Here is a 72,089-nt window from a genome sequence, read left to right on the forward strand (position 1 = left end):
GTCACCTAAGCAAATTAGCTTCAACACAGCCTGTTGCCACTTGGCCGAGGCAGTGCTGCAGTGCTTCCATCTTGTGACTGATGTGTTTTTTTCAGAAATGGAGGCTGAAGAGGAGGAGGAAGCTGAGGAGGATGAGGTGCAGGAGCTGTAGACTGTGGGGGCAACCCTGACTGACCTAGGGCCTGCAATCCTTGGCGTGTTCCGTCCCAAGGTCAAACTGGGTCCCGGCTTCCACTATGTTAACCCAGTGTCCCATCAGCGAGATATACCATCCCTACCCACAAGCACTTGTCCACGTGTTTGTGGTTAGTTGGACTTTCCCGGTAACTGCTTCCTTGAGGGCATGGCTAATGTTTTGGGACACGTGCTTGTGTAAAGCGGGGACGGCACACCAGGAGAAATAGTGGCGGCTGGGGAATGAGTACCGAGGAACTGCCGTTGCCATCAGATTGAGGAATGCTTCCATCTCCACAAGCCTAAAAGGCAACATTTTGAGCATAAGCAGTCGCGAAATCTGGGAATTTAGTTGTGTGGCCTGTGGGGTGTTGGCTGCGTATTTGCGCCTTCTTTCCAAGGACAGGGGTATGGACAACTGAACGCTGCGCTGGGACAAGGACGTGTACGTGCTTCATGATGCTGCTACTTGAGAGTGTGCAATGACAGGTGCAGGGCAGGAGGCATCTTCGCATGCACCATGGACAGGGGATTGGCTTGCATGCACAACAGCGGAAGAAGCAATTGTGCCACCTGCAGACACTGTTCCTGGACCCTGGGGTTTGGCCCACAAAGTGGGGTGCTTTGCTGCCATGTGCCTGATCATGCTGGTGGTGGTCAGGCTGGTCGTTTTGCCACCCCTGCTGATGCTGGCCTCGTAGGTAGTGCAACTGGCCTTTTTGGGGTTATCGGCAGAGTCTTTAAAAAACAACCAGATTTCGGAAGACCCAGCAGTTGTACTGGAAACTTCCTTAGTGTTGGTGTGACGGGGAACAGTTGCCTGCCTTCTGTCTGCGGATACCACACTGCTTCTTCCTGCCTGTTGGGGTACTCTGCCTCCCTCCCCCTGTGTGCTGCTCTCCTCGCTCTGCATAACCTCCTGCCAGGTTGGGTCAGTTACTATATCATCCATCACCTCGTCTTCCACTTCCGCACCCTGATCCTCCTCGTGACTTTCTGGCAATTGTGTCTCGTCATTGTCCACCTCTTGTGACACTTTCCCACCGTCACCTTTGTGTGACCATGGTTGCTCAAATATTTGGGCATCGCTACATGCAATCTCTTCTTGACCCGCTTCAAGTTGACCGGGCGAGAGGCCTTAATCTATAAATGGCATGGTGGGAGGAAGGAGGTTCTGGGTGAGGAATATGTGGTCCAGACTCACAGCTACTGAGACTTGACCGTGTGGAAGATAAGGTGGTGGTGGTGGCTAAGTTACTGGAAGCATTATCTGCTATCTAACCAATAACCTTTTCACACTGCTCTGTGTTCAATAGTGGTGTTCAACGGTGCCCTATTAATTGAGACAGGAAGGTCGAGCGAGCAGATATAAGTGTTTGTTGTGGCACAATTTCAGCTTGCCCACGGCCTTGGCCTCTGCATGCACCATCACCAACACGTCCAGTTCCCCGTCCCTTGCAATGTGCTTTGCCCATTTTAAATGGAGGACAATATCTTCAACTCTCACTACAAATGGCTGAATTTAGAGCAAACTTATATGTGATCCGTGTGACGGACAAATCACATTTTTAAATAGCTGGCCTGTAAGTAACTATTTTGAACAGCAAACTGACACACTGAAACAAATTTTTAATGGAGGCCAGAAATAGCAGCATTTTCTGAAAACGTATATGTGATCCGTGTGACGGAGAAAACACAGTATTAAAAACCTGGCCTGTAGGTAACTATTTTGAACAGCAAACTGGTGTCAATAGCTTCACTGACACACTGAAACAAATGTTTAGTGGAGACCAGAAATGGCATTATTTTCTAAAAACGTATATGTGATCAGTGTGACGGAGAAAACACAGTTGTATTTTCTGAAAACTTATATGTGATCCGTGTGACGGACAAATCACATTTTTAAATAGCTGGCCTGTAAGTAACTATTTTGAACAGCAAACTGACACACTGAAACAAATTTTTAATGGAGGCCAGAAATAGCAGCATTTTCTGAAAACGTATATGTGATCCGTGTGACGGAGAAAACACAGTATTAAAAACCTGGCCTGTAGGTAACTATTTTGAACAGCAAACTGGTGTCAATAGCTTCATTGACACACTGAAACAAATTTTTAATGTAGGCCAGAAATGGCAGTATTTTCTGTAAACGAGTATGAGATCTGTGTGACGGAGAAAACACAGTATTAGATACCTGGCCTGTAGGTAACTATTTTGAAAAGCAAACTGGTGTCAATAGCTCCACTGACACACTGAAGCAAATTTTTAATGGAGGCCAGAAATGGCAGTATTTTCTGAAAACAAGTTTGAGATCTGTGTGACGGAGAAAACACAGTATTAGATACCTGGTCTGTAGGTAACTATTTTGAACAGCAAACTGGTGTCAATAGCTCCACTGACACACTGAAGCACATTTTTAATGGAGGCCAGAAATGGCAGTATTTTCTGAAAACGTATATATGATACGTGTGACAGAGAAAACACAGTTTTAAAGAGCTGGCCTGTAGGTAACTATTTTGAACAGCAAACTGGTGTCAATAGCTTCACTGACACACTGAAACAAATGTTTAATGGAGGCCATAAATGGCAGTATTTTATGAAAACGTATATGTGATCCATGTGACGGAGAAAACACAGTTTTAAATAGCTGGATTTTTAGCGCTGTAATATGGAAAGGACCTGGCTGTATTCTGCAGTGCCAACAAGCAAATGGCGCAGAAAAACAGTTTTCTCTGGATTGCTTTTTAAGCAACTAATGAGGATTAAGATCCCAAAAAAAAATTATTCCTGGCCCCTGAGACCTGGGCCTATTTCTTGAAATATCTAACAGCAGCAGCAGCAGACAAAACTGGAATTGAGTATCTTGTGCTATATGCACTGCAGTCTGCTATATACCCAGCCTGCCTATATACACTGCCTGCCTGATATCTCTGCAGATGGATTAGTCCTCAGAAGGACTGTTTGTTGAGATGGATATGTGTCTCTAATATAGTTTTGTATACCTACACAAACTAGAAACAAATCTCTCCCTAGTTCAGCAGCACCTCTCCCTACACTATCTGATTCCGGAGTGACTGTGACGAGCATGGCGGCACCAGGTCTGATATAGACCTGATGACACAGTGCGGCCAGCCAATCACTGTAATGCCACAACCAACATGGCTGTGGCATTACAGTGAGTGGCAGGCAATCCCTGCATGTTCTTTGGCTCTGTAAAGAGCGCCAAACATGCAGGGAGAGGACCCGAGCTCCCGCCAAGCAAACCCGGAAATTCTCGAGCGCTGAGCATCTCGAGCAGTGAGATGCTCGGGCGAGCACCAAGCAGTAGCGAGCATGCTCGCTCATCACTAATGACCACCCATTGGAAATCAACATTGCAGATGTTTGGAATGATTTTGAGCAGCAGAGAGCAGTTCTTGACTACCAGCTTCAACATGTCCGTCGGCATTCAGGTCAGCCTCTGCACATAAGAGCTGAGGAATGGGCATGGATGTCTGACATCTGTGCCATCCTCCAAAACTTTGAGGACTCCACCAAGATGGTGAGCGGCTATGACGCCATAATTAGCGTCACCATCTTGCTTCTCTGTCTACTGAAAAGCTTGCTTCTCACAATTAAAGAGGAGGCATTGCAGGCGGAGCAAGTAACTATACAGCGTGATGCTACTTAGCCCAGCCTCATCTCATCTCAATGCAGATTGGGTGATAATGAGGAGGCGGAGGAGGAAGAGAACATAGACAACCGTCCTCTTGGTGAGAACAGGGAAGTCTTGGCTGTTGGCAGTCTGGCACACATGGCCGACTTTATGTTCCGCTGCCTTTACCGTGACTATCATGTTGTATTTTGGGCATTACTGAAAACTGGCACGGCACAAGAGAATTCTTGGAGACGGAGGTGTGAGGTTCTGATTAAGGAAGATGTCATTCTTAGATCATTGTAGAATGGAGGGCACAGGGGTGATACACAGAAATGAGGGATGAGATATAGACTGGTGCAGAACTGTGGACAGCTTGGTGGGAGAGAGAGATGAGTTTGTATTGTATTCCGTAGTGATTGTTTAACCTAACCAGTGTAATGACTGGCACAAGGTAGAGGCGTCGGTGAGCGGCTTGAAAGAGATATGACCCTGGCTGCTGCATTCAGAAGGGATTGGAGAGGAGACAGTTTGTTTAGAGGGAGACCCATTAGAAGAGAGTTGCAGTAGTGAATAAGAGCAATAGTAAGAGTTTTTGCAGTGTCAAAGGTAAGAAAAGGTTGAATTCTGGAGATGTTTTCAAGGTGCAGGTGACATGAGCGATTGAGTAATTTTCCACGTTGAATAAAGGAAAGTTGTGTGTCAAATATGACTCCAAGACAGCAGGCGTGCCGAGTGGGAGTTATGGTGGCACCACCTTAAGGAAATTGCAAAATCAGGTATAGGTAGGTTAGTAGAGGGAAAAAAACAAAAGAGTTCATTTTTGGAGATATTAAATTAAGCCTCTTGCTGAAGAATTATAACAAAAAAAAAATTCCCATCTGACAACGCTGGCGGCAGAGGTCACAGACAGTTCATTGGACAACCAAGGAGTACAAGCAAGGGAGACACAAACTAGATGTGGCAGAAGCAAGAGAAAGCTGTCAAAGCTCTGGGACAATTTTCTCAGACCCTCCCAGCGCCTAGGCCCTGGTACACGGGGTACTCTGGCAAGAAAAGAAACATTCTGGAAGATTCTGAAGGACTACCTTTGCGACCATACCAGCATCTTACATGATTCCTCTCTGTCTCTGTGCCTTACAACTGTTGGGTAAACAAGTTGGACACGTGGTATGAACTGTCTCTCTACGCCTTGGAGGTCCTGGCCGCTAGCATTTTGTTAGAGATGGTTTTAGTGCCGCCGGGGGCATTATAACTAGACATGAGCGAACATTTCGATGTTCGGTTCTGAAAAGTTCGCCGAACAAATTGATATTCTCAGAATTTATTCGCCGAATGTTCGTCGAACATTTCCAAATCCCATAGGAGTCAATGGGGGGACCAAAAAAATGCATATACAACACCTAGAAACGGTACTAAAAGCTGCCGAACCACATCAAATTAGGTGTAGACAGCAGGAAGTGCCATTAATTGACCCAGAGTACAAGTACTATAATTATTATTACTGTGACAGTGACATTTATTCAGTTGCACTTTACATGTCAAAAGGGGTCACCGACTGGTACAATAGGAGAGAAGACCCTGCCTGCGAGGGCGCATTGTCACGGACGTGGTTTGTAGTACCATTGTGCCACGGACCCCGGAGGGCCTGGAGGGGCGTGACTAAGCGAGCACCGGACTGTTCACTAGAGACTCTAATGGTGAGGATAGACTCGGCTCCTGATGAACGACAGGTGCGACTCCAGGACAGACCAACGGACGCGCAGCAGCTGGACCCAGTAGGACAGACTAGATGGTGCAGCAGACAGAGTTTATATCAGGAGTGCAGCAGGCAGAGTCTGTATCAGGAGTGCAGCAGGCAGAGTCTGTGTCAGAGTGCAGCAAGCAGAGTCTGTATCAGGAGTACAGCAAGCAGAGTCTGTATCAGAAGTGCAGCAGGCAGAGTCTGTATCAGGAGTGCAGCAGACAGAGTCTATATCAGAGGGCAGCAGGCAGAGTCTGTATCAGAGGGCAGAAGGCAGAGTCTGTATCAGAGTGCAGCAGGCAGCGTCTGTATCAGAGTGCAGCAGGCAGAGTTAGTATCAGGACTGCAGCAGGCAGAGTCTGTATCAGGAGTGCAGCAGGCAGAGTCTGTATCAGGAGTGCAGCAGGCAGAGTCTGTATCAGGAGTGCAGCAGGCAGAGTCTGTATCAGAGTGCAGCAGGCAGAATATCAGTAGTGCAGCAGGCAGAGTCTGTATCAGGAGTGCAGCAGGCAGAGTCTGCATCATGAGTGCAGCAGGCAGAGTCTGTATCAGAGAGCAGCAGGCAGAATCTTTATCAGTAGTGCAGCAGGCAGAGTCTGTATCAGGAGTGCAGCAGGCAGAGTCTGCATCAGGAGTGCAGCAAGGCCTGGTATGCAACCTTATACAACTTATACTGCAGAACAGGAAGGTTCCACTACAGCCAACCCAATAGATGGAAACCCAATCAGGATTCCCCACATGTAAAAAAATTATTGGAAGACGCCAGCAATGTGGCATCCGTTTAACTACTGTAGAAATAGTGTAAATAAGACCCACACCTCTTCCAGTACAGTCAACCCAGGAGATACAGACTCAATTGGAAGTGTTTACATTTAAAAAATAGGGACTAAGACCACCATTTCCGTGGCCAACAGATTGGAGATGGTGGAATCCAAAGACTTAGCTTTGTCATGTGTAGGATGAAACAATCTTTTACGTGACCTGAACAGTGGGATTGAGGGCTGGCTGCAGTGCTGAGAGAGGGCAGAGTACGGTAAACGGACAAACCGATAGACCGTGAGTGAGTTGAAGGCGGAGATGTTAAGGTGGATTGAGAAATGTGTGGTGTGCTCAGAGAAACAAACACAGCAGGCATGTCCGCTTCACTTACAGCAGACGGGCTGTCACTCAGCTTAACTGCAGCAGGTGATGAGCGAGCATGCTCGCTACTGCTCGGTGCTCGCCCAAGCATCTCACTGCTCGAGATGCTCGGTGCTTGCCGAGTATTTCCGGGGTTGCTCGGTGGGAGCTCGGGTCCCCTCCCTGCATGTTTGACGCTCTTTAGAGTGCCAATCAACATGCAGGGATTGCCTGACACTAATTGTAATGCCGCAGCCATGGTGGTGGTGGCATTACAGTGATTGGATGGCCGCACAGCGTCATCAGGTCTATATCAGACCTGGCGCCGCTGGGCTCGTCACAGTCACTCCGGAATCAGGCAGAGTAGGGAGAGGTGCCGCTGCGTCAGGGAGAGATTTGATTATGTATTAGGTAGTGTAGGGAGAAAAAACGTACATTACACATATCCATCTTAACAAACAGTCCTTTTGAGGACTAACTAATCCATCTGCAGAGATATCAGGCAGGCAGTGTATATAGGCAGGCAGGCAGGGTATATAACAGGCTGCAGTGCACATAGGACAAGAGGCTCCATTCCAGTTCTGCCTTCTGCTGCTGTTAGATATTTCTGACGCGCCCCCTGGGCCGTGGGGTACTCGGCAGCTGGGCCTCTGGTTGGCGGGGGATATCATGGTAGCTGGCCCGGTCCGTGACCCAGGGCGGTCAGTAAAAGGGGGAAATGTTTATAGGGGATTTGGGAAAGTGTTCGTGATGCCACCTGTGGAATGCGGCTAAAGGGGTGCCGCCGCTGCGGAGCAGTCCTCTGGAGCTGGTGTTACGGCAGCAGGGATGGTGTGGCTCTCCACAGGTAGAGCTAGCTCCAGGGCAGTGTAGAATTTGTAAGGTGCGCTGGGCGTTGTAGTGCAGGGAGGGAACGATGGCGCAGATCAAAGAATGGATGGAGGCAGTGCGGTGCAGTGATCCGAATTTTTACTCACAGTTCTTATGACGGTTCCACTGGTGCACTGTACAGGTGCTAGCCTCCCACGTCATGCTGCGTTCACCAGGCAGGGGTTCAGCACTTCCTCAGGTAGATCAGGGGTACCTGGCAGAACCCCACTTTCACGTGTTCCTATCTAGACGGTCTTCACGCTGGGTCTTTCTCCCTCCTGCCCTGCTCTTCCCACTCTCAATCCTGCTCGGGTACTCTGAAGTCCCTCCTGTCCGTCGGAGTTCACAGACCTGCATGACCCTCACGGGGATTAGAATGAGGCTTCGGCAACTGACTATATAAGCCAGGAGCCTCCGGTTTTTCCAGCCGGGACTTGAGGTACACGACTGGGCCAGGGGCCAGTCCCCTTCCTGCGGCCTACCATCCCGCTGTCTTCTGACAGATGACGGGCGTACGGGTGCCTTCCTGCACTCACCGTACCCCCTAGGATCCCTTCTTAGAATGGAGCCTACTCCCTGCTCCCCTCCTGGGCCTCTGACACTAGGCCCTACTTGAGGAGCAGAGCTCCTACAGAGACTCTGCTCCCGGACTGTTCTCCAACTACTAGTCTGCCACCCTAAGATGGCTTCCTTATATATACTCCTACCAAAGTGCTGACCCTTACTACTTCCTCCACCCACACCCACTACTGGTTCCCCCTACAGTACCTTTGGGTTCCCCCCACTCCAGCCGGGGTCAGTGCTCAGCAGGAACATACATTGCGTCTTGCCCTTCCAGCTGGCCTGGAGCAGTGTAGTGCTGGATGCAGGTGTTGGGGTTCCGGGCAGCACTCCCTCCTTACCTGAGATTAGGAGACACCACACCTCTGGGTGAGGTGCAGTACCTCTGTGGTGACTGAACCCTCAGGGGCGCCACACTCCCCCCTGGTAAAACACAGCACGTCCGCAGGCTGGAACAGAGCAAAACACGGGAAATTAGACATACAAAATTTTTAAGAATGCATTCGCATATAAGATGATAAAACATTTCTTCCCTTTATGGGAGGCACTTCACTTTAACGTTACAGGTAACATTTATCACACATAATAAAACATTTTTCATAAACGTCTCTTGTAATAGGTTACAGTTCATGCTGTAACCGGGTGTCCATTTTACTTTAAAACAGGTGCAATGAGTAGCAGCATGAGGGACCCGTCCGCAAACCCTCAGCGTAGGCCCTGGGCGTGGCTGCAGGGCATAGGTGATCCTGGAGTTGGACCATGGCTTCCGCCACGCCAAACGGGTTTTTTTTCTGTGGTCATGGTTGCTAATATAAAACCAATAGGGTGCACTTTAAGAAGTGCAGAACTATTTACAAAGTCAGTCTTTGGCTCTTCACAGTCCCCAGCCTGGAATCTATATACCCTGATGGGTAATCATATAAACCCACACTGCAAGTCATATAAACACACACTGCAAATTAAACATTATTTCACCTTTATCTACTTCACCTTTCCGGGTGACTATTTACAATTAGTCCCAACTATTGGCCTAGTAGTGGGGTCCCCGCCTGGGGTGCGGCTGATTTTTACCTGACCCAGCCGGGTCAAACGGTATGTCCTGCGGGGGTGTGTCCTCTATGATGCGGTACACATGCAGGGCGTACCACCCTCATTCCCCGTGGTGACCTGTGTAGGTGAGTTTATCACCAGGGTATAAATTCCGGTCCGGATGGCCCTTTTCCAGCTCGGGCTCAACATCCCGCCGGTTAACGAAGATGTCCCATGCAAAATTAGGATCTCTAATAAAGCCCCACCCAGCCTTCAGGTCAAACTTTACCACGACTCCTTTGTCGCGGAGGCTTGGGAGGGCTGACTCCACCTGGCGAACTTGGGCCTTGGCGGCCTTGTCCCGGGACTCCATGTGTTCACCGCGCGCCCGCCGAGCGCACCGCTCGTACTCCAGCTGTCGAAGCTCCCGCCTGCAGAACTCCTTCCTCTGCAGGGCTTCGGCCTGGGTCTCCCGCGGGAACCCCATCAGGTCCCCCCCCTGGTTCTCTCAGCAAAACTCCTCTCCACTGGAATAGGCAACCAAGGGTGCTGGTATCGGGAGTAGCATGCTCGGCTGCTGGTCCTCGATCCGGGCAGACCAATCGAAGACAGGCGCGCCGTACACCCACTTGGGTGCTGGAGGTGGGGCCCCGGGAAGGAACCAAGTAGAAGGCTCCCTGTTTCTGTGCCCGGGAGTGAAGGTTCCGGGAGGGCACTAAGTGGAGGCTCCTCATGGTCAGCGCCCGGGGGTGGAGGTTCCGGGCTGAGCAGCTGCTCCAGGGAGGGCATGGCGGCATACAGGGAGTGCTGGTGGAAGAGGCCCAGGAGCAGGTCGGCGCTTGCAGCGCCCGGCACAGGGGACTCTTTCCTACCTGCTCCTGTGCTGCATCCGGCCTCCTGGTACTCAGCGGGCTCCGCCAGGGCTGGGGTGCCACTGCTGGCTTCCAGTACTGCTTTCCGCCGTGCTGCCATCTTCCCCAACAGCTCGCTCCTCCATCTGGTGACCGCTGCCTGCTGAGCCTGTTCCACTTGCCGGGTCAGCTCCAGGACTTCACTTTGGAGGAACTCCGCATCCTCCTGTGACAATTTTCCAACTTCCCCCTCCAGGGTGAGGGGAGTCGCTTGCCACTCCAGCAGGCCAGAGGCGGAGGCTTGGTCTTGGCGTCTGTCCATGCTGGCTGCCGGGTGCGGTCTGTCTAGACTGGTTAAGACCACACCCTGTCTCCATTCCTTTTCTCCTCCTACTCTCTTCTTTCGAGGGCGGTCCCATAGCAATCTGCTGTCAGTCACTCCCTGTGATGGCCTCCCTGCCTTGACGGACACATCTATGTGGACAGTCACTGTGGCAAGGGGCAGGGTATGCTTTTGGCGGCATTCTGGGACCCGACCCATGATGGGAGGTACCATATTGTTGTCTTTGATCACGCACATAATGGCGCCAGTACTTCTGGGGCGGGCGCCACATTCAGTATCATCACACAGTTCTTTAGGCACACTTCACCCGCCGATAACAGGCTGGTCACGTATCTTGTTCGTGACTCCAGATCTTGACGCGCCCCCTGGGCCATGGGGTGCTCGGCAGCCGGGCCTCTGGTTGCCGGGGGATATCACAGTAGCTGGCCCGGTCCGTGACCCAGGGTGGTCAATAAAAGGGGGAAATATTTATAGGGGATTTAGGAAAGTGTTTGTGACGCCACCTGTGGAATGCGGCTAAAGGGGTGCCGCCGCTGCGGAGCAGTCCTCTGGAGCTGGTGTTACGGCAGCAGGGATGGTGTGGCTCTCCACAGGTAGAGCTAGCTCCAGGGCAGTGTAGAATTTGTAAGGTGCGCTGGGCGTTGTAGTGCAGGGAGGGAACGATGTCGCAGATCAAAGAATGGACGGAGGCAGTGCGGTGCAGTGATCCGAATTTTTACTCACAGTTCTTATGACGGTTCCACTGGTGCACTGTACAGGTGCTAGCCTCCCACGTCGCGCTGCGTTCACCAGGCAGGGGTTCAGCACTTCCTCAGGTAGATCAGGGGTACCTGGCAGAACCCCAGTTTCACGTGTTCCTATCTAGACCGTCTTCACGCTGGGTCTTTCACCCTCCTGCCCTGCGCTTCCCACTCTCAATCCTGCTCGGGTACTCTGAAGTCCCTCCTGTCTGTCGGAGTTCACAGACCTGCTTGACCCTCACGGGGATTAGAATGAGGCTTCGGCAACTGACTATATAAGCCAGGAGCCTCCGGTTTTTCCAGCCGGGACTTGAAGTACACGACTGGGCCAGGGGCCGGTCCCCTTCCTGCGGCCTACGATCCCGCTGTCTTCTGACAGATGACGGGCGTACGGGTGCCTTCCTGCACTCGCTGTACCCCCTAGGATCACTTCTTAGAATGGAGCCTACTCCCTGCTCCCCTCCTGAACCTCTGATACTAGGCCCTACTTGTGGAGCAGAGCTCCAACAGAGACTCTGCTCCCGGACTGTTCTCCAACTACTAGTCTGTCACCCTAAGATGGCTTCCCTATATATACTTATACCAAAGTGCTCCCCCTAACTACTTCCTCCACCCACACCCACTACTGGTTCCCCCTACTTTTGGGTTCCCCCCACTCCAGCCAGGGTCAGGGCTCAGCAGGAACATACATTGTGTCTTGCCCTTCCAACTGGCCTGGAGCAGTGTAGTGTTGGATGCAGGTGTTGGGGTTCCGGGCAGCACTCCCGCCTTACCTGAGAGAAGGAGACACCACACCTCTGGGTGAGGTGCAGTACCTCTGTTGCGACTGAACCCTCAGGGGTGCCACATTTCTATACAAAGGCCGAGGTCTCATGGGCCAGGAATACTTTTTTTGGATCTTAATTCTCATTATTTGCTTAAAAAGCAATCCAGAGAACACCGTTTTTCTGCGCCATTCGCTTGTTGGCACTTCAGAATACAGCCAGGTCCTTTCCATATTACAGGGCTAGAAATCCAGCTATTTAAAACTGTGTTTTCTCCATCACACGGATCACATATACGTTGTCAGAAAATACTGCCATTTCTGGCCTCCATTAAAAATTTCATTTAGTGTGTCAGTGAAGCAATTCCCACCAGTATGCTGTTCAAACTACTTACCTACAGGCCAGGTATTTAAAACTCTGTTTTCTCCGTCACATGGATCACATATATGTTCGATCAAACTCAGTCATTTGTAGTGAGCGTGGAAGATACTGTCCTCCATTTAAAATGGGCAAGGCACGTGGCAAAGGACTGGGAGCTGGAAGTGATGGTGCATGCAGAGGCCGAGGACAAGGCATTGGGCAAGCTGAAATTGTGCCACAACAAACACCCACATCTTCTCGCCTGACCTTCCTGTCCCAATTCCTAGGGGACCGAAGCACACCACTATTAAACCCAGAGCAGTGTCAAAAGGTTGTTGGTTGGATAGCGGATAATGCTTCCAGTCACTTAGCCACCACCACCAACACCCTGTCTTCCACACGGTCAAGTCTTAGTAGCCGTGAATCTGGACCGCATATTCCTCACCCTGATCCTCCTTCCCACCATGCCGAGTGCCCAGAGACAATAGATCCCATACTTGGACACTCCGAAGAGCTGTTCACTTTTCCATTTATATATTCGCGCCTCTCGACTGGTCCACTTGAAGCGGGGCAAGAGGATAACGCGTTTAGCGATGCCCAAATATTTGAGCAGCCACGTTCACACGAAGGCGACGGTGGGAAAGTGTCACAAGAGGTGGACGATGATGAGACACAATTGCGAGAAGGTCAGGAGGAGGACCAGGGTGCGGAAGTGGAAGACGAGGTGGTGGATGATATAGTAACTGACCCAACCTGGCAGGAGGACATTCAGAGCGAGGACAGCAGCACACGGGGGAGGGGGCAGAGCACCCCAACAGACAGGAAGAAGCAGTGTGGTGGCCGCAGACAGAAGGCAGGCAACCGTTCCCCATAACACCAACACGAAGGAAGTTGCCAGTACAACTGTTAGGTCTTCCCGAGGCTGGTTGTTTTTTAAAGACTCTGCCGATAACCCCAAAAAGGCCATTTGCAACCACCTGCCAGGCCAGCATCAGCAGGGGTGGCAAAACGACCAGCCTGACCACCACCAGCATGATCAGGCACATGGCAGCAAAGCACCCGACTTTGTGGGCCGAATCCCAGGGTCCAGGGAAAGTGTCTGCGGGTGGCACCATTGCTTCTTCCGCAGTTGTGCATGCAAGCCAATCCCCTGTCCATGGTGCATGCGAAGATGCTTCCAGCCCTGCACCTGTCGTTGCACACTCTCAAGTAGCAGCATCATGTCCTTGTCCCAGCGCAGCGTTCAGTTGTCCATACCCCAGTTCTAGTACTTGGAACGCAAGCGCAAATATACAGCCAATGCCCCACAGGCCACACCACTAAATTCTCACATTTTGCAACTGTTTGAACTCGAAATGTTGCCTTTTAGGCTCGTGGAGATGGAAGCTTTCCGCAACCTGATGGCGGCGGCCGTCCCTCGGTACTTGGTCACCAGCCGCCACTATTTCTTCCAGTGTGCCGTCCCCGCATTACACAAGCACATGTCCCAAAACATTAGACATACCCTCAACAACGGACACGTGGACAAGTGCATGTTGGCAGGAACGGTACATCTCGCTGATGGCACATTGGGTTAACATAGTGGAGGCCGGGACCCAGTCGGACCTTGGGACGGAACAGGTCCTGTAGACGCCAAGGATTGCGGGCCCTAGGTCAATCAGGGTTGCCCCCACGGTCTACAACTCCTGCACCTCATCCTCCTCAGCCTCCTCCTCCTCTTCAGCCTCCATCTCCGAAATGACTATATCAGTCACAAGCTGGAAGCACTGCAGCACTGCCTCGGCCAAGCGGCAACAGGCTGTGCTGAAGCTAATATGCTTACGTGACAAACCGCACAATGCTGAAGAATTGTGGACAGCTCTGAAAGAGCAGGCAGATCTGTGGCTCACACCGCTGAGCCTACAGCCAGGCAAGGTTGTGTGTGACAATGGCCGGAACTGGTGGTGGCTCTGAGGTGAGGCGAGCTCACACACGTACCATGCATGGCCCATGTGCTTAGCCTCATGGTTCAGTGGTTTCTCAAATCCTAACCGGAGCTGCCGGATCTGCTTGTTAAAGTACGCCGCCTGTGTGCCCATTTTAGAAAGTCAGCTACAGCTTCCGCCGCCCTTGCCTTGTTTCAGCAGCATTTGCAGCTTCCGGCTCACAGACTGGTGGGTGATGTCCCCACGCGTTGGAACTCTACACTGCAGATGTTGGGAAGGATTTGTGAGCAGAAGAGGGCAGTTGTTGAGTACCAGCATCAACAAGGCCGTAGGTATTCAGTTCAGACTCCACACATAAGACCTCAGGAGTGGACATGGATGTCAGACATATGTACCATCCTCCAAAACTTTGAGGACTCCACCAAGATGGTGAGAGGCGATGACATCATAATTTACATCACCATCCCGCTTATCTATCTTCTGAAACGCTCTCTGCTCACAATCAAAGAGGTTGAATTGCAGGCGGAGCACGATGAGATGGAGCAAGGAACCATACAGGGTGATTACACACAGCCAAGCCTCATCTCATCTCAACGTGGATTGGGTGACAATGATGAAGAGGAGGAGGAGGAAGGACAGGAGCTAGTTTCATGCGCTATAGACGGTACTACCTGCACAGCTGTCATACCGTCTGTTCAGCGTGGATGGCCAGAGGACAGAGAGGAGGAGTAGGAGGAGGAGGAGAGCATGGTCAGTGATCCTCTTAGCGAGGACACTGATGTCTTGCCTGTTAGTAGTCTTGCACACATGGCTGAGTTTATGTTATGCTGCCTTTCCCATGACCCTTGCATTCTCAAAATTTTGGGTGACAGTCATTACTGGTTGGTGACACTTCTAGACCCATGCAACAAGGAGAACTTTATATCTCTTATTCCTGAGGCGGACAGGTCTACAAAAATGGTGCTGAACCAGAAGGCCCTTGTTGAGGAACTATTAAAAAAATTCCCATCTAAAAACGTTGGTGGAAGAGGGCACACTTCGTTGGACAACCAAGGAGTACAGGCGAGAGAGACACAACTTCAATCCAGCAGAGGCAGGGGAACACTGTCAAAGTTCTGGGAGAGTTTTCTCAGACCCTTCCATCGCACAGGCCCTGAGGCCCGGGGTACTCTCACAAGGAGTGCAAAGTTTGGGAAGATGCTGAGGGAGTACCTTGCTGACCGTACCAACGTCCTCCGTGATTCCTCTGTGCCTTATAATTATTGGGTATCCAAGCTGAATACATTGAATGAACTGGCTCTCTATGCCTTGGAGGTCCTGGCCTGCCCTGCCGTCAGCGTTTTATGAGAGCGGGTTTTTAGTGCCGCTGGTGGAATTATAACTGATAAGCGCATCCGCCTGTCAGCTGAAAATGCTGACAGGCTGTCTCTTATAAAAATGAACAAGGGCTGGATTGGGCCAGACTTCTCAACATCACCGAATGATAGCAGCATAACATAAACTCAAATCCAGTGTCTTTTCTTGGGAGGTGTATTCCCATGCACCTTTTCACACCCACACATGGGTATACGCTTCCTGATTTTGGCTATTTGCTCTTGTCCTCCTCCTTCTCCTCATCCTCCGCCACCATATCACCAGGGTGACCGTGGTCCGTGATGCAACACCCACATAATTTTTTTAAAGGGTATTTATGATGCCCGTAAAAAAAAAAATTATACAGTATGTTCATGTATACCCCCCAGGGGTAAATGTTTGTCAGCCTATACACTTAGTGCATGGGCATTACAAGTATAGGAGGCCCGCTCCCTTCTAATGGGAACATTTTTTTATGAGGCCCTCCTCCACGTCTCTTCCAAGGGAAATTGGAGTGCCTCCAAATTTTTGGCAACCCTTGCATTCACTGCATAGGCCAACACTATGGGAGACTCTCTCCTTTCTATTGGGAATTTGTCGTTACTGTGGCCCTGCTCTATGTGTCTTTAAATTCTTAGTGAGGTTTTTCCTAAATTGGGTCAACAGTTGGACTCACTGCATACCCTATAACAGTATAGCAGACTCTCTCTTTTCTAATGGGAATTTGTCGTTACTGAGGCCCTGCTCTATGTGTCTTTAATTTCTTAGTTGGGTTTTTCCTAAATTTGGTCAGCCGTTGGACTCACTGCATACCCTATAACTGTATAGCAGACCCTCTCCATTCTAATGGGAACATGTCGTACTCGTTACTGTGGCCCTGCTCTATGTGTTTTTAAATTCTTATTGGGGTTTTTACTAAATTTTGTCAGCCGCTAGACTCATTGCATACCCTATAACTGTATAGCAGACTCTCTCCTTTCTAATGGGAATTTGTTGTTACTGTGGCCCTGCTCTTTGTGTCTTTAATTTCTTAGTGTGTTTTTTCCTAAATTTGGTCAGCCAAAATAGAACCTGCTTTATTAGCTTTGGTTATTTAGTATATGCTGGTTTGTGTATGAATGTAATAAACCAGTTATCTTGAGACAAATTTTACCTTCTAAAAATTCCCACGGAGCAAAAATTAGGGTGCCAACCTCCGCTGTCAGGAAGGGAGAGAATTTAGGGACAAAATAGGGACAGATAGAGCCCGTAATCCTTCCTGACTGATGTGTGACTTATCCCTGTTCCCTGGCATTTTGTCTTGTTTTTGTGTTTGTTGTTATGGTGACTACTGAGTGCTTTTTAGCATATTCGAATAAAAGTTATATTTTAGGGGTCTATTCTTCTGTTGGTTGTCTAGAAAAGCTTCCGCCTCCATGAGCCTAAAAAGGCCACATTTCAAGTGCAAGCAGCTGCCCAGAAATCTGGCAGTTTAGTATTGCAGCCTGTGGGTGGGTGGCTGGCTGCATACTTGGGCTTGCATTCCAAGTAACAGAAAACTAAGCAGATGGTGGCATCTATCATCATCATGGCCTCACCTCGGCACTATGAACTCTCCTGAAGGAGAAGCTAGGGCCCACCGGAGGAGTCTCCGGTTTTCTGGTGGGTCAGTCCAACCCTGCCCAAAAGCAGCCCTGGCTAAGAAAAGTGTTGGGAAAGGTTCCCGGACACACTATGGCTATTTTTTTTAATGTGGATCGGACATACTTATGCATGTTATTTCTTAAACCGGATTGCAGATCAGGCAGTTGCCCAACTCTGTAGTCATGAAATTAAATGCGCAAAGAAAGATGTTTGTGTGTCAAAGCACCACCGAGAAGTGCGAGTTGATGTTGGATGGGCTGCCATTGCTTCTACATAAGCTGCTTTAGAGGACTTCCTCGGCGAAATGACACCCAGAGTAGATACGGATTCCCTCTATGCCAGTCCTTTCACCGAGCTAAAGAATATGGCTGTGGTGAAATACAACTCTCAGCAAATAACGCTGTGGACTGGCTCCGTACCATCTCTGGCCGCATTCACCTGTCCACATGTTTGTGGTTAAGCGGTCCTTCCCAGTAAGTGCACTGGGGAGGGCACGGGTAATATTGTGGGACCCATGCTTGTGGAAGGCGGAGATGATACCGGGAGAAAAAGTGGCGGCTGGGGACCGAGCATGGACACCCGGCCTCCACCAGCATGAGGTTATGAAAAGCTTCTGCCTCCACGAGCCTAAAAGGCCACATTTCAAGTGAAAGCAGCTTTAGAGGACTTCCTGGGAGAAATGACAGCTGGGTAGATATGGTTTCCCAAGTCCTTTCACCAAGCTAAAGAATATGGCTGTGGTGAAATACAACTCAGCAAAAAAATCTGTGTAATGGCTCCGTACCATCCCTGGCCACATTCACCTGTCCACGTGTTTGTGGTTAGGCAGTCCTTCCCAGTAAGTGCACTGGGGAGGGCATGGGTAATGTTGTGGGACCCGTGCTTGTGGAAGGCGGCGACAACACCCAGACAAATAGTGGCGGCTGGGTACCGAGTATGGATACCCAGTCCCTGCCGCCATAAGATTGTGGACAGCTTCCACCTCCACGAGCCTAAAAGGCCACATTTCAAGTGCAAGCAGCTGTCAAAAATTTGTCAGTATAGTATTGCAGCCTGTGGGTAGGTGGGTGGCTGGCTGCATACTTGCTCTTGAATTCCAAAGAATGGGGTAGGGACAACTGAACGCTGCACTGGGACAAAGACGTGGACGGTGATTGTTGCAAGTCTGCAACGACAGGTGCATGGCGGGAGGCATCTTCGCATGTGCCAAGGATCACTTTTGATGGGCACACTTTTAGGCAGTGACCTGGAAGTCAGAGATGCTTCCAGAGGTCTTCCCCGTGCTGTTCCCATGTCTTTTCAGCACTGTATGCATGTGTCTGATGATGTGTCACACACCACATGGCCAGATAAGGTTGTAAAATGTTAAAATGACATTTCCTGGTGAATGCATTTGTCTTGGTTGAAAGCAAAGCAAAAGTGCAAAAACACATCAAAATCGCTATGTGTTAAAATAGCCCAAGGTGTGGAGGAGTATTTTTGTTTTTGGTTATTTATTTTGCCTTATATACAAGTCATTACCCTGGAAAGGATGTTCTCGAGCATTTTAGTGCTCGCCCGTCACTAATGGAGACCCAATCATGATTCTCCACATTTCCCAAAATTAGTGGCAGACACTAGCAATGTCTAATCAATTTCACTGCAGTAGAAATAGTGTAAATTAGACCCACACCTGTTCCAATACAGCCAACCCAAGAGTTAGAGACCTAACTTGGAGAGTTCACATTGCCCTAAATGAGGACCTAACACCACCAAAGTGGCATCAATTTGACTAGAGTATAAGTATTGCAAAGGAGGCCTAAACCAGTTCCACTACAGCCAACCCAATAGATGGAGACACAATCAGGATTCCCCACATTTAAAAAAAATAGTGGCAGACGCCAGCAAAGTGGTATCAATTTCACTACTGTACAAATAGTGTAATTAAGACCCACACCTGTTCCAGTACAGCCAACCCAAGAGATGGAGACCTAACTAGGAGTGTTCACATTGACCTAAATGAGGGCCTAACACCACCGAAGTGGCATCAATGTCATCAGACTACAAGTAGTTTAACGCAGACACATACCAGTCCAGCTACAGCCAACCCAATGGATGGAGACACAATCAGAATTCTCCACATTTCCCAAAATTAGAGCCTAAAACCTGCAGCAGCAGCAAGAGCAGGAACAGAAGCCATATCACAGACTGCAATTTCAAGAGATCAATGCAGCACACTCAAAACGACAACATCGCCTACTCTGTACAGTCTGCAATTGGGGTGCAAAAGTCCTTGGAGATCCATGACTTGTTTATCTTGATGAAAGTTAGGCGGTCTACATTTTCAGGGGACAGTCGTGTGTGCTTATCCATCAAGACACTACCAGCAGTGCTGCAGATACGTTCATAGAGAACGCTGGCTGCTTGGCATGATAAAACCTCCAAGGCGTGAGAGGCGAGCTCAGGCCATTCATCCATTTTTGAAGACCAAAATGTAAAAGGGTCCAAACCCTCCCTGATGGTATTCATATTGAACTCTAGATACTCCTGCACCATCCTCTCCAGTCGTTCACCACATGTCAGACTTGTACTCTGCTGTGCTGGTGCACGAGCTGGTGCAAAAAATGTGTGAAAGGACTCAAATGAAATAGCTTCGGCCACTTACTCTGCTGCTGCTAATGTTTTGGCATTGACGAACTGATGTGCTGGAGGTTGAAAGACTACAGCTGCGATGCACACTGTGTGCCTCACTGTTATCTTGGGGAAAACCTCTATTAAGGTTGCTTAAAAGCTTGTTTTGATACTCCAACATAAGCGGGTCCCTTTCCAGGGAGGGAAGCATCTGGCAAAATTGACTCTTATAATGTGGATCTAACAGAGTGGCAACCCAGTAGTCAGTATTATTTCGAATCCTAACTATACAGGGATCATGTTGCAGATAGTGCATCAAGAAGGCACTAACAGTTTGCCTGGTATCACCAAACCCCCTCAATCGCTGTAATCCACCGTCAATTGCAGAAGGGTGAAGAGGTCCTTAATCTGTTCCCACTCTGCAAACGTGATATGCCCCAAGTCCGTACTTCATTGCCCCAAGCTATACGTCATGACATACTGCGTCAGAGCTCATTGCTGTTGGCAACATGTGCAGAGTGGAATTCCACAGTGTCAGCACAGATCAACCTGTTAACTGGCACAGACAAAGACCTCTGTATCAATGCAAGTCGATGACATGAAGGGTGCGTATGGCGAAAGTGAGCACTCAGCTTCCGTACCTTGTGAAGTAGCTCATACAGGCCAGGATAGTGGTGGAGAAATCGCTGTACCACCAGGTTGAGGATGTGAGCCATGCAAGGCACGTGTGTGAGCATGCCTCGGCCTTTGGCCACTAACAGGTTTGCACCATTATCGTACATGGCCTTCCCTGGCTCTAGGTTCAGTGGAGACAGCAATTGCTCAAACTGAGCCTGGAGAGCTGCCCACAACTCTTCACCTGTATGACTGCGATCTCCAAGGCATATTAATTTGAAGATGGCCTGATTACGGTGAGCCCTGACTGTGCAGTACGGAGGTGGTGTTCATCCGCTCCACACCCTTGGAACGCTTGTCTCGTTAAGACAGAGGTTGAGTGCGCAGGTGGAGGCCCTAGAGGAGGTGGAGGATGAAGAAGCAGCGGAGGAAGCGAGTGATAGAGAAGTTTGATTTGCAAGCCTTGGGGATTCCAAGATTTGTGGAGCAGCTCCTTTCCTACCTGTCCCTACAGCCACCAGAATCACCCAGTGCCCAGTCAGTGAGATGTAACGCCCTTGGCCATGCTTACTTCTCCAGGTGTGAAATGCATCCTGGCACACGTAGATTTAGACAAGGAACAGGTGATGTTGTCTGCGACATGCTGGTGTAGCACAGGCACAGCTTTCTTAGAGAAGTAATGGCTACGGGACAACTGGTACTGGGGGACTGTGACGGCCATGAGCTTTCAGAAACCATTTGTATCTACCAGGCGGAAAGGCAGCATTTCCATGGCCAACAGATTAGAGAAGGTGGGGTTTAAGATCTTAGCTTTTTCATGCGTAGGATGAAACAATCTTTTACTTGACCTCAACTGCGGGACCGAGGGCTGGCCAATGTGCTGAGAGAGGGCGGAGTATGGTGAACGAGAAAAACTGGTGGAGTGTGAGTGAGGTGCAGATTAGTGTTGAGCCACCCCCGTAGTGTTCGGGTTCGGTTCGTCGAACACCGGGATGTTCGAGGAACTGTTCGTCGAACACCTTAGAACACCGTCGAACACCGTTAAAACCAATGGCAGGCAAACAAAAACACATAGAAGACACCTTCAAAGGTGTCCAAAAGCTGACAAACTGCTCAGAAGACACTCTCTTTAAAAAAGCCGGCCGGCAAATTCAGCAGCGGCATACACCGGTACCCGACAATTTAGACAAGAAGGAATAGAGCTTCACACATAGATTAGATAGATAGAAACATGTCAGTCACACATATAGGAAGCAGAGTGACAGTGTTGATTACTGTACTTGTCATTTAGTGTAAAGGATTTATTTAAAAAAATAATAGTGTTTTCATGCACCGTCTCTTTAAAAAAGCCGGCCGGCAATTCAGCAGCGGTACCCGACAATTTAGAACAGAAAGAATAGAGCATCACACATAGATTAGATAGATAGAAACATGTCAGTCAGATATATAATAAGTACAGTGATAGTGTTGGTTACTGTACTTGTCATTTAGTGTTAAAATAAAGGATTTATTAAAAAAAAAATTAGCGTGGGGTTCCCCGTAATTTTAGTCTCTAGCGGAGGTTAAGCAGACGGCTGGGGCAGATGTTTGAAGCCTGGGAAGGGGGTAATACCCACGGAGCTTCCCAGGCTACTAATATCAGCCCCCAGCTGAATACCTAGCCTTTACTAGCTATTAAAATGGGGGACCCCCCCCCCAAAAAATGACGTGGGGTCCCCCCTATTTTAATAGCTAGTAAAGGCTAGGCAGAAAGCTGGGGGCTGATATTAATAGCACAGGAAGGGTGCCATGAATATTGGCCCCCTCTCAGGCTAGAAACACCAGCCGTCAGCCGCCCCAGAAATGGCGCATCCATAGGATGCACCAATTCTGGCACTTAGCCTCGCTCTTCCCACTGCCCTGTAGCGGTGGCAGTAGGGTAATAGGGTTGGGGTTGATGTCAGCTTATAATGCCAGCTGACATCAAGCCCAGGTTAGTAATGGAGAGGCGTCTATAAGACACCCCCATTACTAACCCCATAGTCAAAGTTAAAAAAAACACAAACACCCAGAATAAAGTCCTTTAATTGAAATAAAGACACAATTCTTTATTGTTCTAAATTAAACCATACTTACCGTCACGCCCATTCCAGCTGAATCCAACGATCTCCTGCAATAAAAATAAAATAATAAAGCAACATCATCCTTACCTTTGGATGGTTCCCAGGACAGCTCCAGCTCTGCTACATCGAGATGACAGGCTGGACCGCAGTAGAACGCTGCCATCCAGCCTGTCAACCCGCAGACACTGAGAAGAGCAGGCTTGCTTGCGCTCCTCAGTGTCTCGCTGTGACGGCATCCAGATGAGCCGAGGTCATGTCCAATGAACTCGGCTCACCTCATGCACATCACTGACAGCGTGGGAAAATTCTCCTGCACTCAGCGCTTCAGCGTGGGAGAATTCTCACGCTGAAGCGCTGAGTGCAGGAGAATTTTCCCACGCTGTCAGTGACGTGCATGAGGTGAGCTGAGATCATTGGACATGAACTCACCTCATGCACATCACTGACAGCGTGGGAAAATTCTCACGCTGAAGCGCTGAGTGCAGGAGAATTCTCCCACGCTGTCAGTGACGTGCATGAGGTGAGCTCATGTCCAATGAACTCAGCTCACCTCATGCACGTCACTGACAGCGTGGGAAAATTCTCCTTCACTCAGCGCTTCAGCGTGAGAATTTTCCCACGCTGTCAGTGACGTGCATGAGGTGAGCTCATGTCCAATGATCTCAGCTCACCTCATGCACGTCACTTATAGCGTGGGAGAATTCTCACGCTGAAGCGCTGAGTGCAGGAGAATTTTCCCACGCTGTCAGTGACGTGCATGAGGTGAGCTGAGTTCATTGGACATGAGCTCACGTCATGCAAGTCACTGACAGCGTGGGAGAATTCTCCTGCACTCAGCGCTTCAGCGTGAGAATTTTCCCACGCTGTCAGTGACGTGCATGAGGTGAGCAGAGTTCATTGGACATGACCTCGGCTCATCTGGTTGCCGTCACAGCGAGACACTGAGGAGCGCAAGCAAGCCTGCGCTTCTCAGTGTCTGCGGGATGACAGGCTGGATGGCAGCGTTCTGCTGCGGTCCAGCCTGTCATCTCGATGTAGCAGAGCTGAAGCTGTCGTGGGAACCATGGAAAGGTAAGGATGATGTTGGTTTATTATTTTTCTTTTATTGCAGGAGATCGTTGGCTTCAGCTGGAATGGGCGTGATTGTAAGTATGGTTTAATTTAGAACAATAAAGAATTATGTGTTTATTTCAATTAAAGGACTTTATTCTGGGTGTTGTGTTTTTTTTAAATACTTTACTAGAAATTCATGGCGGTCATGTCTAATACTGGCTTGACCCCATGAATTTTGGGCTTAGGGCCAGCTGATAATACCAAGCTGGCCCTAACCCCTTTATTACCCAGTGAGCCACCGCACCAGGGCCCTGGATGAGTTGGGTACAGCGCCAGAAGATGGCGCTTCTATGAACGCGCCATTTTCCGGGGTGGCTGCGGACTGCAATTTGCAGCGGGGGGGGGGGGCCCAGAAAGCTTGGGCCTCCCTGCGCTGCAGATTCCAGCCAACAGCTGCCTAGTTGTACCTGGCTGGACACAAAAATAGGGCGAAGCCACACGTATTTTTTTTTTAATTATTTCATGAAATTCTTGAAATAATTAAGAAAAAAAGGCCTTCCCTATATTGTTGTGTCCGGCCAGGTACAAATAGGCAGCTGGTGGTTGGGGGCAGCCCGTTCCTGCCTGCTGTACCTGGCTGGACACAAATATAGTGCGAAGCCCCACTTCAATTTTTTTTAATTATTTCAGGAAATTCATGAAATAATTAAGAAAATAAGGCCTTCCCTATATTGTTGTGTCCGGCCAGGTACAAATAGGCAGCTGGTGGTTGGAGGCAGCCCGTTCCTGCCTGCTGTACCTGGCTGGACACAAATATAGTGCGAAGCCCCACTTCAATTTTTTTTAATTATTTCAGGAAATTCATGAAATAATTAAGAAAAAAAGGCCTTCCCTATATTGTTGTGTCCGGCCAGGTACAAATAGGCAGCTGGTGGTTGGGGGCAGCCCGTTCCTGCCTGCTGTACCTGGCTGGACACAAATATAGTGCGAAGCCCCACTTCAATTTTTTTAAATTATTTCAGGAAATTCATGAAATAATTTAAAAAAAATTGACGTGGGGCTTCGCACTATATTTGTGTCCAGTCAGGTGCAGCAGGCAGGAACGGGCTGCCCCCAACCACCAGCTGCCTATTTGTACCTGGCCGGACACAACAATATAGGGAAGCCCTTTTTTTTTTAAATTATTTCATGAAATAATTAAAAAAAAATTGACGTGGGGCTTCGCACTATATTTGTGTCCAGCCAGGTACAGCAGGCAGGAACGGGCTGCCCCCAACCAACAGCTGCCTATTTGTACCTGGCCGGACACAACAATATAGGGAAGCCCTTTTTTTCTTAATTATTTCATGAAATAATTGAAAGAAAATTGACGTGGGGCTTCGCCCTGTTTTTGTGTCCAGCCAGGTACAACTAGGCAGCTGGGGGCTGGAATCAGCAGCGCAGGGAGGCCCAAGCTTTCTGGGCCACCCCCGCTGGAAATTGCAGTCCGCAGCCACCCCGGAAAATGGCGCGTTCATAGAAGCGCCATCTTCTGGCGCTGTACCCAACTCATCCAGGGCCCTGATGCGGTGGCTCACTGGGTGATAAAGGGGTTAGGGCCAGCTTGGCATTATCAGCTGGCCCTAAGCCCGAAATTCATGGGGTCACGCCAATATTAGACATGACCACCATGAATTTCTAGTAAAGTATTTAAAAAAAACACAACACCCAGAATAAAGTCCTTTAATTGAAATAAACACACAATTCTTTATTGTTCTAAATTAAACCATACTTACCGTCACGCGCATTCCAGCAGAAGCCAACGATCTCCTGAAATAAAAGAAAAATAATAAAGCAACATCATCCTTACCTTTCCATGGTTCCCATGACAGCTTCAGCTCTGCTACATCGAGATGACAGGCTGGACCGCAGCAGAACGCTGTCATCCAGCCTGTCATCCCGCAGACACTGAGAAGCGCAGGCTTGCTTGCGCTTCTCAGTGTCTCTCTGTGAGGGCATCCAGATGAGCCGAGTTTATGTCCAATGAACTCGGCTCACCTCATGCACGTCACTGACAGCGTGGGAAAATTCTCATGCTCTCAGCGCTTCAGCGTGGGAGAATTCTCACGCTGAAGCGCTGAGTGCAGGAGAATTTTCCCACACTGTCAGTGACGTGCATGAGGTGAGCCGAGTTCATTGGACATGAACTCGGCTCATCTGGATGCCGTCACAGAGAGACGCTGAGGAGCGCAAGCAAGCCTGCGCTTCTCAGTGTCCGCGGGATGACAGGCTGGATGGCAGCTTTCTGCTGCGGTCCAGCCTGTCATCTCGATGTAACAGAGCTGAAGCTGTCGTGGGAACCATGGAAAGGTAAGGATTATGTTGCTTTATTATTTTTCTTTTATTGCAGGGGATCTTTGGCTTCAGCTGGAATGGGCGTGATTGTAAGTATGGATTAATTTAGAACAATAAAGAATTGTGTCTTTATTTCAATTAAAGGACTTTATTCTGGGTGTTTGTGTTTTTTTTTAACTTTGACTATGGGGTTAGTAACGGGGGTGTCTTATAGACGTTTCTCCATTACTAACCTGGGCTTGATGTCAGCTGGCATTATAAGCTGACATCAACCCCAGCTCTATTACCCCACTGCCACCGCTACAGGGCAGTGGGAAGAGCGAGGCTAAGTGCCAGAATTGGTGCATCCTATGGATGCGCCATTTCTGGGGTGGCTGACGGCTGGTGTTTCTAGCCTGGGAGGGGGCCAATATTCATGGCACCCTTCCTGGGCTATTAATATCAGCCCCCAGCTGTCTGCCTAGCCTTTGCTAGCTATTAAATTAGGGGGGACCCCACATCATTTTTTTGAGGGGGTCCCCCATTTTAATAGCTAGTAAAGGCTAGGTATTCAGCTGGGGGCTCATATTAGTAGCCTGGGAAGCTCCGTGGGTATTACCCCTTCCCAGGCTTCAAACATCTGCCCCAGCTGTCTGCTTAACCTCCGCTAGAGCCTAAAATTATGGGGAACCCCACGCCAATTTTTTTTTAAATAAATCCTTTATTTTAACACTAAATGACAAGTACAGTAATCAACACTATCATTGTACTTCATATATATGTGACTGACATGTTTCTATCTATCTAATCTATGTGTGATTCTCTATTCCTTCCATTCTAAATTGTCGGGTACAGATGCTGAATTGCCGGCCGGCTTTTTTAAAGAGACGGTGCATGAAAACACTTATTTTTTTTAATAAATCCTTTACACTAAATGGCAAGTACAGTAATCAACACTGTCACTGTACTTCTTATATATGTGACTGACATGTTTCTATCTATCTAATCTATGTGTGATGCTCTATTCTTTCGGTTCTAAATTGTCGGGTACCGGTGTATGCCGCTGCTGAATTGCCGGCTTTTCATGTTTCACTGTGAGCACAGTTCCCATCGATTTGGGCAATCACTGTAATGCCACAACCACCATGGCTGTGGCATTACAGTGAGTGGCAGACAATCCCTGCATGATTGGTGCTCTAAATAGCGCCAGACATGCAGGACACGCTTTTGGTGCACGAACAGTTATCGAACATAACCTCGAACAGCCGAATTTTTTGCAAATCGTTCGGGTTCGTCGAACAACTCGAACACCGCCCAAAAGAGCTCGAATTTGAGATTGGCGAACAGTTCTAGTCGAACACCGCTCATCTCTAGTGCAGATGTTACGTTGGATTGAGAAACATGTGGTGTGCTTGGTGAAACAAACACAGCAGGCGTGTCCACTTCTGTTACAGGTAAGGGGCTGTCACTCAGCCTGACTGGAGTGGGTAAAGAACCGGAGTTTCTGTGATAGTAGACCTGCATGACAATACTTGGCACGGTAACAGAGGAGGAGGAAGAAACAGCGGATGCATTTGATGGGGCAGCTGATGGTTTTTGAGGTGCGCTGGTCTGAATTTCAGCGTGGTAAGATTCCCAGCGTAAAGAATGTTGTTTGAACATGTGAACGTTCATGCATGTAGTAGTCAAATTATTGCAGTTTTTCCCTCTACTGAGTTTTTTATCGCAAAGTTTGCAGATAACGTGAGTTGGCTCGTCCTTTGCAGTGACAAAAAATGCCCATGCTAGGCAGCCCTTCCTGCCCCTGCGAGCTGCAGACCCGTGACCGCTGCTTGCCACAGCCACGGTTGTGGCTAAGGATGCAGTGCTCCTCGTGCTTGCATCACTGCATGTCTGCACCGTAGGGTGAAAGGTAACCTCCTCGTCTTCCTCCTCCACCTCCTCAGATGAGCTACTTGACTGTGTGAATCTGGGTTCACACCAAGTAGGTGTGGCACCCCAGGGTTCCGGTTGCCACAGTGGCATTGCCTCCCTCACAAGGGGTGATGCCATGCCTGGAAGCAAGTAGGCGTCCCCTAATCAGGTATTCCAGCATACAACACTTCCCTGGCTCCAAACCAGCAAGGAGAGCTCCTCCCCTTAGTAACTGGAATCTGGAGGCGGGGTTAGTAAGAGTGAGTTGAGAGTAGTTGAATACAGGACAGCGAAGAGGAATGACCTGGGGAGTGGAGCTGTAAGCCAGCTCACCCCAGAGGAGGGAAGCGCAGAAGAACCGGACACCGGAGTCCAAGGTTGTGGGGCACTGAAGGCCCAGCAGCAGAAACTGGAGGGCAGGAGACTGCAGGACTCCTGGCCCCATCAGACGCCCGGCGACACAGCAGCACCATAGGGCCCAGCACCGCCACGTGGGAGCGACACATAAAAAAGGCCCAAGCTGCCTGCCATATGGGTGAGGAACAGACGTTTTACTCAGGGACGAGGGCCACAGCATAGCTACAAGCAGCAGGGCCAAAGAGATTAGCGCAGAGGGAAGGCCTACAACTTCACCTGGCGAGGTGGATCCCAAACTTGCTTCCAGGCCGCCCAGACCTCTACTACCAGTTAGTAACCGTGCCTCGGTCAGCTTAACAACCGCAAGTAAAGATAAGAGGAAACCGCCATTAAGTTGTGGACTGGTCATTATCTGCATCATCACCTGCATTACACCACACCAACAACATTTACCTCATAAAATCACCATCTACTGCCCTGGAGCTAAGCTCTGCCTGTGGAGAGCTGAACCAACTCTGCTGCGTCACCAGAGGATCTGCACTGCAGCGGTGGCCCCATATAGCCGCATACCACAGGTGGCGTCATGAACATTAACTATAAAAACTCTATTCCCCTTTTATTTTCTCTTTAATTGACCACCCTGGGTCTCGGGCCGGGTCACTGCCACCGTGACATCCCCCAGCATCGACCGGCCCGGCTACCGAGTACCCCACGGCCCCGGTACCCCCCGTCATAGGATCTTCAACCTCATCATCATCCAATGTGTTATCCCATTCCTCACCCTCTCCTCTAGTTACCCTGACAGCACAGTACAGTCCGCATGAGCCTCAGGTATCAGAATCTCAACGGGATCACCTCTCTCTCCTGCGGTTAATGTCTGGTGACGAGGGTCAGGAACCTGCTCTGACCCTACCTCGTCCTGCCCTGAATCCAAGCTAAAAAAATGTGGGCATCGGTGCAGATGCTTTCCTCCCTTTGACTCTGTGACTGTTTGTAGTACACTTCTGATACCCATGGTGTAGAATGGGTGAAAAGTTCTACAGACTCGCTGATCTGTGGTTCGCTACAGTCAGTTGGGCAGTTGGCCAGTTGTGACGCGGGGGGAAGCATGGGTAACCGGGGTGCCACCTCTGTGGACTGTACTGCGTGTGATGTTGAGGTGGAGGAAGAAGAGGAGAGGGCACTGGAAGCAGAGCTTGCCATCCACTGGAGCACCTGCTCTTTCTGGGCCTTATCAACAAGGCATATCGCTGTGCAGCTGCCAAAGGAAGGGAGTGCAGTAGGCCATCCACTAACATAAGTTGTCAGTTGTCTTTGGATAGGACCTGTTTGTGTTGTTTCACTAGTGCTTTCACTAACATTACCACGTACCCCATGTACACCTTGAACACCAAGCCTAATCCCCCTTCTACCACGCCCTCTCTTTTTCCCACTCATGTTGGTCAGATACAGTATTAGGAGCATGCAATTAACTAAAGAAAAATACGTTTTTTTCCTTTGCAATAGCTCAGCACTAGTGTTGAGCATTCCGATACTGAAATATCGGGTATCGGCCGATATTCGCAGTATCGGAATTCCGATACTTAATTCCGATACTTTTGCAATATCGTATACCGGATTCGGAAGTTCCCATAATGCAATGAGCCATTTTCATTTTATTCAGCCAATGAGGATCCTAAGAAGTGTGGGCACATCCTGTTAGGCATGTAGGCATCTTAACTAATGGCATGGCTGTGATTGGCTGCTGAAATGATGTCATGATGCACTATAAAAGCCGCCGCCGCCATTTTGAGCTCACTCTGCTGTGAATTCAGTTAGGGATAGGACGCTGTTGTTCTGAGGGACAGTTTTAGCTACCTATTTGGTCTATTCTGCTTTACCCAAGCTACTTTATAAATCGCTGTGCCTTGCAGTGCTAGTGCACAGTTCTCTGTGCTGTTCACCGCTTTCTGCAAGGTCTCTGTGTGTGAGTGCAGCTCACCCTGTAGTGTGTGCTTCAACCACGTCTGGTGGTAGTGCACTCAGTGTGTGTCACTGCCTCATACATTGTTCTTTTTTGCCAATTCATAATTTTTCCTGATATCTCCTATTAGTGTGGTGGTTCCATCCGTATTCAGCTAAATTGGTTCCAAACACACTATATAGGAGTAGATAGAGAAATTTTTTTGGTCTTGCAGCGCTAGTGCACAGTGCTCTGCATCTGTACTGTTCACCGCTGTCTGCAAGGTCTGGTGTGTGAGTGCAGCTCACGCTGTAGTGTGTGCTTCAACCCCATCTGGTTGTAGTGCACTCTGTGTTTGTCACTGCCTCATACATTGTCCTTTATTGCCAATTCATAATTTTTCCTGATATCTCCTATTAGTGTGGTGGTTCCATCCGTATTCAGCTAAATTGGTTCCAAACACACTATATAGGAGTAGATAGAGAAATTTTTTTGGTCTTGCAGCGCTAGTGCACAGTGCTCTGCATCTGTACTGTTCACCACTGTCTGCAAGGTCTGGTGTGTGAGTGCAGCTCACCCTGTAGTGTGTGCTTCAACCCCGTCTGGTTGTAGTGCACTCAGTGTGTGTCACTGCCTCATACATTGTCCTTTATTGCCAATTCATAATTTTTCCTGATATCTCCTATTAGTGTGGTGGTTCCATCCGTATTCAGCTAAATTGGTTCCAAACACACTATATAGGAGTAGATAGAGGAGCCTTTCTGCAGCATTGTGCCCTGCAGCCCCAGCCAGATTAGTATTAGCCTATTTTTTGCAGCCTCATCTATTGCATTGTAGGTTACCTTCCTACATTGTAATAGCTACAAAAAGTTTGTGATACTATCGTTATTACATCTTTAGGCACATCCAGTGTCTTTTTGTGACAAAAAAAACCTAAATAAAGTTCACCAAACACTCCACTTTACAGTTGTGTAGGCCACATTAGCTCATATTAAAGTCTAGTCCACACTTTATAAAATTAGTGTTTCTTATACCTGTTAGCAGCTGTTCAGGAATAAGCACACTAAGCCCTTAGTACTTTTCTGCCTATCTTTATCAGTCTACCAAGATGAAGAAGGCAGGGAGTAAGGCATGTGGTCGTGGGCGTGGGCGTGGAGTTTCTGCAGGGAGAGGACATGAGGATTCTGTGCCTGCAGGGAGAGGACGTGGGGATTCCCTTCCTGCTGCAGGCACCAGTGACTCAGCATCCCCCAGTTTTACCAGGGAACAGTCCTTTATGCGCAGCTTTGTAGGAGCTAGCCGTACCCCACTGCTGCGCGAGGACCAAATTGAAGCCGTTGTCGGATGGATGGCAGCTAATGCATCGACTTCAATTAGTTCCAGATCCTCTCAGGTCCTGAGCACTGAAGAGCACCCATCTGTCTCTTCACCACCTGCCAAATTGCCCAGGCAGTCAGAGAGCCCTGGACAGGAGCCATCTCTACTTCTGTTCTCTGAATCTCTTGGCTTGGAAAGAGGGGGCCAGCCAAGCAGAATTCTAGAATTTGAAGAAGAGGTAGTATGCAGTGATGCGCAACCGTTTTGTCTCTCTGAATCTGAAGAGGCGGGTGGGCCAGTGCCTATGGTCAGCAGCACACCTCAGTACGCATCTGATGATGAGACTCAGGTGCCACTTTCTGGTGCGTACTGTGCTGTCGAGACTACCCAGGAGAAGCAGTTGTTTGAAGAGGGTGGTGTAGATGATGAGGTCCTTGACCCATCATGGCGTGAGGGACAGGAAGGTGGTGGGAGCAGCTCTGAGGAAGAGATTCCCCGAACGGCCCAAAAAGGAGGGAGAGGGAGGGGGCAGACTTGGTTGCCTGTAGCCTCCACTTCGGCACCCATTAGGAGCATGGCTCTTCAAAAATCCAAAGCGGGCGCTCCCAAGACTTGCAGTGCCTGGTCCTTTTTTGACACAGTTGCAGATGACATTTGCTTTGTCAAATGCAAGCTGTGTAATCAGAAGGTGAAAAGAGGGAAAAGTGTCAGCAACCTCAATACCACAAATATGTGGAAACATGTGCGGACCAAGCACGTGGTGGAGTTATAAAAACACAATGAAGACCTAGGCCAACCTACAGCGCCACCTACCACCTCTTCAGCTCGTGTTGTAGCCTCTTCCTCCAGCTCACACACAGCTGGTTCGGCTTCCTCACAGGACCGCCATGGAAGAATCTCTGGCACTGTTGTACAGAGACACAGTGTAATTCCACCCACAGGACCACTTTCCCACTCATCCTCACACTCCCAGGCCAGTCTACAGCCATCGTTAGCACAGGCATGGGAGAAAAGGCACCCATACTCGGCAAACCACCCCTGAGCACAGGCTCTGAATGCTGGCATTGCTAAACTACTGGCCCTTGAAATGCTATCATTCAGGCTGGTGGAGACTGACACATTCCGTAACTTTATGGCATTGGCAGTCCCACAATACAACGTGCCCAGCCGCTTTTATTTCAGCAGGCAAGCCGTCCCTGCCCTGCAACATCATGTGGAGGGAAAAATTAAACATGCGCTACAAAACGCCATCAGTAGCAAGGTCCACCTGACCACCGATGCGTGGACCAATAAGCATGGACAGGGACGATACCTTTCCCTCACTGCCCATTGGGTAAATGTTGTGGAGCCGGGTACAAATCTTGAGAGTGGCACTGTACGTGTTCTGCCAACTCCAAGGATTGCAGGAATCCAGTCTGTACACATTGACTCCTCCTCATACTCCAGTTCCTCTGAATCAGCGCTGCAGGAGCCGTCACGGTCTACCTCCACATCGACCCGTGAACGGTTACCTGTTATGATGACCGATATGAGCACAGCCGTGGCCAAACATCAACAGGCCGTATTAAAATTAATTTCTTTGGGGAATCGAAGCCACACAGCGCAGGAGCTCTGGAATGCCATCAAGCAGCAGAGCGACGTGTGGTTTGTGCCAGCGAATCTCCAGCCAGGCATGGTAGTGTGTGACAATGGCCGAAATCTGGTGGCAGCTCTGGGCCTAGGCAACCTCACTCACATCCCATGTCTGGCACATGTGCTCAACTTGGTCGTGCAGAGTTTTTTGAGGGACTATCCGGATCTTGATGCACTGCTTCACAAGGTCCGCATAGAGTGCGCTCACTTGCGGCGTTCCAGCAATGCAAGATCACGCTTTGCAGCTCTGCAGCGCCGATTACGTCTTCCGGAACATCGCATCATATGTGACCTACCCACCAGGTGGAATTCAACGTTACATATGTTGGAGAGGTTGTGTGAGCAGCAGGCAGCAGTAATGGAGTACCAGCTGCAGCAGGCGCAAACAAGTCGCAGTGCGCGCCGTTCACACTTCACCACCACTGAGTGGGCCTCTATGAAGGACATTTGCCACGTTTTGCGTGCCTTCGATTATTCCACGCGGATGGCGAGTGCAGATGATGCACTAGTCAGCATGACTATCCCCCTTATCTGCCTGCTTGAAAAAACACTGCAAGCACTAAGGGACGAGGTTTTGGAAGAGGTGGAGGATGAGGAGTCACAAATGCCATCTGCTTCTCTACAGTCTGCGCAACGTGGTTCCTCACAAAGGCCTAGGCAGGGGACACTTTGGGAGGAGGATGAGGAGGAGTCAATGGATGAGGAAGACATCTGTCCAGAGGAGGGAGGTACACAATGCTCTAGTAGTCAGTATCTAGAGCGAGGGTGGGGTGATGCAGAGCAGGCAGAGATCACGCCTCAATCAGGGGACAGTGTTTCTTGGCCAGTTGGCAGTCTGCAGCACATGGTTGATTTCATGCTGCAGTGCCTGAGAAACGACCGCCGCATCGCCCACATTCTCAACACGGCTGATTATTGGGTGTCCACCCTCCTAGATCCTCGCTACCGGGACAACTTACAAAGCCTCATAACACCGTTGAACCGGGAGCGTAAAATGCGGGAGTACCAAGACGCACTGGTGCATTCCATCATGTTCTCCATTCCAACCGAGAGCAGTGCTGCTAGTGCTTTACAAAGCAGCTCAGTGCGTCGAGGCAGTGGAGGAAGCTCTGCACAAAGAGGGAGCAGAAGCAGCGCCTCAGCACAAGGCAAGACCAGTATGGCCGAAATGTGGCAAAGTTTTGTGTCCCCGCCGCCACAAATGTCTACACCATCACAGACGGGTCCATTCAGCAGGAGGCAACGTTTCCGTCAGATGGTGACAGACTACATGTCTTGCCCTCTTAGTGTACTCCCAGACGGCTCTTCTCCCTTCAAGTTTTGGGTCTGTAAGCTGGATACATGGCCAGAGCTTAGTCAGAATGCATTGGAGGTGCTAGCTTGCCCTGCTGCTAGTGTATTATCGGAACGCGTCTTTAGTGCCGCAGGTGGTGTACTAACAGACCGTCGCATGCGACTATCCTCCGATAACGTTGACCGGCTTACTTTTCTCAAAATGAACAAGGCCTGGATCTCTCATGAATTTGCCAGTCCTCTTCCAGAATAAATAATTGGTTGGCAACAGTATCCAGGTCTCCTGTTCTGTTCATGTTTCTACCACCTGAACTGTAATCCCTGAGCTTCAACACCGCCAGTTGGCGCTTGGAAGTGCCGTCTGCACAGTCAACACTTGCTGCCGTGTTATTGGGGTTCAGTAACGTCAGCTGTTCCCCTGCTGTGCGGACGGCAATTTCTCCTGCTCTGTCCACATTCTCACTACTACAGATTTGAAAGTTTCTCCAATTACACCTCTGGCTCCTCTGTTTTCAGTATTATCCCCGAGCTCCAACACCGCCAGTTGGCGCTTGGAAGTGCCGTCTGCACAGTCAACACTTGCTGCCGTGTTATTGGGGTTCAGTAACGTCAGCTGTTCCCCTGCTGTGCGGACGGCAATTTCTCCTGCTCTGTCCACATTCTCACTACTACAGATTTGAAAGTTTCTCCAATTACACCTCTGACTCCTCTGTTTTCAGTATTATCCCTGAGCTCCAACACCGCCAGTTGGCGCTCGGAAGTGCCGTCTGCACAGTCAACGCTTGCTCCAGTGTTATTGGGGTTCAGTAACGTCAGCTGATCCCCAGCTGTGTGTCCGGCAAATTCTCCTGCTTTGTCCACATCCACTGTACTACGGATTTAAAACCTCCTCCAAATACACCTCTGGCTCCTCCGTTTTTAGTATTTACCCTGGGCTCCAACACCGCCAGTTGGCGCTCGGAAGTGCCGTCTGCACAGTCAACACTTGCTGCCGTGTTATTGGGGTTCAGTAACGTCAGCCGTTCCCCTGCTGTGCGGACGGCAATTTCTCCTGCTCTGTCCACATCCACTGTACTACGGATTTAAAACCTCCTCCAAATACACCTCTGGCTCCTCCGATTTTAGTATTTACCCTGGGCTCCAACACCGCTAGTTGCTGCTCATAAGTGCCGTCTTCACAGTCAACGCTTGCTCCAGTGTTATTGGGGTTCAGTAACGTCAGCTGATCCCCAGCTGTGTGTCCGGCAAATTCTCCTGCTTTGTCCACATCCACTGTACTACGGATTTAAAACCTCCTCCAAATACACCTCTGGCTCCTCCGTTTTTAGTATCTACCCTGGGCTCCAACACCGCCAGTTGGCGCTCGGAAGTGCCGTCTGCACAGTCAACGCTTGCTCCAGTGTTATTGGGGTTCAGTAACGTCAGCTGATCCCCAGCTGTGTGTCCGGCAAATTCTCCTGCTTTGTCTACATCCACTGTACTACGGATTTAAAACCTCCTCCAAATACACCTCTGGCTCCTCTGTTTTCAGTATTATCCCTGAGCTCCAACACCGCCAGTTGGCGCTTGGAAGTGCCGTCTGCACAGTCAACACTTGCTGCCGTGTTATTGGGGTTCAGTAACGTCAGCTGTTCCCCTGCTGTGCGGATGGCAATTTCTCCTGCTCTGTCCACATTCTCACTACTACAGATTTGAAAGTTTCTCCAATTACACCTCTGGCTCCTCTGTTTTCAGTATTATCCCTGAGCTCCAACACCGCCAGTTGGCGCTCGGAAGTGCCGTCTGCACCGTCAACACTTGCTGCCATGTTATTGAGGATCAGTAACGTCAGCCGTTCCCCTGCTGTGCGGACGGCATTTTCTCCTGCTCTGTCCACATCCACTGTACTACGGATTTAAAACCTCCTCCAAATACACCTCTGGCTCCTTCGTTTTTAGTATTTACCCTGGGCTCCAATACCGCTAGTTGCTGCTCAGAAGTGCCATCTGCACAGTCAACGCTTGCTCCAGTGTTATTGGGGTTCAGTAACGTCAGCTGATCCCCAGCTGTGTGTCCGGCAAATTCTCCTGCTTTGTCCACATCCACTGTACTACGGATTTAAAACCTCCTCCAAATACACCTCTGGCTCCTCCGTTTTTAGTATTTACCCTAGGCTCCAACAACGCCAGTTGGCGCTCGGAAGTGCTGTCTGCACAGTCAACGCTTGCTCCAGTGTTATTGGGGTTCAGTAACGTCAGCTGATCCCCAGCTGTGTGTCCGGCAAATTCTCCTGCTTTGTCCACATCCACTGTACTACGGATTTAAAACCTCCTCCAAATACACCTCTGGCTCCACTCTGTTTTTAGTATTTACTCTGGGTTCCAGCACCGCCAGCTGGTTCTCGGCAGTTCCATCGGCTCTTGTACCTTCCGCTACCCATCCGGGTTCCAGTACCACCAGCTGGTTCTCGGCAGTGACTTTGGCACGGGTACTCCCTCCTGCCCAGCCTGGTTCCAGCACGCCAGCTGTTTCCGGGTAGTGTCAACGTCACTTTGCCTCCAATGCGTTGTCCTGTCGTGTTGCGGTCGGGTTAGCCGACTCTATGGTGCCTGCAGTTTAGGTGACTCCTATGTGGGCTGCGGGATCTGGCAATGAAGGCTGGTTCCATAGTGCCAATAGGACAAGCACCCCCTGTAGGACTGTGAGTTTTTGTAACTGCGGCCGGCTCGCGGCCTTGAACTTTTTTTTACATGGGTACCTTCTGCTACCCATCCGGGTTCCAGTACCGTCAGCTGGTTCTCGGCAGTGCCTTTGGATTAGGTGCCTCCTTCTCGGTATCCAAGTTCCACCAACGTCTGCTGGTCCTTGGTAGTGCTTTCTGGCACAGGTACCTCCTGCTTAGTAACCGAGTTCCAGTACCGTCAGCTGGTCTTCGGCAGTTCCACTGGCTCTTGTACCTTCTGCTACCCATCCGGGTTCCAGTACCGTCAGCTGGTTCTCGGCAGTGACTTTGGCACGGGTACTCCCTCCTGCCCAGCCTGGTTCCAGCATGCCAGATGTTTCCGGGTAGTGTCAACGTCACTTTGCCTCCAATGCGTTGTCCTGTCGTGTTGCGGTCGGGTTAGCCGACTCTATGGTGCCTGCAGTTTAGGTGACTCCTATGTGGGCTGCGGGATCTGGCAATGAAGGCTGGTTCCATAGTGCCAATAGGACAAGCACCCCCTGTAGGACTGTGGGTTTTGGTAACTGCGGCCGGCTCGCGGCCTTGAACTTTTTTTTACATGGGTACCTTTCTGCTACCCATCCGTGTTCCAGTACCGTTAGCTGGTTCTCGGCAGTGCCTTTGGATTAGGTGCCTCCTTCTCGGTATCCAAGTTCCACCAACGTCTGCTGGTCCTTGGTAGTGCTTTCTGGCACAGGTACCTCCTGCTTAGTAACCGAGTTCCAGTACCGTCAGCTGGTCTTCGGCAGTTCCATTGGCTCTTGTACCTTCTGCTACCCATCCGGGTTCCAGTACCGTCAGCTGGTCCTCGGTAGTTCCTCAGCTTTCTTGTACCTTCTGCTACATTTCCAAGTTCAAGCTTTTTGAAATGGTTCTTGGTAATCACTCTAGATCTCCCTGACGAGGACCCTGAAGACGAGGACCCTGAAGACCAACCGTAAGAAGACGAGGACCCCGAAGACGACGACCCTGAAGACGAGGACCCTGAAGACCACCCTGAAGAAGACGAGGACCCTGAAGACCACCCTGAAGAAGACGAGGACCCTGAAGACCACCCCGAAGAAGACGAGGACCCCGAAGATGAGGACCCAGAAGACCAACCCGAAGAAGACGAGTACCCCGAAGACGAGGACCCCCGAAGACGACGACCCTGAAGACCACCCCGAAGAAGACCAAGAAGATGACCCTGAAGAAGTTGACCAAGAGGACAAAGAAGAGAAGACAAGCACCAAGATACAGAAGAACAAGAGACAGAAAACCAAGAAGCAGAAATCCAAGAAGCTGCAGAACAAAAAGCGGAAGAACATTAAGCATAAGACTAAAAATCAGAGCAAAAGATAATATCTAAATTATAAGCAGAAGATGACTAAGCAGTGTATGGGGGTGAGTCCGTTCCTCCTCGTGGTGCCCCTGGAAAAGACCTGCTGCTGCAGGCCAAACTGAACGCGGACAAATCCTGTTGTAAATCTTTTGTGACGGGCAGAACGAAAGGTGTAATGTCCAACCTTTTATAGAGAACAACTACAGGAATGCCTGCCACAAATAAGAATATGATGAAGAAGAAGAAGATGAAGAAGTAGAATATGAAGAATGTAAAAAAAAAGAATAATACGAAGAAGGTGAAGAAGAAGAAGATGAAGAAGGTGAAGAAGAAGAGGATGAAAAAGATGCTGAGGATGATGAAGGAGAAAGTGTGGGAGAAGTAAAAAAGAAGGTGAAGAGCATGGAAGTAGTGAAACATAAATATCTGACAAAATCTAAAAATACTTAACATAGTCAATATTTCCGTAACTCAGAACGTCTTAAAAAAAATATTAATTCCTGCTATTCCATTTGATTGGGCTAAACCTCTATGCCTTTATTGTCTCCCCCACCTCCCCCAATACATTCTACATTATTCTTAGTTGTTTTCCTTCATGTAGAATTAACCTACAAGGAAAGAAAGGGTTTATTTTCATTCCGATATTTCTGTCCCATTGACTTGCATTGGTTTCCGGTATCGGAATCGGCGATATCCGATACTTTTTCGGTATCGGTCCGATCCAATCCGATCCGATATTTCCCGATATCGGAAGGTATCGCTCAACACTACTCAGCACACATCTGAATGTCAGCGACACTAAATGACAAGGTAATATATGGCCTGCCATATAACGTTACTAACAGACAAAAGAAATTTGTTAGTGTGCATGAGGCCGATAAAACCCACAAGAAATTCTCCAAGCAATTTCAAACTGAGATGTCCCCTGCTGTATTACTTTAGGAACAGAAGAATTATTTTTTTTGAATTTGGATGAGGCCAGTATGACATAGAATATATGCTCCAAAATATTTCAAACTCAGATCTAGCCAGCTGTTTCACTTTACTTGGGGTTACTCTGCATAAGCTCTGCATCCAGCTGACTTTGACTTCCACTGACATAGTTGCTGGCTTACAGCACTGTATGATTTTTGGCACAGGAAAAAACATTTTTTGGACTGGGCTTAGCAAGAATAATAAATGTATTTTTTTACTCTGAAACCACCTGAAGTTCAACTCCACTAAAATAGTATCTGACACTAAAAAAAAACTTTAGTGCACACAGCTTTCAATATAACAATAGCAGCAGAAAAAAAAATGATTTTGTGCTCTGCAATAAGAAGCTCTGCAGACTGTGCAGAGCACAATTTCAACCCCACTAAATGAAAAAGTGCACTGCGCTTGCTTGATCACATTAGCAAGTGCAAAAAAAGATTCAAGGTATACTGAGACATGGAGCTCTATACCAGCGGTGCACAGCACTATTGTATGGCATGGGCCCTCTGTTTCTGTCAGAATCTCAGTACTTGCACAAGAACACCAAAAATGTGCTGCACCAGCGGTTGCAGAGGTACACAGGCCAGGAATTATCTACACTATCTGACTACCACACAAGCGCCCATCTATCTAGCTAATATCTCTCATTACACAGGAGAACACTGAGCTGCGTCTGTCTCCAGCAGTGACATGGATATAATGGCGCTGAAGGAACATGGCCACTTTGTATATTGAGAGGACATGTGATTTCTTCAGCCAATTTCAGAAGCCCTTATGTCTGGACAGTGTAGATGCTTCCTGTGCTATGATTGGCTGGCTGGCTGCGCTTTTGACGCGCCCCCTGGGCCATGTTGGGCAGCGTTGCGCATGCGGGGAATACCCGGAGCCGGATCCGATAGGGGTAGTAGTCCTCGTGGCGGTGACCCGGTCCGTGCCCAGGGTGTCAAACTAAGTGGCGGAATTTTATAGATGTTATAGAGTTCGACTACGCCACCCGTGGATTGCGGTCAGTGAGGACCGCCGCTGCACTGCAGACCGCTGAGGCTGATGTTGGTTGTGCAGCTCAGTATGGGGTGACTCCCCACGGGAGGAGTATTGCCTCAGGGCAGCTAGTGTGGAGATTGATGATGGGAGTGATGGTGCGGGTGTCCCAGTACTGATGGTGCAGGTGCCGCGACGAAACACGGAGGCGTGAAGTGCAGTTTCAAAAGCTTTACTCACAGTTCTTTATCAGGTCGCTTGTGCACAGTAAGGACCACCCGAGTCATGCTGCGTCCACCAGGTCAGGGACTCAGCCAACTCCCAGGCAATTCCAGAGCGTGGTCCAGGGCTCCCCTCTCTTCCTTCCTACTGGCCGTCCCCACCAGGGACCCACCTTTGTCCGGCTCCCTCGGGCCTTTTGGTGGCGAAACCTTTCCCGGCTTCCCTGACCCTATATGGTATGCCTTCCTGGTGGATATGGTGAGGGGTCACGCCAAGACTTGACCACGACCTCCGGTTCCTGGCTGAGGATAATTGGCCTCCACCAGTTTGGGATCCGGTACCCTGTTCTGCCAACCCTTCACCCGTTATTCCGTGGGATCTCAGGGTTCCCTCTTTACTTGCGTCTCTGGGCCTTTCCTGGTGTTTCTGTTCCTTCTTCCTTTTACTTCTCTCTCTCTCTCTCTGCTTCAGGCCTCCACTTCAGGCCTGGCTTTGGAGCCGGGCCTGGACTGAGCCACAGCTCCCTGTCAGCCCTCTCTGGCTGAGCTCCTCTCCTCTTCTCCTCCTGCCTGAACTCCCCCCAATCCAAGATGGTGCCCACCTTTTATACTCCCTTCTGACACCCGAGCCCAGGTGACTAGCACCCAATGGGCTCCTACCTATGCCCAGAGTCCCTCCCCTGTCTGCTCCTACACCACTGAGATATTCCTCCCCCCTCCCACTCCAGCCAGGGACAGACGCTGTCTTACCTGCACATCTATCTGGTGGGAGTACCGTTGATCTGTCCCCCGGAAATGGGGTGAGTGTGGTGCATGCAGCCTACTGAGCTCTGTTCCTCGCTCCATCCCTACCCGGGAGTGGAATACCACACCTCTGGTTCGAGGTGCAATACCCCTGTAGCAGCCGAGTCCTCGGGGTGCTACATTCCCCCCTGGTAAACCACAGCACGTCCTCGGGCTGGAAAAGAGTAAAACAATTTTGACATACAAAAATTTTAAAGTGTACACTTGCATGTAAGATATATTAACTTTCAATCATCCCTTTATGGGAGGTCCTTTTTTTCTTTTAACGTTACTGGTGTAAACATCATAAAATATTACAAAACTTTCTTCACTCACATATAAAATACTATAGACTCTGTTAGCAGCATATGTAACTTTCCATTATAAGATATTTTCAAAACATATTCTTGTGCAACTTGTGACCAGGTAAAGTGCAACAGTCACTAATTCCGTGATAGAAAAACAGTTCTTATAAAACCAGTAGGGGGCGCTTTAATGAAGCGCAACTATTTACAGGATGGCCGCTCTCAGTCCTCGGCCAGTGGGAATAGGGGAATGGCTGCTCACAGTCCTCAGCCTGATTAGGGATTAGGGCACACAGGTAACAGTCCCTTTAATAACTCCATACTAGTCCCAACGGGGACCACACTCCAATTAGCAGCAATCCTTGTACCCCGACGGGTAACTATATACAGTTCTTTGTTCATGCTACTTCCCTTCAGTACCTATGTCCTCTCCGTGCTCTCTCCTGAGGGTAGTCTTCAGACCCGTCCGGGTCCTCTTGGCGTTCCTCATACTGCAACTCCTCCTCAGTTAGCCGGTGTACGTGAAGGGCGTACGGTCCTTTGGCACACGCATGCCGGGTGAAGGTAACCACGTCACCCGAGTAAAAATCACGTCCACGGTGTCCTTCAGGAAGGTGGCTTTCGACATCCCTGCGGGTAACAAAAACGTCGCCGGGAGTTCGGTGGTCCCGGATAAAGCCCCAGCCATTCTCTAGCTGGAACTTATTACGGTCCCGGTGGCGCGGGGACCGTGGGCCGTACGGGGGTTTTGTCGGGCCCTGCGCTTCTGTTCTGCGCTTCGGACCTGCAGCTGTTCCTCGCGGATCCGCCTCTCTCGCCGTTCTCTCCCAAAGACCTCCAGCTGTTGACGGCAGCACTCCTCACGCCGGGCTGCGTCCGCCCGGGTCTCCTTGGTGAACCCCATGAGGTCCTCACCGGTCGGATCCCATTCAAATTGGGCGTCCTCTAATGGGAGCGAAACAATTTTGGCGGGCGCCGGAGCCGGGATCAGAGGCTCACACAGGGGCCGTTCCTTCCGGAGTCGGGGGTTGACGTACTCCGGTGGCCACACGAAGGGCAGCCCATCCGGGCTAGTATGCTGCGCGAAGAGATCTGCGCCCAGGGGTGGCACTGTGGAGGCAGAGGGCGCGGTGGGAACCGCGGCGCCCGGGGGTACTCGGCCTTGCGTCCAGGCCGGAGGCATCCTATTTGGGTCTAGGAATGGCACTTTTGGGGAAAAGGGCGCTGAAGGGGCAGCGGCGCCCGGGTTCACCAGGCCTTGCGACCAGGCCGGTGGTACTGTGGAGGTAGAGGGTGCTGTGGAGACCGCGGCACCCGGAGGTACTCGGCCTTGCGTCCAGGCCGGTGGCGCTTCCTGTTTCGCCGCGCTCAGGGTCAAGGGGGGTGGCGCGGAAGGGGCGTGACCGCGGCTCCTGCCGCTTGAGGCCTAGTTGGAAGCAGTGGCGGTGCGGCAACGGGCGCAGTGAGTAGGACTTCGGGCTCTGCGACGGGGAGCTGGGGCAGGCTTACGGCTACGGGGCTCGGGGTGATGACGTCCCCATTACCTGCTTTCATCCCTGCGGCTCCTTCCGTGGCGTCGTCTTCGGCCTTCGTCCCTCCTGCACCATCCTCAGGGGCAGACATGCTCCACGTTGCGGGTGGCGTCCTCTGCTGGCGGGTTCCAGCCTGCTGGGCCATCTCCCTTCTCCATTCGGCCAGTGCTTCCTGCTGTACTCGGGCCATCTTCCGGGCCAAGTCCTCCAGCGCAGCCTGTGCGCGCTCCCGATCTCTGGGGAGTTGTGCCAGGATCTCCACCAGGCCGTCCGGGGTGGCGGCCTGCAACAGGCTCCGGACCACGGGGTCGGTACCGCTTGGCTCTTCCTCCATCCCCGGGTGCGGTCCGTCCAGATTGATCCTGGCCGCCCCCAGTCGCTCCGTTTTGTTCTCTATCCGCCCCCATTGGGAGTGGTCCCGGGGCATCTTAGTGACAGTCAGTCTCAGGGGCAGACCCCCCACTCTGATGGACATCTCCATTATTGCAGTCTCGGCTGGTGGGGGCGGTCTCCTCCCTTGGCGCCACTCTGGGGCCATGCCCACGATGGGAGGTGGTCCCCTGCCACCCTCTGGCACGCCCATAATGGCGTCCGCTCTGCCAGGGCGGGAAACCGTCTCAGATGGCGGGAATCGTCTCCTGATGGCGGGAAACTCCGCGGATGGCGGGTAAAGGCTGCAAATGGCGGGCAAACGGCGGGAAACGACTCCGGACGGCGTCCGATGGCGGGAATCCTCCGGAATTGGCGGGAGACTTCTTTTTGAGGTACATGTTAACTTTTCTTCAGGCACGCAGTACCCGGTGGTTGCGGGCATGGTATCCTGCCGACTACGCCAAAGTTGACGCGCCCCCTGGGCCATGTTGGGCAGCGTTGCGCATGCGGGGAATACCCGGAGCCGGATCCGATAGGGGTAGTAGTCCTCGTGGCGGTGACCCGGTCCGTGCCCAGGGTGTCAAACTAAGTGGCGGAATTTTATAGATGTTATAGAGTTCGACTACACCACCCGTGGATTGCGGTCAGTGAGGACCGCCGCTGCACTGCAGACCGCTGAGGCTGATGTTGGTTGTGCAGCTCAGTATGGGGTGACTCCCCACGGGAGGAGTATTGCCTCAGGGCAGCTAGTGTGGAGATTGATGATGGGAGTGATGGTGCAGGTGTCCCAGTACTGATGGTGCAGGTGCCGCGACGAAACACGGAGGCGTGAAGTGCAGTTTCAAAAGCTTTACTCACAGTTCTTTATCAGGTCGCTTGTGCACAGTAAGGACCACCCGAGTCATGCTGCATCCACCAGGTCAGGGACTCGGCCAACTCCCAGGCAATTCCAGAGCGTGGTCCAGGGCTCCCCTCTCTTCCTTCCTACTGGCCGTCCCCACCAAGGACCCACCTTTGTCCGGCTCCCTCGGGCCCTTTTGGTGGCGAAACCTTTCCCGGCTTCCCTGACCCTATATGGTATGCCTTCCTGGTGGATATGGTGAGGGGTCGCGCCAAGACTTGACCACGACCTCCGGTTCCTGGCTGAGGATAATTGGCCTCCACCAGTTTGGGATCCGGTACCCTGTTCTGCCAACCCTTCACCCGTTATTCCGTGGGATCTCAGGGTTCCCTCTTTACTTGCGTCTCTGGGCCTTTCCTGGTGTTTCTGTTCCTTCTTCCTTTTACTTCTCTCTCTCTCTCTCTGCTTCAGGCCTCCACTTCAGGTCTGGCTTTGGAGCCGGGCCTGGACTGAGCCACAGCTCCCTGTCAGCCCTCTCTGGCTGAGCTCCTCTCCTCTTCTCCTCCTGCCTGAACTCCCCCCAATCCAAGATGGTGCCCACCTTTTATACTCCCTTCTGACACCCGAGCCCAGGTGACTAGCACCCAATGGGCTCCTACCTATGCCCAGAGTCCCTCCCCTGTCTGCTCCTACACCACTGAGATATTCCTCCCCCCTCCCACTCCAGCCAGGGACAGACGCTGTCGTACCTGCACATCTATCTGGTGGGAGTACCGTTGATCTGTCCCCCGGAAATGGGGTGAGTGTGGTGCATGCAGCCTACTGAGCTCTGTTCCTCGCTCCATCCCTACCCGGGAGTGGAATACCACACCTCTGGTTCGAGGTGCAATACCCCTGTAGCAGCCGAGTCCTCGGGGTGCTACATTTTCCTCAGTTAAAGTTACCGCCCACAGGAAAAAAAAAAAACAGTGCGCCGCTGATCTGACCTGTTCTAAGCTCTCCACAGCCCCCACACTCACCTGGCACATGTCACCCCTCATCATACACTTGCACTATCCTACCAAAACTGCCGTGGTTGCCCTGTATTCGTTGTCCCATGCAAATTAGTCTAATTTTTCAGATTTTAAGAAAATTTGCTTGCCTTTGCGATCATGAATCTGAATGTGCCATATTTGTGCCAAATTTGAAACTTTCGAACATTCGCTGAACAAATTCGCTCAACGCTAACTACAACTGATAAAACTGATAGGCGCATCCATCCGCCTGTCAACTGAAAATGCTGACAGGCTAACTAATAAAAATGAACAAGGGCTGGATTAGGCCAGACTTCTCAACACCACCAGATGATAGCATCAAACATAAACTCATATCCAGTGGTTATTTTTTTGGGGGTCTATTCCAATTCCCCTCCTCCTTCTCCTCATCCTCCACCACCATAGCACTAGGGTGACCGTGATGCAACACCCACATAATTTTTTTAAGGGTGTTTCTAATTAGAGACGAGCGAATATTTCAATATTCGTTTCTGATTACAATCGCCGTTTTTGCAATATTCGCCAATGTAATTGTCGAATATTCGCCAAACATTGCTGAACACCATTGGATTCAATGGGTGCCAAAACCAAAAGCATACACAACACCTTCAAACGGGACCAAAAGCTGCCAAATCACCTCAATGTAGGGGCAGTAAACCAGTAAAGTGCCATCAATTGACCCAGAGTACAAGTAGTATAATTATTATTATTTATTATTATAGCGCCATTTATTCCATTGCGCTTTACATGTGAAAAGAGGTCATTGACTGATACAAGAGCAGAGAAGATCCTGCCCGTGAGGGTGCACTAACAGTATATAAGGGATGGGTGAGGATACAGTAGGTGAGGGTACAGCTGGTCGTGCAGCGTTATGGTGGAGCGAGGGTTTCTGTGGGTTGTAGGTTTTTCGGAAGAGGTGGGTCTTCAGCTTCCTTTTAAAGGTCTCAACAGTAGGCAAGAGTCTGATATTTTGAGGTACAGAGTTCAAGAGTAGAAGGGATGCACAGGAAAAATCTTATATGCGATATTGGGAAAAGGAGATAAGACAGGAGTATAGAAGAAGATCTTGTGAGGATCGGAGGTTGCGTGCAGGCATATACCGGGAGACTAGGTCACAGATATATGGAGGAGATAGGCTGTGGATGGCTTTACCTGTCATGGTTATGGTCTCTGGCCAATGGGGAGCCAATAAAGGGATCTTATAGATTGCAATCTTATAGATTGCTGGAGCCAGTCCACAGTAAAAAAGCAGCCATAGAGTATCCGGGAACCTTCCCACAGATTTTTCTTAGCCAGGGCTGCTTCTTGGCAGGGTTGGACGGGCCCACCAGAGAACCGGAGACTCCTCTGGTGGGCCCAATGTTCTTCAGTCTGACACTGCTTCTCGGTGAGAGTTGTATTTCACCACAGCCATATTCTTTAGCTCGGTGAAAGGACTGGCATAGCGGGAAACCGTATCAACCCCGGCTGTCATTTCGCAGCCACAGGGTTCCGGCCATTGTCACACACGACCATGCCTGGCTGTATGTTCAGCAGTGAGAGCCACAGATCAGGCTACTGTGTTACAGCTTTCAACAACTCTGCAGCAGTGGGCGGTTTGTCACCTAAGCATTTAGCATATTATCTTCAGCACAGCCTGTTGCCGCTTGGTCAATGCAGTGCTGCAGTGCTTCCAGCTTGTGACTGATGTGGTCATTTCGGAGATGGAGGCCGAACAAGAGGAGGAGGAGGTTCAGGAACTGAACAATGTGATTACATTGAGGTTACATTGGCGAGTCTGGTTTTTATACTAAAGAAAGATTCTACTGTGTTTTCATTTATTTTTTTTTTTTTTTTTACGTCTCTTCAAATGTGTATTGGAGTTCGTCCTAATTTTGGGCAGCCCTGGAAACTGCTGCTTGTGCAATAACAGTATAGGAGACACACTCCTTAATAATCAGAAGGACAATTTTGTTAGATTCTATATTCTAGAATATTAACTGTCTTATCTGAAATTCTTTTATGGGTGAATATGAATAGCGTATTACATCGATACAGTCAGGTATTATTGCCTTAAACTGCATGCTGCTGGTGCAGCCCAAAAAAATGTAAAATCTATTCTATTCCCTATCGATAATGCTGGTAGATGCATTTACAATAGGGACAGGTGCAGCTAGGTGGTATCATCACAAGCTACAGATGAGTGTTCATTCTAGTCGCATAAATGTCTTCCACAGTCCATAACTTTATTTTTTTTATTTCCTTGGCCTTATATACAAGTCATTATCCTGGAAAGAATATTTCTTAACTTTTTTTCAATTTTAGCTTGTTTTTTGTATGTTTTTTTTGTCAGTCCATAAAAGTGGTGTAATACTATGACAACATTGTTCACAGATATGCTATTTGTCAGTGGCCAACTGTGAATAGGTTTGAACCCACAACTGCAATACTTTAAATGGAATGTAATATTTTACACGGAAAATGGAAGCCAGAAATGGCTGATTTTGGAACGCAGTTATATGTGATACGTCTGACGGAGAACCATGGTTTTGAAAAGCAGGCCTGTAGTTTACTAATACTATTCTACACAGCGAACTCATGTGAATAGCTTCACTGACACACTGCAACAAAATGGAAATGGAGGTCAATATTTTCCACTGTTCAAATTTCTGGATTTTTATCGCAGTAATATGGAAAATATCTGGCTGTATTCTGCAATGCTAACAAGCAAATAGAGCAGTAAATGGTGTACTCTGCATTGCTTTTTAAGCAAATAATCAGTATTAAGATAAAAAAAAAATAGCCATGGCCCCTGATTAGAGATGAGCGTTGTTCTACTCGAACTGTTCGCCAATCTCAAATTCGAGCTGTTTTGGGCGGTGTTCGAGCCGGTCGGCGAACACGAACAATTTGAGAAAAATTCGGCTGTTCGAGGTTATGTTCGATAACTGTTCGTGCACCAAAATCATAACTGGATTTTTTCTCAGTAATGATGAAAATTAATGTTAATACGCAGTTTGAGTGTACAGCGGGGCGGGGGGAGGGGCAGGGGATGGATCTCTGCAGGAACAATGAAGATCTCCATTTTTTTTTCTCTTTCCCGCATTTGCAGTGGGGAGGTGCAATCTGTCAGCCTATCAGCAGCGCACACACGGAGCGAAGTGCTTTTTTTCACACAAGCAAGGGCATGTGTGATTGGCAGTGTATGTCACATGTCCTTGCCCTATAAGACCAAGCCATTTTCCCCGTCGCCACCATTTTCTCACTGCTGCAGCTGCGTGTTAGACGGCACCGCTGTTGCTGTGTGCGCTATACCTTGTTAATTTCAAGCCAATTTTCGCACAAATATACAGATAGCTTGGGAGTAGGGAATAGTTGTGATTGCAGTCCTTTTAAGGACTAGGTTACAGCATTTCCTACGACTTTTATCAGGCAGGTCTGTGCTCTTAAATAGATAGATTGTGGGAGTAAAGACTAATTGTAATTGGAGTCCTTTTCAGGACTAGGTTACATCAGTTCCTATCAGTTTTTGCCAGGCAGGTCTGTGCCAGTGCTGTGCAAGTTTTTTTCACAGCATTTGGCTGAATCTAGCAAAGCTAATCCTTTTTGGCCTATTGCAGAGTGTGTTAGTCAGTGGAGTAGCCTATCTGTGTTGCAAGATATACCACCTGTGTATAGAATACCAATTTTTTTACTGCACCTAGTGAAGTAAAATATTTGGGCATAGCATCATTCTATTAGTCCATCTATACTGACCTCCATCAGGTTGCAAACTGAATATAATTTTTTTCTGCATCTAGCTCTGAAAAAATATTTGGGCTTCTAGCAGTGTGTGGGACTTGGTCTATTAGTCCATCTATACTGACCTCCATCAGGTTGCAAATTAAAAATAATTTTTTTCTTCATTTATCTCTGAAAAAATATTTGGGCTTCTAGCAGCGTGTGGGACTTGTTCTATTAGTCCATCTATACTGACCTCCATCAGGTTGCAAATTAAAAATATTTTTTTTCTGCATCTAGCTCTGAAAAAATATTTGGGCTTCTAGCAGTGTGTGGGACTTGGTCTATTAGTCCATCTATACTGACCTCCATCAGGTTGCAAATTAAAAATAATTTTTTTCTTCATTTATCTCTGAAAAAATATTTGGGCTTCTAGCAGCGTGTGGGACTTGTTCTATTAGTCCATCTATACTGACCTCCATCAGGTTGCAAATTAAAAATAATTTTTTTCTGCATCTAGCTCTGAAAAAATATTTGGGCTTCTAGCAGTGTGTGGGACTTGGTCTATTAGTCCATCTATACTGACCTCCATCAGGTTGCAAATTAAAAATAATTTTTTTCTGCATCTAGCTCTGAAAAAATATTTGGGCTTCTAGCAGTGTGTGGGACTTGGTCTATTAGTCCATCTATACTGACCTCCATCAGGTTGCAAATTGAATAAAAAAAATTTCTGCATCTAGCTCTGAAAAAATATTTGGGCTTCTAGCGGTGTGTGGGACTTGGTCTATTAGTCCATCTATACTGACCTCCATCAGGTTGCAAATTAAAAATAATTTTTTTCTGCATCTAGCTCTGAAAAAATATTTGGGCTTCTAGCAGTGTGTGGGACTTGGTCTATTAGTCCATCTATACTGACCTCCATCAGGTTGCAAATTAAAAATAATTTTTTTCTTCATTTAGCTCTGAAAAAATATTTGGGCTTCTAGCAGTGTGTGGGACTTGGTCTATTAGTCCATCTATACTGACCTCCATCAGGTTGCAAATTAAAAATAATTTTTTTCTGCATCTAGCTCTGAAAAAATATTTGGGCTTCTAGCGGTGTGTGGGACTTGGTCTATTAGTCCATCTATACTGACCTCCATCAGGTTGCAAATTAAAAATAATTTTTTTCTGCATCTAACCCAGCCAATAGTTTTGGCCTAATACCACAGTTTGGCCACTCAGCTCTGCTCGGTTACCATCCATTGTTTTTTTGTGCAAACAACTCCAGAGTTGTGAATTAGTTAACCACCAAAATGAGTGGAAAAAGGCCTGCTGCTGGTGGAAAGGGGAATAGGCGTGTTGGGAAGGGGAAAAAAGGTTGTGTCCGTGGGGTAGGTGCAGAAGAAAGACCATCTTCCAGCCAAACTAAAATGTCTACTTCTTTTAGCGGACAATGTGATAAGATCCCTTTCTTACGGCCACGCCAATCGCTACAAATTCCAGATGAGGCACAAAAACAGCAGGTGCTTCAACGGATATCAAGTGCTCCTTTAAGTGGGCTCTCCTCCACATCAACTTCAACATCACAAATACTCCAGTCCTCAAAGGTGTCACCCAAATCGCACTTGCTTCCTCACAGCTTCCAAATCTCCAGCTGCCCGTCTGAGTATGAGGTAGAACAGATGGTTGAGTCTGCAGAGCTGTTTACTCATACTATAGCCTGGGAATCAGAGGTCGACTCCAGCGCTTCTGTGAATCCAGACGAGGAAATGATCTGCACTGATGCCCAGAATCTTTATGAGTCGGATCCAGGACCAGACGCAGAAGGTTCTGACCATAATGTAGACCCTCATTCCCAAACTGTAACTCCTGTTGGTGGAGACAATGAGGAAGACGATGATAAGACTCAAATACCTGATTGGAGTGACAACTTTAGTTTTTTGTCAGGGCAGGAACAGGTTGGCTCTGAGGACGACGGGTGTGATAACGCACAGGGTGATGATGATGAGGTCGGAGATCCCACTTACTGTCAACCCACAGTCAGCCAAGAGATGAGGTCAGCAGAGGAGGTGGAGGAAGATGCTAGTGACGACGAGGTCAGGTTGCACCTTCCTGGACAGAGACGTAGTACTGGAAGCACGTCAACAACTGCATCCTCAAACACAACTCTGCCTCTCACCACAAGTCGTGGTGGCTCTTCAGGTCGCATGGGTGCTAAGCCTTGCATAGCCTGGGCATTTTTTCAGATCGATAAAGATGACCCAACTCGTGTTATCTGTAACATTTGTCAGCAAAAGCTAAGTAGAGGCCAAAAAATACATAGTTTGAGTACTTCATGCATGAACCGGCACATGGACATGAAGCATAAGTTGCAGTGGGAAGCTCAGTGTGCTACAATGCGGTCTAGCCGGCCGGGCCAACCACCGTCTGCCATATCTTGTGCATCCGCGGCCTCTTCATCCTCTGTGACTGGGGGGACAGCAGTCACACCTGTTTTGGGGCGCAGACCTGCCACCTCTTTACCTGCAACAGCCAGCGTGATTGGCAGGTCATCATTTTCTTTGGAGGTGGTAACACCAGCTGGTCTTGAGCGCTGTCCGACATCGATAGCACCACCTTTGGATCAAGGCAACCTAACATGTCCGCCTGCATCTTCCTCACAGACCGGCAGTTTGCCGGGGACACCCTTATCAACCCCGTCTAAGCACAATAGCCAGCCCTCGGTCCCTCAGATGTGGACAAGTAAAAGACCATTTCCTCCTAGCCATGAGAAAGCTAAGAGGTTGAATTTCACCATCTGCAAGCTCTTGGCTACAGAAATGCTGCCTTTCCGCCTGGTGGACACAGAGGATTTTCGAGACCTTATGTCCGTCGCAGTGCCCCTGTACCAGATGCCCAGTCGGCACTACTTCTCAAAGAAAGGTGTGCCTGCGCTCCACCAGCATGTCGCACACAACATCACCGCTTCTTTGAGAAACTCTGTGTGTGACAGGGTGCATTTCACCACAGACACTTGGACGAGTAGGCATGGACAGGGGCGTTACATGTCGCTGACTGGGCACTGGGTAACTATGGTGACAGCAGGACAAGGGGCTGCTGTCCAAGTCTTGCCGTCCCCACGAGTTGTGCGTCAATCCTGTTTATGTCATTTTTCCTCCACTGCTTCTGCCTCCTCAACCTCCTCTCGGTCTTCCACCTGCACCCAAAGCCTGTCTGGTCATGCCACAAGCTTTCTAACTGCGCAGAAGGGATCCTGCACACCTCCTTACTATGCTGGCAGTAGGGCTCAACGTCATCAGGCGGTTTTTACATTGAAATGTCTGGGAAATGTGAGTCACACAGCTGAGGAGTTGTGGTCAGCTCTGGAGAACCAATTTCATGAATGGTTGTCTCCACTGGACCTGAAACCAGGGAAGGCCGTGTGCGACAATGCTGCAAACCTGGGTGCGGCCCTTCGCCGGGGCAATGTCACACACGTGCCTTGTATGGCTCACGTGTTGAACCTGGTTGTCCAGCAATTTTTAGCCCACTATCCCAGACTAGATGGCCTTCTGCAGAGGGCACGGTCGCTGTGTGCTCACTTCCGCCGTTCGCATCCCGCAGCTCAGCGACTTACATCTCTACAGAAGTCGTTGGGCCTGCCACTTCACCGGCTAAAATGCGATGTGCCTACCCGGTGGAATTCAACTCTGCACATGTTGCAGCGACTGTGGCAGCACCGACAAGCCCTGGTGCAATACGTTCTGACATATAGCCTGGGCCAACGAGATTCAGAGGTGGGGCAAATCACACTGGAGGAGTGGTCTCAGATCAGGGACCTATGCACCCTTCTGCACAGTTTTGAAATGGCGACGAAGATGTTTAGTGCTGACGATGCCATTATCAGCATGACTATTCCGGTGATTTACATGCTGGAGCACATGTTAAACAGAATTCGGAGTCAGGTGGTGGCACAAGAGGAGGTGGAGGAAGTAGAGGAGGAGGAGTTGTATGCGGAAGGGCTAACATCTGCAAGGTCCAGACGGTCGGCAGCACCAGGGCGGCAGGCATGTGAGGGTGGGGGAGATGATTTTACCAGGGCGCATGGTAGCAGCCAAACTAGTGAGGAAGGTGCAGGAGCCCAGGAAGAAGTGGAGGACGAACTGATGGAAGACTCATCAGATGAGGGAGACCTTGATCACATTTCTGTTGTGCGAGGTTGGGGGGAGAGGACAGAGGAAGGAAGCATGATTGTTACCTCGCCACCAACACAACAGGGACTTGGTGCTCCTGGATGCGCAACACACATGAGTGCCTTCTTGCTGCACTACCTGCAACATGACCCTCGAATTGTGAGAATTAGAAATAATCCTGACTACTGGGTTGCCACACTGTTAGATCCCCGGTACAAAAGTAAATTTGCAGAAATTATTCCTGCCATAGAAAGGGATGCACGCATGCAGGAGTATCAGCAGAGACTGTTGCAGAATCTTACATGTGCTTTTCCACAAAATACCAGTGGTGCACGTAGTGAATCTCACAGTTCCAACTTGCCAACCGTGGGACCGTCAAGTGTTCAGCACTCAAACCGTAACAGAACCACAGTATCTGCTGGTAACATCAATTTTGCGGAATCATTTCACCACTTTTTTAGCCCATCCTTTGCAAGGCCACAGGAGACAAGAAGTCTGACACATAGTCAACGCCTAGAGACGATGGTACAGGAGTATCTCCAAGTAAACATTGAAGCCACGACTGTGTCACTGGACCCTTGCTCTTTTTGGGCTTCCAATCTGGATAAATGGCCGGAGCTAGCCACTTACGCCTTGGAGATCTTGTCATGCCCCGCAGCCAGCGTTCTGTCTGAACGTGTGTTCAGCGCTGCTGGTGGTGTGCTGACAGATAAGCGCACGCGGCTCTCCACTGATAATGTAGACAGACTCACGTTCATAAAGATGAACAAATCATGGATCCGAAACGACTTTTCTACCCCTGTGTCATCCTGGGGAGAGTAAAAGCTTGATGATTGGTTAAAATCACCCTACCAACCGTTTTAAGCTTTCAAATTACTAATCATGTTTATCTGTATCTTGACTGGAAAATAATTTGGGCTTTGTAGCAGTGTGCAGCACTGATCCTATTAGGCCATCTATAATAAGCTTCACCAGATTTAAAATTAAAAATAATTTTTAGCTGCATCTAGCCCGGAAAATAATTTTGGGGCTCCGAGATGCGCAAGACACATAAGTGCCTTCTTGCTGCACTACCTGCAGCATGACCCTCATATTGTCAGAATTCGAAGTAATCATGACTACTGGGTTGCCACACTCTTAGATCCCCCAAACTTTTCGATCAACCTTTTCATTTTAATAAAGACCAAAAAAATGGTCATTTTTGAAATTATAAGCATTAGCAGGTTGTTAGAAACTGAAATCAAACAGTTTTCAACTCAAAACTTTATTCTAGGTGATGTTACATTTTCACATAGGACCCCTTGTTCGAAAGGAGCTTCTGAACTCTCTCGTCCATTGAATTTGTCAGGTTTTGGATGGTTTCTGCTTCAATTGTTTTGCATGAGGACAGAATACCCTCCCAGAGCTGTTGCTTAGATGTGAACTGCCTCCCGCCATCATAGACACTCCTTTTAATGATGCTCCAAAGGTTCTGAATGGGGTAGAGGTCAGGGGAGCATGGGGGTCACACCATAAGTTTGTCCCCTTTTATGCCCATATCAGCCAGAGATGCAGATGTTTTATGTGCAGCATGAGATGGTGCATTATCATGCAGAAAAATGATCTTGCTGTGAAATACACGGTTCTTCTTCTTGAACCATGGCAGGAAGTGCTGTTTGAGAAAATCCACATACATTATGGAGTTCATCTTTAGCGCCTTCAGGGATCCTAAAGGGGCCGACAATCTCTCTCCCCATGATTCCAGCCCAAAACATTACTCCACCTCCTCCTTGTTGGCGCTGTAGCCGTGTTTGCGTGGGGTGTCCATCAACCAGCCATCCTCCACTCCATTCATCTGGACCATCGAGCGCTGCACGGCACTCATCCGTGAACAAAACAGTTTTGAAATCAGTCTTCATGTAATGTTTGGCCCACTGGAGCCGTTTCTGCTTGTGTGAAGTGGATAGAGGAGGTCGACAGGATGGCGTATGCACAGCTGCAAACCTCTGAAGGACCCTGCATCTTGTTGTTCGGGGGACGTTGGAGGCACAAGCAGCTTCAAAAACTTGTCTGCTGCTATGACAAGGCTTTTTTGCCGCTGCTCTTTCAACCTGACGTAATTGCCTGTAGGAAAGAGTCCTCAATTTGCCCTTATCAGCACGCACACGTGTGTACTGTGAATCAGCTACATACTTCTTGATTGCCAAGACACTTCATCCTGATCATCGCACAATGTTGATTGTAGTCATGCCTTGACCTAAACACTCCACAATTTGTTGCTTCTCAGCAGCCGACACATCCTTTTTCTTTCCCATTTTGGCAGAAAATGTAGGCTGCTTAATAATGTGAGAGAGCCTTCTTAAGTAGTCTTGCCTTTCATTGGACACACCTGCCAAACTAATTAGCACAGGTGTCTGCAATTGCTTACAGTGATATAAAGAGCCCTGACACACATCACCATCAATGAGTTTAACTGACAAACAAACAAATTCTTCCCTTATCACTCCTAAACACTTTTTGCATAATAATTTGGAACGCAGTGTACATGTGCTTTTCCACAAAACACCAGTGGTTCACGTAGTGAATCTTACAGTTCTAACTTGCCAACCGTGGTCTGTATGGAATTGTTCAATAAAGGGCACAAAATTAAGATAACATAGATGGGAGAGGTCTCTATGAATAGGAATTCCTAAGTATTTGATACCCTGTGAGGGCCAGGCAAAGGGAAAGTTGGACTGGATGGAATCCTATATGGATTTAGGGAGGGAGACATCGAGGGCCTCAGACTTCGCTGCATTGATTTTAAAATTTTACCATGTAACAAAGTGATCTATTTCAGCCATAACAGCAGGGATGGATATATGTGATTGAGTGATATATACTAGGACATCATCAGCAAATAGAGAGCACTTGTACTCGGTGCCTCCCACCTCAATCCACCTAATATTGGGGTTATGGCGAATTGATGAGAGCAGGTGCTCCGTCACTAGGATGTATAAGAGAGGGGACAGAGGACATCCCTGCCTTGTCCCATTGGTGATTGTGAAAGGTGATGAAAATGTTCTGACGCACCCCCTGGGCCTTGGGACACCCGGAGCCGGACCCTTTTTGGTGGATGCTGGTGGTTGTAGTCTTCGTGGCGGCGATCCGGTTCCGTGGCTCAGGGCGGTCAAACCAGTGGCGGAACTATTTATGTGGTTTTGATGTTTAAATGTCCGACTACGCCACCCGTGGATTGCGGTCAGAGTGAACCGCCGCTACAGGGCAGACCGCTAAGGCTGGTGTTGTGGGTGCAGCAGAGCGTAGCATAACTCCCCACGGGAGGAGTATAGCCTCAGGGCAGTGTATGTTGAGGATGGGGGTGATGGTGCAGGGCAGCAGCAGTAACGACACGGAGTCAGTGATGCAGTTCAGGGCCTTTACTCACAGTTCTTATTATCCAGACCACGTCTGCAGGTAACGGCTGCCCACGTCGTACTGTGCTCACCAGGTGAGGGGCTCAGACAACTCCCAGATAACTTTGGAGCGCTTCACAGGACCCCCTTTGTGTGTCCTTTGTCTGGCCTTTCTTACCAACACTTCTGTCCGGCTGCCTCGGGCCTCCTCTTGGTAAACTTGGCGCCAGTTTCCCTGACCCTATGTGGTGCCTTCCTAGCGGGTGGAGCGAGGGGCTGCGCCACATAAAATGTCAGAGCCTCCGGTTTCTAGCTGAGGGTCGTTTCCTGCCTCCACTAGTTCGGGGACCGGTCTCCCCCTTTGGCCTGACCCCTCCACGCAGGTGGATTCGGGCGTGCGGTGGCGACTCGCCCGTCCGCACCCCTGGGATCCCTTCATTCCTCGTTCCTGGAGCCTTCTCCGCTCCTCTTCCTTCCTTCTCCCTCTTGCAGGCCTGGGCCTCTGTTACTAGGCCCGCCTCCGGAGCAGAGCTCATGCAGAGCCCCTGCTCCCTGCCACTTCTGCTCAGACTTCTCTGCACTGAACTAAGATGGTGCCCACCGTTTATACTCCCTTCTCAATGCACCCAGGAACTGCTTCCTCCCTGCTCCTGCACTGCAGGGTTCCCCTTCCTCAGTGTTCCCTCCCCCCACTCCAGCCAGGGACAGGGACTGTCGTGCCCATCTCAGGGGCATATTGGTCGCCCTGCCCCACGGCAATGTGGTGTAATGCATGCAGGTGTCGGGTCCTGATCCACACTCCATCCTTATCTGAGAGTGAGATATCACACCTCTGGGTGAGGTGCAATACGTCTGTAGCAACCGAGCCCTCGGTGCTACAGTTCCATTTATCTTCAGCCTAGGTGACGTATTGTGATACAGGGCCGTGATTTTGGCTATAAAAGGGTCCCCTAGACCCCTACCCCAAGCTTTTTAAGAGAATCATATATGGCGTGCCAGGAGACTCTATGGAATGCTTTCTCAGCATCCAACGAGAGTATCTACTTACAAATTTTTAACTGCATCTAGCCCAGGAAATACTTTGTGCCTAGTAGCAGTGTCTGCTAGTCAGCGGATTATCCCGGCTGTTAAGCAAGCTACACCACCTGTAGTTTGGACACTTAATTTTTTCAAAGGAAATGCTTCGGGACCACGGGATACTTAGTGAAGAGCATCAGGAGGCACCCCAAGGCATAGGGGCTGGGACTGGCACTAGGATGCCTTGCGGTGGACAGCCGAGCTCGATCCTTATAAAAGCTTTTTAACTGCAGCAGCTTTAGTGGACGCTACTGGAGCTGGAATTACGCGGCTGCTGGCATGAGACTTGCCCTCCAATAGATCCTTGTAAATGGATTTAAAGTGTATTCATTCAAATTAGAGGGACAATTTAAATTAAAAAGCTTAGAGCTGCCTCCACCACAGGGGGGCTCTCTCGACCCACCAGCGGACAGGCACCAGTATTGGGAGAGGGGGGCTGGCCGTCAGGGTTCACCGCGGCTCTGGCACAAACCCGGCGACACGGAGGTGGCACGGGCAGGAGCGGACTGGCCGTCTCGGCTTCTCACTTTTTGGATTTTAGAAGGGCATGACATGCCTATATCTGTGTCTCCCCCTCCTTTTACTCCTCCACCTCTTTTCTTTTCGCATGACTATATGTACTTGTCACTTTTCCATGTGTTAGTTGTGTCTTCTGAGCAGTTTGTCAGCTTTTGGACACCTTTGAAGGTGTTTTCTATGTGTTTCTATGTGTTTTTGTTTGCCTGCCATTGGTTTTAACGGTGTTCGAAGGTGTTCGACGAACAGTTCGACGAACAGTTCGGCGAACACACGGGTGTTCGACGAACCGAACCGAACTCGAACACTACGGGGGTGGCTCAACACTACCCCTGATACCTATGTCTACAAATATCTGTAGCAGCAGCAGTCAGAACGTGCAATGGACCCTCTTTTGCTGTATGTGACTCGCCCCCTGGGCCGTGAGGCACGCGGGTCCGGGCGATAGGGAGATGCTGGGAGTAGTAGTGGCGGCCCGGTCCCGCGGCTCAGGGTGGTCAGACCAATGGTAGTCTGCTACGTGCTTCAGATAATGTCCGACTACGCCACCCGTGGATTGCGGCTATTAAGAACCGCCGCTGCAAGGCAGTCCGCTGGGGCCGATGACGTGTGCTGCTGGGATGGTGTGACTCCCCACGGGAAGAGTGTGGCCCCAGGGCAGTGTAGTGGATGGTGGGAGTGATGGTGGTGAGAGTCCCAGTACCGGTAGTGCTGGAGGCGCGAAGGAGCACACAGACAACAAGTTACAGTCCAGGGTCTTTACTCACAGTTCATTTGTTCCGGGTCACTTCTGTCAGCAGTGACCGCCCGAGCCGTGCAGCGTCCACCAGGTGTGGGGCTCGGTCAACTCCCAGGCAGTTCAGGAGCATGGCACAGGACCCCCTTTAATCCCTTCTCTGGCCTGCCTCACCAGTGACCCACTTTTGTCCAGCTGCCGCGGACTTGTGCGGTTAAACGTGGGCCCCGTCCTCCGCTGTCCTATATGGTGCCTTCCTAGCAGGTTTGATGAGGTGTCGCACCAATAGATGATCACGACGACCGGTCTTTGGCTGAGGGTAGTTTCTCCTCCACCAACTTGGGATCCGGTACCCTTAATCTGCCTGACCCTTCACCCTGGATTCTCGTGGGTTCTTAGGGTCCCTTCCACCTTCTTGTTCCTGAGCCCTTCTGTTTCTCTGTCTCTCCTTCTCTTTCTCTGTTCCTTTCTGTTCCTTTCTCGTGGAGCTGGGATGAGACTTAATCACAGCTCCCCTTCACTTCCTCCTCGGCCTCTCACTAGGCCCTCCTGGAGTAGAGCTCCTACAGAGCCTCTACTCACTGTCTTCTCCTGTGACTGAACGAACCTAGATCTAAGATGGTGCCCACCTTTTATACCTCCCTCTGACCATGAGCCCAGGTGACCAGCAACCAATGGGCTCCTTCCTACGCTCAGGAACCAACCCCTATCTGCCCCTACAGCACTGGGTGTTCCACCCCCCTCCCCACTCCAGGCAGGGACATAGTCGGTCGTGCCTGCACTTCTGTCTAGTGGGAGCACCGTTGAGCTGTCCCTCGGAAATGGGGTGTGTGTGCTGTATGCAGCTAACTGAGCCCTGGTCCATACTCCATCCTTACCTGGGAGTGGAATATCACACCTCTGGTCTGAGGTGCAATACCCCTGTAGCGGCCGAACCCTCGGGGCGCTACATATGCATTGCAGTCTGCCACATACCCTGCCTGCCTGCCTAACTCCTGCTATCACCACTGAATATATGCAGCTGGATTAGAGCTCAAAAGCACTGTTAGTTCAGATGGATATATAGATATGTTGTGGAATACCTATACTAACTATGAACAAGCAAATCTCTCACTGACTCAGAAGTAGAGATGAGCGTTGTTCAACTCGAACTGTTCGCCAATCTCAAATTCGAGATGTTTTGGGCGGTGTTCGAGCCGTTCGACGAACACGAACGATTTGAAAAAAATTCGGCTGTTCGAGGTTATGTTCGATAACTGTTGGTGCACCAAAATCATAACTGGATTTTTTCTCAGTAATGATGAAAATTAATGTTAATACGCAGTTTGAGTGTACAGCGGGGCGGGGGGAGGGGCAGGGGATGGATCTCTGCAGGAATAATGAAGATCTCCATTTTTTTTTCTCTTTCCCGCATTTACAGTGGGGAGGTGCAATCTGTCAGCCTATCTGCAGTGCACACATGGAGCGAACTGCTTTTTTCACACAAGCAAGGGCATGTGTAATTGGCAGTGTATGTCACATGTCCTTGCCCTATAAGACCTAGCCATTTTCCCCGTCGCCACCATTTTCTCACTGCTGCAGCTGCGTGTTAGACGGCACCGCTGTTGCTGTGCGCGCTATACCTTGTTAATTTCAAGCCAATTTTCGCACAAATCTACAGATAGCTTGGGAGTAGGGAATAGTTGTGATTGCAGTCCTTTTAAGGACTAGGTTACAGCATTTCCTACGACTTTTATCAGGCAGGTCTGTGCTCTTAAATAAATAGGTTGGGAGTAAAGACTAATTGTAATTGCAGTCCTTTTCAGGACTAAGTTACATCAGTTCCTATCAGTTTTTGCCAGGCAGGTCTGTGCCAGGGCTGTGCAAGTTTTTTTCACAGCATTTGGCTAAATCTAGGAAAGCTAATCCTTTTTGGCCTATTGCAGAGTGTGTTAGTCAGTGGAGTAGCCTATCTGTGTTGCAAGCTACACCACCTGTGTATAGAATACCAATTTTTTTACTGCACCTAGTGAAGTAAAACCTTTTGGGCATAGCATCATTCTATTAGTCCATCTATACTGACCTCCATCAGGTTGCAAATTGAATATAATTTTTTTCTGCATCTAGCTCTGAAAAAATATTTGGGCTTCTAGCAGTGTGTGGGACTTGTTCTATTAGTCCATCTATACTGACCTCCATCAGGTTGCAAATTGAATATAATTTTTTTCTACATCTAGCTCTGAAAAAATATTTGGGCTTCTAGCAGTGTGTGGGACTTGTTCTATTAGTCCATCTATACTGACCTCCATCAGGTTGCAAATTGAATATAATTTTTTTCTGCATCTAGCTCTGAAAAAATATTTGGGCTTCTAGCAGTGTGTGGGACTTGGTCTATTAGTCCATCTATACTGACCTCCATCAGGTTGCAAATTAAAAATATTTTTTTTCTGCATCTAGCTCTGAAAAAATATTTGGGCTTCTAGCAGTGTGTGGGACTTGGTCTATTAGTCCATCTATACTGACCTCCATCAGGTTGCAAATTCAATATAATTTTTTTCTGCATCTAGCTCTGAAAAAATATTTGGGCTTCTAGCAGTGTGTGCGACTTGTTCTATTAGTCCATCTATACTGACCTCCATCAGGTTGCAAATTGAATATAATTTTTTTCTGCATCTAGCTCTGAAAAAATATTTGGGCTTCTAGCAGTGTGTGGGACTTGGTCTATTAGTCGATCTATACTGACCTCTATCAGGTTGCAAATTAAAAATATTTTTTTTCTGCATCTAGCTCTGAAAAAATATTTGGGCTTCTAGCAGTATGTGGGACTTGTTCTATTAGTCCATCTATACTGACCTCCATCAGGTTGCAAATTGAATATAATTTTTTTCTGCATCTAGCTCTGAAAAAATATTTGGGCTTCTAGCAGTATGTGGGACTTGGTCTATTAGTCCATCTATACTGACCTCCATCTGGTTGCAAATTAAAAATATTTTTTTTCTGCATCTAGCTCTGAAAAAATATTTGGGCTTCTAGCAGTGTGTGGGACTTGTTCTATGAGTCCATCTATACTGACCTCCATCAGGTTGCAAATTGAATATAATTTCTTTCTGCATCTAGCTCTGAAAAAATATTTGGGCTCCTAGCAGTGTGTGGGACTTGGTCTATTAGTCCATCTATACTGACCTCCATCAGGTTGCAAATTAAAAATAATTTTTTTCTGCATCTAGCTCTGAAAAAATATTTGGGCTTCTAGCAGTGTGTGCGACTTGTTCTATTAGTCCATCTATACTGACCTCCATCAGGTTGCAAATTGAATATAATTTTTTTCTGCATCTAGCTCTGAAAAAATATTTGGGCTTCTAGCAGTGTGTGGGACTTGGTCTAGTAGTCCATCTATACTGACCTCCATCAGGTTGCAAATTGAATATAATTTTTTTCTGCATCTAACCCAGCCAATAGTTTTGACCTAATACCACAGTTTGGCCACTCAGCTCTGCTCGGTTCCCATCCATTGTTTTTTTGTGCAAACAACTCCAGAGTTGTGAATTAGTTAACCACCAAAATGAGTGAAAAAAGGCCTGCTGCTGGTGGAAAGGGGAATAGACATGTTGGGAAGGGGAAAAAAGGTTGTGTCAGTGGGGTAGGTGTTAAAGCAACAATAACATCTGCAGAAGAAAGACCATCTTCCAGCCAAACTAAAATGTCTACTTCTTTTAGCGGACAATGTGATAAGATCCCATTCTTACGGCCTCGCCAATCGCTACAAATTCCAGATGAGGCACAAAAACAGCAGTTGCTTCAATGGATATCAAGTGCTCCTTTAAGTGGGCTCTCCTCCACATCAACTTCAACATCACAAATACTCCAGTCCTCAAAGGTGTCACCCCAATCGCACTTTCTTCCTCACAGCTCCCAAATCACCAGCTGCCCGTCTGAGTATGAGGTAGAACAGATGGTTGAGTCTGCAGAGCTGTTTACTCATACTATAGCCTGGGAATCATAGGTCGGCTCCAGCGCTTCTGTGAATCCAGACGAGGAAATGATCTGCACTGATGCTCAGAATCTTTATGAGTCGGATCCAGGACCAGACGCTGAAGGTTCTGACCATAATGTAGACCCTCATTCCCAAACTGTAACTCCTGTTGGTGGAGACAATGAGGAAGACGATGATGACACTCAAATACCTGATTGGAGCGACAACTTTAGTTTTTTGTCAGGGCAGGAACAGGTTGGCTCTGAGGACGACGGGTGTGATAATGCACAGGGTGATGATGATGAGGTTGGAGATCCCACTTACTGTCAACCCACAGTCAGCCAAGAAATGAGGTCAGCAGAGGAGGTGGAGGAGAATGCTAGTGACGACGAGGTCAGGTTGCGCCTTCCTGGACAGAGACGTAGTACTGGAAGCACGTCAACAACTGCATCCTCAAACACAACTCTGCCTCTCACCACAAGTCGTGGTGGCTCTTCAGGTCGCATGGGTGCTAAGCCTTGCATAGCCTGGGCATTTTTTCAGATCGATAAAGATGACCCAACTCGTGTTATCTGTAACATTTGTCAGCAAAAGCTAAGCAGAGGCCAAAAAATACATAGTTTGAGTACTTCATGCATGAACCGGCACATGGACATGAAGCATAAGTTGCAGTGGGAAGCTCACTGTGCTACAATGCGGCCTGGCCGGCCGGGCCAGCCACCGTCTGCCATATCTTGTGCATCCGCGGCCTCTTCATCCTCTGTGACTGGGGGGACAGCAGTCACACCTGTTTTGGGACGCAGACCTGCCACCTCTTTACCCGCAACAGCCAGCGTGATTGGCAGGTCATCATTTTCTTTGGAGGTGGTAACACCAGCTGGTGTTGAGGGCTGTCCGACATCGATAGCACCACCTTTGGATCAAGGCAACCTAACATGTCCGCCTGCATCTTCCTCACAGACCGGCAGTTTGCCGGGGACACACTTATCAACCCCGTCTAAGCACAATAGCCAGCCCTCGGTCCCTCAGATGTGGACAAGTAAAAGACAATTTCCTCCTAGCCATGAGAAAGCTAAGAGGTTGAATTTCACCATCTGTAAGCTCTTGGCTACAGAAATGCTGCCTTTCCGCCTGGTGGACACAGAGGATTTTCGAGACCTTATGTCCGTCGCAGTGCCCCAGTACCAGATGTCCAGTCGGCACTACTTCTCAAAGAAAGGTGTGCCAGCGCTCCACCAGCATGTTGCACACAACATCACCGCTTCTTTGAGAAACTCTGTGTGTGACAGGGTGCATTTCACCACAGACACTTGGACGAGTAGGCATGGACAGGGGCGTTACATGTCGCTGACTGGGCACTGGGTAACTATGGTGACAGCAGGACAAGGGGCTGCTGTCCACGTCTTGCCGTCCCCACGAGTTGTGCGTCAATCCTCTTTATCTCAAAGATCCTCCACTGCTTCTGCCTCCTCAACCTCCTCTCGGTCCTCCACCTGCACCCAAAGCCTGTCTGGTCATGCCACAAGCTTTCTAACTGTGCAGAAGGGATCCTGCACACCTCCTTACTATGCTGGCAGTAGGGCTCAATGTCATCAGGCAGTTTTTACTTTGAAATGTCTGGGAAATGTGAGTCACACAGCTGAGGAGTTGTGGTCAGCTCTGGAGAACCAATTTCATGAAAGGTTGTCTCCACTGGACCTGTAACCAGGGAAGGCCGTGTGCGACAATGCTGCAAACCTGGGTGCGGACCTTTGCCGGGGCAATGTCACACACGTGCCTTGTATGGCTCACGTGTTGAACCTGGTTGTCCAGCAATTTTTAGCCCTCTATCCCGGACTAGATGGCCTTCTGCAGAGGGCACGGTCGCTGTGTGCTCACTTCCGCCATTTGCATCCTGCAGCTCAGTGACTTACATCTCTACAGAAGTCGTTGGGCCTGCCACTTCACCGGCTAAAATGCGATGTGCCTACCCAGTGGAATTCAACTCTGCACATGTTGCAGCGACTGTGACAGCACCGACAAGCCCTGGTGCAATACGTTCTGACGTATAGCCTGGGCCAACGAGATCCAGAGGTGGGGCAAATCACGCTGGAGGAGTGGTCTCAGATCAGGGACCTATGCACCCTTCTGCACAGTTTTGAAATGGCGACGAAGATGTTTACTGTTGACGATGCCATTATCAGCATGACTATTCAGGTGATTTACATGCTGGACCACATGTTAAACAGAATTCGGAGTCAGGTGGTGGCACAAGAGGAGGTGGAGGAAGTAGAGGAGGAGGAGTTGGATGCGGAAGGGCTAACATCTGCAAGGTCCAGACGGTCGGCAGCACCAAGGCGGCAGGCATGTGAGGGTGGGGGAGATGGTTTTACCAGGGTGCATGGTAGCAGCCAAACTAGTGAGGAAGGTGGTGGAGCCCAGGAAGAAGTGGAGGTTCATTTCTGTTGTGCGAGGTTGGGGGGAGAGGACAGAGGAAGGAAGCATGATTGTTACCTCGCCACCAACACAACAGGGACTTGGTGCTCCTGGATGCGCAAGACACATGAGTGCCTTCTTGCTGCACTACCTGCAGCATGACCCTTGAATTGTGAGAATTAGAAATAATCCTGACTACTGGGTTGCCACACTGTTAGATCCCCGGTACAAAAGTAAAATTTGCAGAAATTATTCCTGCCATAGAAATGGATGCACGCATGCAGGAGTATCAGCAGAGACTGTTGCAGAATCTTACATGTGCTTTTCCACAAAACACCAGTGGTGCACGTAGTGAATCTCACAGTTCCAACTTGCCAACCGTGGGACCGTCGAGTGTTCAACACTCAAACCGTAACAGAAACACAGTATCTGCTGGTAACATCAATTTTGCGGAATCATTTCACCACTTTTTTAGCCCATACTTTGCAAGGCCACAGGAGACAAGAAGTCTGACACATAGTCAACGCCTAGAGACGATGGTACAGGAGTATCTCCAAGTAAACATTGAAGCCATGACTGTGTCACTGGACCCTTGCTCTTTTTGGGCTTCCAATCTGGATAAATGGCCGGAGCTAGCCACTTACGCCTTGGAGATCTTGTCATGCCCCGCAGCCAGCGTTCTGTCTGAACGTGTGTTCAGCGCTGCAGGTGGTGTGCTGACAGATAAGCGCACGTGGCTCTCCACTGATAATGTAGACAGACTCACGTTCATAAAGATGAACAAATCATGGATCCGAAACGACTTTTCTACCCCTGTGTCATCCTGGGGAGAGTAAAAGCTTGATGATTGGTTAAAATCACCTCACCAACCATTTTAAGCTTTCAAATTACTAATCATGTTTATCTGTATCTTGGCTGGAAAATAATTTGGGCTCCGAGATGTGCAAGACACGTAAGTGCCTTCTTGCTGCACTACCTGCAACATGACCCTCAGATTGTCAGAATTCGAAGTAATTCTGACTACTGGGTTGCCACAGTCTTAGATCCCCCACACTCTTCGATCAACCTTTTCATTTTAATAAAGACCAAAAAAATGGTCATTTTCAGCATTAGCAGGTTATTAGAAACTGAAATCAAACAGTTTTCAACTCAAAACTTTATTCTAGGTGATGTTATATTTGCACATAGAACTCCTTGTTCGAAAGGAGCTTCTGAACTCTCTCGTCCATTGAATTTGTCATGTTTTGGATGGTTTCTGCTTCAATTGTTTTGCATGAGGACAGAATACCCTCCCAGAGCTGTTGCTTAGATGTGAACTGCCTCCTGCCATCATAGACACTCCTTTTGATGATGCTCCAGAGGTTCTGAATGGGGTAGAGGTCAGGGGAGCATGGGGGTCACACCATAAGTTTTCCCCCTTTTATGCCCATATCAGCCAGAGATGCAGATGTGTTATGTGCAGCATGAGACGGTGCATTATCATGCATAAAAATGATCTTGCTGTGGAATACACGGTTCTTCTTCTTGAACCATGGCAGGAAGTGCTGTTTGAGAAACTCCACATACATTATGGAGTTCATCTTTAGCGCCTTCAGGGATCCTAAAGGGGCCGACAATCTCTCTCCCCATGATTCCAGCCCAAAACATTACTCCACCTCCTCCTTGTTGGCGCTGTAGCCGTGTTTGCGTGGGGTGTCCATCAACCAGCCATCCTCCACTCCATCCATCTGGACCATCGAGCGTTGCACGGTACTCATCCGTGAACAAAACAGTTTTGAAATCAGTCTTCATGTAATGTTTGGCCCACTGGAGCCGTTTCTGCTTGTGTGAAGTGGATAGAGGAGGTCGACAGGATGGCGTACGCACAGCTGCAAACCTCTGAAGGGCCCTGCATCTTGTTGTTCGGGGGACGTTGGAGGCACCAGCAGCTTCAAAAACTTGTCTGCTGCTATGACAAGGCTTTTTTGCCGCTGCTCTTTTAACCTGACGTAATTGCCTGTAGGAAAGAGTCCTCAATTTGCCCTTATCAGCACGCACACATGTGTACTGTGAATCAGCTACATACTTCTTGATTGCCAAGACACTTCATCCTGATCATCGCACAATGTTGATTGTAGTCATGCCTTGACCTAAACACTCCACAATTTGTTGCTTCTCAGCAGCCGACACATCCTTTTTCTTTCCCATTTTGGCAGAAAATGTAGGCTGCTTAATAATGTGGGACAGCCTTCTTAAGTAGTCTTGCCTTTCATTAGACACACCTGCCAAACTAATTAGCACAGGTGTCTGCAATTGCTTACAGTGATATAAAGAGCCCTGACACACATCACCATCAATGAGTTTAACTGACAAACAAACAAATTATTCCCTTATCACTCCTAAACACTTTTTGCATAATAATTTGGAGCACAGTGTACATGTGCTTTTCCACAAAACACCAGTGGTTCACGTAGTGAATCTTACAGTTCTAACTTGCCAACCGTGGTCTGTATGGAGTTGTTCAATAAAGGGCCCAAAATTAAGATAACATAGACGGGAGGAGTATAGCCTCAGGGCAGTGTATGCCGAGGATGGGGGTGATGGTGCAGGGCAGCTGCAGTAACGACACGGAGTCAATGATGCAGTCCAGGGCCTTTACTCACAGTTCTTATTATCCAGACCACTTCTGCAGGTAACGGCTGTCCACGTCGTACTGTGCTCACCAGGTGAGGGGCTCAGGCAACTCCCAGATAACTTTGGAGCGCTTCACAGGACCCCCTATGTGTGTCCTTTGTCTGGCCTTTCTTACCAACCCTTTTGTCCGGCTGCCTCGGGCCTCCTCTTGGTAAACTTGGCGCCAGTTTCCCTGACCCTATGTGGTGCCTTCCCAGCGGGTGTAGCGAGGATCTGCGCCACATAAAATGTCACAGCCTCCGGTTTCTAGCTGAGGGTCGTTTCCCGCCTCCACTAGTTTCTGGGACCGGTCTCCCCCTTTGGCCTGACCCCTCCACGCAGGTGGATTCGGGCGTGCGGTGGCGACTCGCCCGTCCGCACCCCTGGGATCCCTTCGTTCCTCGTTCCTGGAGCCTTCTCCGCTCATCTTCCTTCCTTCTCCCTTTTCCAGGCCTGGGCCTCTGTTACTAGGCCCGCCTCCGGAGCAGAGCTCATGCAGAGCCCCTGCTCCCTGTCACTTCTGCTCAGACTTCTCTGCACTGAACTAAGATGGTGCCCACCTTTTATACTCCCTTCTCAATGCACCCAGGATTTTAGTGTGTGACAGCTGTCAGTCATAAAAACCCGATATAAATCTGGTATCTCTGTAATCGCACCGACCGGAAGAAAAAAGTAATCTCATCACTTATAGCGCACGAGGAGCGGCATAAAAAATAAATAAAACCAATTCTTCACCTGCTACTGATTTGTTTATTATGTCTCCGAAAGATCGCAGTAAGGCTCTGCTCACATTTATCCTGCGCTCTGCGCTGAGCACTTACACCAGAGTTTCCATATAAATCTCTGAAATACGTGATTTTCTAGCCAGAACCCATGATGGAAGATTCCCTGTAATGAGGCAGATATAGACCACTGTGGACGCCGTCTAGCCTGGGATCCCACGGTGTCATTTGTTTTAGGCGTGCATAAAAGTGCGGTTGGCCTGTTTTGTGCACTTCTGAAAAAAAGGACACCGCTAAACAGAGGCCAGACGGAGTCCAGAGTAACTCTGCTGCCTCATTACAGTGAATGGATCCCGCAGGGGTTTCATCTGAATTATATCACTTGGAAATTTAGATGGAAACCCCGATGTAAGTGCTCAGCCTAGAGCGCCGGATAAATGTTACATAAAATGTTCCCAATAAAAGCTTCAACTCAGTCCTCAAAAAAAGCTAGTCCCCACTCAGGTCTGTCATCTGTTAAAAATATAAGGGACTTCCAAGTTACTGGTAGCAGAAAGGCTCTGGAAAAGGGAAATGGCCCTTGCCCCCCAAAAGAAATTCAGGAAATTTTGTGCTCCCAAATCCAAATGCCTATTCTACAATAATTTGTTCTCCAATTGTCAAATAGCACTCCGTCCCCCCCCAGATCTCGCCGTATGGCTGAGCGGTACGATACAGCCACATATGGGGTATTGCCACTTTTAGAAGAAATTGTGTGACACATTTGGGCACCATTTTTACCCATTGCCCTGTGTGAAAATGTAAAATCTGAGGGTAAAACATTTTTTTGTGGTAAAAATATAATTATGCTTTTTTCACTGCCAAATGGTATAAATTTAAAAATTAAAAAATACTCACTACTTCCCTAGATGAATTCCTTGAGAGGTGTAGTTTACAAAATGGGGTCACTTGTGGGGTTTTTTGCTGTTTCGGCATGTCAGAGACTCTTCAAATGTGACATGGTGTCTGCTACCTATCCCAGCCAACATAGCGCTCCTTTCTCTTCCGAACCCTGCCGTACACCAAAGCAGTGGTTTTCCCCCACATATGGGGTATCGGCGTACTCAGGAGAAATTGCACAACAAATTTCATGGTGCAATTTATCCTATTACCCTTATGATAATGCAAAATTAAGGGATGAAAAACGTTTTTGTGGGAAAAATGTGAAAATTGTATTTTTACAGCTCAATATTATAAACTTCTGTGAAGCACCTTGGGGTTCAAGGTGCTCACCACACATCTAGATAAGTTCCCTAAGGGGTCTAGTTTCCAAAATGGTGTCACTTGTGGGGGGTTTCCACTGTTTAGGCACTTCAGGAGCTCTCCAAACACAACATGGCGTCCGCTAATTATTCAGACAAATTTTACATTCAAAAAGTCAAATGGCGCTCCTTCCCTTTCAAACCCTGCCGTGCGCACAAACAGTGGTTTACCTCCACATATGGGGTATCAGCGTGTTCAGGAGAAATTGCACAACAAATTTCATGGTGCAATTTTTCCTATTACCCTTATGATAATGCAAAATTAAGGGATGAAAAACGTTTTTGTGGGAAAAATGTGAAAATTTTATTTTTACAGCTCAATATTATAATCTTCTGTGAAGCACCTTGGGGTTCAAGGTGCTCACCACACATCTAGATAAGTTCCCTAAGGGGTCTAGTTTCCAAAATGGTGTCACTTGTGGGGGGTTTCCACTGTTTAGGCACATCAGGAGCTCTCCAAACGCAACATGGCGTCTGCTAATTATTCAGACAAATTTTATATTCAAAAAGTCTAATGGTGATCCTTCCCTTCCGAACCCTGCAGTGTGCCCAAACAGTGGTTTTCCCTCATATATGGGGTATCAGCACGCTCAAGAGAAATTGCACAAAAATATTTGGGGTCTATTTTTTCCTGTTACCCCTGTGAAAATAGAAAAAATTGGGTCTAAAGTAACATTTTTGTGAAAAAAGTTAAATGTTCATTTTTTTCTTCCACATTCCAAAAATTCCTGTGAAGCACCTGAAGGGTTAATAAAGTTCTTTAATGTGGTTTTGAGCACCTTGAGGGGTGCAGTTTTTAGAATGGTGTCACTTTTTGGTATTTTCTGTCATAAAGACCCCTCAAAGTGACTTCAAATATGATGTGGTCCCTAAAAAAATGTTTTTGTAAATTTTGTTGGAAAAATGAGAAATCGCTGGTCAACTTTTAACCCTTATAGCTCCCTAACAAAAAAAAAATTTGGTTCCAAAATTGTGCTGATGTAAAGTAGACATGTGGGAAATGTTATTTATTAACTATTTTGTGTGACACATCTCTCTGATTTAAGGGCATGAAAACTCAAATTTAGAAAATTGCAAAATTTTCAAAATTTTCGCCAAATTTATGATTTTTTCACAATTAAATGTAAGTTATATCGAAGAAATTTTACCAGTATCATGAAGTACAATATGACTCAAAAAAACAATCTTAGAATCAGGGGAATACGTTGAAGCGTTCCAGAGCAATTACTTCATAAAGTGACAGTGGTCAGAATTGAAAAAATTGGCCCGGTCACGAAGGCAAAAACAGGCTCTGGTGCGAAGTGGTTAAGCAAGCTACACCACCTGTAGTTTGGACACTTAATTTTTTCAAAGGAAATGCTTCGGGACCACGGGATACTCAGTGAAGAGCATCATGAGGCACCCCAAGGCATAGGGGCTGGGACTGGCGGTAGGATGCCTTGCGGCGGACAGCGGAGCTCGATCCTTATAAAAGCTTTTTAACTGCAGCAGCTTTAGTGGATGCTACTGGAGCTGGAAATACGCGACTGCTGGCATGAGACTTGCCCTCCAATAGATCCTTGTAAAAGGATTTAAAGTGTATTCATTCAAATTAGAGAGACAAATTAAATAAAAAAGCTTAGAGCTGCCTCCACCACAGGGGGGCTCGCTCGACCCACCAGCGGACAAGCACCAGTATTGGGAGAGGGGGGCTGGCCGTCAGGGTCCACCGCGGCTCTGGCACAAACCCGGCGACACGGAGGTGGCACGGGCAGGAACGGACTGGCCGTGTCGGCTTCTCACTTTTTTGATTTTAGAAGGGCATGACATGCCTATATCTGTGTCTCCCCCTCCTTTTTCTCCTCCACCTCTTTTCTTTTCGCATGACTATATGTACTTGTCACTTTTCCATGTGTTAGTTATGTCTTCTGAGCAGTTTGTCAGCTTTTGGACACCTTTGAAGGTGTTTTCTATGTGTTTCTATGTGTTTTTGTTTGCCTGCCATTGGTTTTAACGGTGTTCGAAGGTGTTCAACGAACAGTTCGACGAACAGTTTGGCGAACACACGGGTGTTCGACAAACCGAACCGAACTCGAACACTACGGGGGTGGCTCAACACTACTCAGAAGCAGCTCTCCCTACCCCGCCTGTTTCCGGAATAGACTGTGACGAGCAGTCTTAAATAGACTCGATGATGCTGTGAGGCCA

Source organism: Phyllobates terribilis, unplaced genomic scaffold (genome assembly GCF_046119375.1).
Source record: "Phyllobates terribilis strain yellow unplaced genomic scaffold, ASM4611937v1 Scaffold_9__5_contigs__length_417890890, whole genome shotgun sequence".
Lineage (NCBI taxonomy): Eukaryota > Metazoa > Chordata > Amphibia > Anura > Dendrobatidae > Phyllobates > Phyllobates terribilis.